The 69,820-nt window shown below is 52.4% G+C and overlaps 2 protein-coding genes across 4 annotated transcripts; both read left to right on the forward strand.

The window, feature by feature from the left end:
• Positions 1 to 12,424: 12,424 nt before the first annotated feature.
• ACVR1B (activin A receptor type 1B) lies at positions 12,425 to 48,361 on the forward strand. 3 transcript variants are annotated; one of them, XM_038577720.1, is made up of 9 exons: positions 12,425 to 12,565; positions 29,837 to 30,117; positions 31,014 to 31,134; positions 34,124 to 34,354; positions 37,346 to 37,513; positions 38,565 to 38,721; positions 39,938 to 40,062; positions 43,626 to 43,756; positions 45,181 to 48,361. In XM_038577720.1, exons 1-9 carry the CDS (start codon positions 12,475 to 12,477, stop codon positions 45,304 to 45,306), a joined length of 1,431 nt encoding a protein of 476 aa, XP_038433648.1. In that variant the 5' UTR covers positions 12,425 to 12,474; the 3' UTR covers positions 45,307 to 48,361. The 3 variants fall into 3 exon arrangements, with proteins under 3 accessions (XP_038433648.1, XP_038433647.1, XP_038433649.1); XM_038577719.1 differs by having other exon boundaries at positions 29,837 to 30,076; positions 30,886 to 31,134; XM_038577721.1 differs by lacking the exon at positions 12,425 to 12,565 and adding an exon at positions 28,340 to 28,476 and having other exon boundaries at positions 29,837 to 30,076; positions 30,886 to 31,134.
• Positions 48,362 to 56,329: 7,968 nt separating this feature from the next.
• TAMALIN (trafficking regulator and scaffold protein tamalin) lies at positions 56,330 to 63,489 on the forward strand. The gene is given in 9 exon segments (XM_038577723.1): positions 56,330 to 56,644; positions 58,472 to 58,521; positions 60,113 to 60,167; positions 60,272 to 60,374; positions 61,541 to 61,634; positions 61,742 to 61,808; positions 62,019 to 62,085; positions 62,359 to 62,578; positions 62,580 to 63,489. Coding segments are annotated over 9 exon segments (1,182 nt in total). The 5' UTR covers positions 56,330 to 56,392; the 3' UTR covers positions 62,854 to 63,489.
• Positions 63,490 to 69,820: the final 6,331 nt, after the last annotated feature.

Consider the following 69,820-nt stretch of genomic DNA (forward strand, 5'->3'; position numbering starts at 1 on the left):
GTGCCACCCTGCCAAGGATGGGAAGGGAAGACTAGCACATTACAGCTCCCGGTTTCTCGCTTGTGTAGAAACCAGCCACGAAGCCTTATTTTTAGAGGACCCTGATGTCCATCCACAGGACAGCATGGACTCCCAAGTGGAGCGGGCAAGGGGGAGGGAGGCTGCCGAACAGGGGGCGAGGCCAAAATATGTCAATATTGTGTTTGTGTTTCCCCCTGGGCCGGGGGGAAGGGCAGGGGAGAGCCTGGCTCACCTGAGGGCGCCTCCCTCCCCACAGGCCCCGCAGGCCGCTGGTGGGCATTTAGCAAGTGCACCCTAGGGCGGCTGGTGGTGTCCACTGGACGGCCGCACAGCACTCAAGTCTGCAAAGTCCAGACTTCTGTCTCTCCCGCCCCCTGGGAATTTCATAAATAAATCCCTGGACCTGTTCCAAGAAGAATTTCAAGGCTTCTCTGCGTGTGTGTGTTTCCAGAAACACAACAACTTTACATGCTGCCTGGTGTGCAACCTCCTAAGCAACTCCTGGGGAGGGATGAGGGCCGGGAGCCTGAGAACGGGGCCTGCCTGGGGCTGGGCCGGGGCGGGAAACCAGCAGTTAACCGGTGGCTTGGGCCGGCTCTGCAGCTGGCTCTGCAGCTGGCTCTGCTAACCTGGCGGCCGCCCAGCCGGCCCCAGGCTCAGGTTGCTCAGCCCCCTCCCCCACTCTTTGGCTTTGGCAGTATTCTCCACCAGGTTTTTGCAAAGTGCTGGGGTCTTAAAATAGCATAAAGACACACACACTCTAGACTATAGTGTCAATTCCCGTACCACAGAATCATCAGAAAGGAGGGAGAGTGGAGGGTAGAGAGAGTGGAGGGCATCTTCCTGAGCAGAGGGCAGTGTGAGTGTGAGGCCCGCCAGGAGACAGGGTGGGCAGCTGGTGTGAGGACAGGATGGAGGAACAAGGAGGAGGGACCAAGAGAGCCCATGTCTGGGTGTGTGTGACACAGTGACACAGCTGATCGTCGTGTGTGTGTGTGTGTGTGTGTGTGTGTGTGTCTGGTATCATGAAACCAGAGGCTGTGTTGGTGTGAACAGTTTGGTGAGGAGACTCTGCATTTCCCCCTTGGACTATGCACTTCTGTAGGGCAAGAGCTAAGAACTTCATCTTAACCATCCCCACGCCCTAGCCCGGTGCCTGGCACGTAGCCACTCGATGCCTGTTCCCAGGATAAATAAATGATGGCTGGATGCATGGATTTGCCAGAACATAAAATGATAGTAATAAAGATAGTTCAACCTCAGATGGCAAAATTAGAAATGGGTGCCCCAAAGTTAGAAGGTGCGATCAATCAATATGTACTGACGGAACATCGGGAGGAAAATGGAAGTGGTGGGGTTTATGGTCTGCCTGGGGAAGGAAAGAGGAGCACACCTCGAAGCGGAAGGCTTCCTGGAGAAGTCAGGCCCTGAGCTCCTTCTGAAGGATGGGTACAATTCCTTGAGCTGGAGCTCCAGCTAAGGCGCGCAGGCCGCAAGGACCAGTACGCTCAAATCAATGGAAGTGAAAAGAGGATTTCCTGGAAAGACATGGGAATCTCAGAGAAACGGGTAGCGGAAAATACAGCTAGGACTCATGGAATCTGAGAAGACACTGGGCTGGGTATGTGTTGAGGACAATTTGACTGTTTGAGTGGGTGAGTCTGGAGGGCGTGTGTGCACATGTACACACCCACAGGCACACCACAATAATCTCTCTCTCTCTCTCTCTGCCTCTGCTCTACTCCACTCTCCTCTTCTGGCTCACCCTGATGCCACATGGTCCAGGGTGGCTTCCAGGAACTACTCTGTAGCTCCTGTCACGATCTAAGTAACTCAATTACTATGCCTCCTTGGTTCAAATGCCCACGAGAGAGAAACTAAACGGCTCAGCCAGTCTACTTATTGTTTTTCCTTGGTTCAGATGCCCAACCCTGGTGCAATCATCTGTGAACAGAGCGCAGACCATGTACTCACCCAGGAGAAGGGGGCGTTGGCTCTCACAATCCAGATGGAAAAGAAGGAACAAGGGCTATCCAGGCAGGGAGGAAACTGTGAGTGAGGATTTGAGGGGTGTGTGTGTGTGTGTGTGTGTGTGTGTGTGTAAAAGGGGTAGAAGGGAGGGAGAGAGAAGCCAGGACAACAGGAGAGCTATCAGGACCAGGATTAGTTGAGTGACCTTGGGCAAGTTATATAATCTCTGTAGGCCTCAGTCCCTCATCTCTACAATGGAGTCATGAAGATTAAATAAACATAAAGCTCCTGGGGCACCAGGCTCTCTCAATCAGAGGGGCATGCAACTTTGATCTTGGGGTGGTGAGTTGGGTGTAGAGATTACTAAAATAAACAAACTTAAAAAAAATAATCCACATAAAGCTCTTAGAGTAAATGGTCAGTTTCCGTACGCTATTTTTAAGTAAGTCTGGATGGATATTAAGTTCTCATCATGTGGAGGTCTTGACTGCCAGTTTTGGTTCTACCCTGGACATATCATCGATCTTCTCTGAACCTCAACTTCTCCTTCTGTAAAATGAGATCTGACTACTATAATTTCTAAAATCTCCTCCAGATTTAGAATGTCATGGGTTTGGCTTGGTGTTTCGGGCAATAGGGAGCCTGTATGCTGTCAAGAAGGCAGATGACAAAATGAAAGGGGATTTCTTGGACATGGGTATGCAGCGGTATGCCCGGGGCCAGCAGAGAGTGTGGCCAGGAGGTAGAGAGGTTGCAGTGCTAGCAGTATCAGAGATGTGTGGTATGAGGCTCTGGACTGGGGCCTCACTAAGGGTATGGAGAAGAAGGGGCCAGATAGGCAAAAGCGCAGAGGTCCACTACAAGAGGAGAATGACCAGCAGATCCATCCTGTGTGGCCAGAGGGCACACTCAGATATAAACAAGCATGAATCATCAAGGCTGAGGGCACCAGGCCTGTTTACCAAGGGGGCACTGGAGTGGAACGAGGTCAGAGTGGGGGTTAAGGGAAAAAAATCTAAAATCGTGCAATGGCCTCTGGAGCAGCAAAAGGGTGAGAAAAGCCAGGGGAAGGTTTCCCTCAAGCACACCAGAGCTCAGCACCATCCCATGGGATCACAAGGCACAGACTGCACATGGCTGATGGCGCTGGGTCCCTGATGCTGTTGGGGCCTCTGGGTCTCACAGAGCCACAGCAGCCCCACTGGCCAGCTTCCCATCCTCAGCCACCAGCCATAACATTCAATTCCCTCCCCTTCCTATACTGCCCTCCCTCTGCTTCCCTCAGCTCCCTGTCCGTTAGTTCACCCACCAGACCCTATCACCCCACTCCCTACCCCTTCATCCTCCAAATGTCCCCTCTTCTGCTCCCATCCAGGGCTGCTGAGTTTTTCCAGAGGAAACTGTACCAAAGCTTGTTAGGACCTCGGCTTTATGTTCTGCAACACTGTCTGGGCCCTGGTGCCACTCTGACAATCCCTTTCTGCTTTTCCATGTCCCTGCACACCTTTCCCACAGGGGCTTTTACAAATGCTCACCACTCTTCAAGCAGATCCACCGTCATATGCCATCCTGCCTCCTGACCATATTGTACCACAACAGAGGGCTATGACTGCAATTTGACTGAGAACACCCAGGTGGCCCTCTCCTGCCTGTAAACTCCCTTGGTTCACCTTCTCCTTCCAGCCTCTGGCCAAGGCTACTCCCTGTACCTCTGGATCTTGATCTGTGTTCCCCATCCATCCTGGGTTCTGGCTCCATCACTTATTCCTTCTTCTTCCTGTATCTTTGAACTCCCGTTGGCTCCTTTATTGCAGTCTAAGTTGCAATCCCTCCCTTCCTATTAAAGCAAGAAAACACAGCAAACCCTTCTGTGACCTTGTGTATCCTCCTAGAAATCTCTTTCTCTCTCTTTCTCTTGTCCAATCTGGAAATCTATATCTTTAAATTGAATTATTTAGCCCATTCGCATTTATTGTAATCATGGACATATCTGAATTTATTTTCACCATTTTGTTTAGATTTCTATTCATCTTACCTTAATATCATTTTTTCCTTTCCTTTCTTGCCTCCTTTTGGGTAGATTATTTTTTCTCATTCTATTTTCTTTCTTCTCTTCACCTGGAAGTTATGTAATCTGTTTCTCTTTTATTAGCAAATATCTGACAATAAAGTATGCATGAATTCATACATAACTTATACACTTTTTATTTAGCCTTTATTTTTTTAAAAAAAGATTTTATTTATTTATTCATGAGAGACAGAGAGAGGCAGAGACATAGGCAGAGGGAGAAGCAGGCTGCCCATAGGAAGCCTGATGTGGGACTCGATCCCAGGACTCTGGGATCACGCCCTGAACCAAAGGCAGAGGCTCAACCACTGAGCCACCCAGGTGTCCCTAGCCTATATTTTTGAAATACATTTTAAAAAATATTTTATTTATTTATTCATGAGAGACACAAAGAGAGACAGAGAGAGGCAGTGACACAGGCAGAGGGAGAAGCAGGCTCCAAGCAGGGAGCTGGACATGGGACTCAATCCTAGGTCTCCAGGATCAGGCCCTGGGCCTAAGGCGACGCTAAACCACTGAGCCACCCAGGCTGCCCTGAAAGGTATTTTTTATGGGTACAGTAGCCTCCCTTACCTGTGGTTTCCCTTTCCACAGTTTTAGTCATCTGTGGTCAACCATGGCCCAGAAGCAGATGATGCTTCTTCTGACATATTGTTGGAAAGTCAATAGAAGCCTACACTACATTATAATGCCCACGTCATTTACCTTATTCATTTCATGTTGTAGACATTTTATCATCTCACATCATCACAAGGAGAAGGGTGAGTACAGTACAATAGGATATTTTGAGAGACCACGTTTACATGACTTTTATTATAGTATATTGTTATAATTCCTCTATTTTGTTGTTATTGTTGTTAATCCCTTACTGCGCCTAATTTATAAGTTAAACTTTATCAAAGGTATGTATGTGGGCAGCCCGGGTGGCTTAGCGGTTTAGCACCGCTTTCAGCCCAGGGTGTGATCCTGGAGACCTGGGATCGAGTCCCAGGTCGGGCTCCCTGCATGGAGCCTGCTTCTCCCTTTGCCTGGGTCTCTGCCCCTCTCTCAGTGTCTCTCATGAATAAATAAATAAAATCTTTTTTTAAAAAAGGTGTGTATGTATGTATAGGAAAAAACAGTATATAAAGGGTTTGGTACTATCTGCAGTTTCAAGCATCCATGGGGGTCTTGGAATGTATCCTCTGTGGATAGGAGGAACTATTGTATACAATTTAAGCTGACTGTTATTTTTCTCTTGTCCCTATTTAATTGTTTTTGGATTTTTGTTTTGTTTTGTTTTGTTTTTGGATTTTTGACTACAGAGATTATATTTCTTGGAATTTTGTCTGTGAAAATTCCTTGTAGCCTGAGTTGAAGGTGGCTCATCTAGAGATGATCTGCTCTTCTTTCTTCTAGGTATTGTCAGGAGGTACCAGCAGCCCAGGACCCTTTGATTCTAAATAGTGTTTAGTTTTTCAGATCGCACCGGTAGGGGGAATTTGTAATGAGGCCAGCTTGGGGTTGTGATTCTCAGGGAAGACTTTCCCCCGTTCTCACTCAGAGCCAAGGGTCAAGTCCGGCAATTTTCCTTGCCTATCTCCTCGAGGAGTGAATTATTTCTAGTTCATCCTTCAACCTAGTATATTATTACCCATTATGGGTCACAGCTTTGTGCAGATGGTTGCTTATTAGACTCCTCACCTTGGGCAGGCCTGGGCTCTGTCTTCTGTTCCCTGTATCCTGCTTGCCTTTGAAAACCAAAATTCAAGTTCACCTTGTATACAAATAATCTCAAGGTGAAAGCCAGCTTTGCTATTCTGCTTTCCTCTCTTTTGTTCCTTAGTTTTTGACTTGAGTAATTTACTAAGCATTTTGAGTTGCTTCTTCAGCAGAAGGTTTGCTCAGGGAAACTGGTCCATCATTTTGAAGGAAATCCAAACCTCCCTCTCCGATCACAGCCACATTCTTTTATTTATTTATTTATTTATTTATTTATTTATTTATTTATCTATCTATCTATCTATCTATTTATTTATTTATTTATTTATGAGAAGGGGAGCGGAGGGGCAGAAGGAGAGAGAATCTTAAGCAGGCTCCATGCTCCATGCCCAGCACCCAGTGCAGAGCCCAAAGATGCAAGACTTGACTCAGGACCCTGAGATCATGACCTGAGCCAAAATCAAGAGTTGGACTCTTGACTGACTGAGCCACCCAGGTGCCCCTCAGCCAAGTTCTTTTAAAGAATAGATGAAAAAAAAAAAAAAAAAAGAATAGATGACTCTCAGCCTTTCTAAGCCTTCATTTGCCATTCACTTGCAGCCCACCAGGCCTCTACCCCACAGTGCACTGAACCCACTCGGGTAAGCTTCACCAATGGGCTTCTAGGCAACAGATCCTAGACACTCTTTGTTCCTCATCTTACTTTACCCCTTCTCAACATTAGAAACCATTGATCTCAAGAGAACCCTTTCCTGCCTTGCTTCCATGATTCTACTCTTTCTAGGTTCTTTTCCTATTTGACTGTTCCTTCTCCATTTCCTCTTTCCTGCCAGTGTTGCTGTACTTCCAGCAACACCCCTGAGCTGTTTGAACAACTATGATATGCTGCTGACTTCCAAATCCACATCTTCACAGTTCCAGTTACCTACGAGAGGCCCTTCAAACTCAGTACGCCCAATGTGGAGCTCATTACCTTTCTCCCAAACCAGCTCTTGCCAGTCTGTTGGGTGGAGCCACCAAGCATCCGGTCAACCAAGCCAGATCATCTTGGAGTCGTCTGGGCCATCCCCACTTCCTTTTCACTTTCCACATCCACTCAATCTTTCAAATCTCTCAAACCCACATTTGTTATTTTTTTCTAAGACCTTATTTTTTTAAGTCATCTCTTCATCCAACGTGGGGCTGGAACTCAAAACACTGAGATCAAGAGTCATGCACTCCACTGACAGAGCCAGCCAGGTGCCCCCACATTTCTTTCCCATTTCCATCGCTGCTGCCTAGGGTCAGGTCCTCCTACTATCTTGTCTGGATTACTGGAATTGCCTCCTCTTTGGCTTCCCTACCACCAGTCCTGCCTTCCTCCAACCATCAGCACAAAGTTCAAGTTCATTTGGTTTAGCAAAGTGGTCTTTCTAAAACAAAAATATGATAAAAACAAACCAAAAACCATGTCTGCTTAGAACCTGGCCAAGAACACTGGAGAAAAGTGCATTTCCAAGTATACTTCGACATCTGTCTATCTCCACAACATCCTTGGGGGGTGGTGCCATTTTGCTCATGCTTCCCCTACATGCCAGGCAATTTTACTTCAGTATCTTGCTCATTCTGCTCTGCTCTCTCTGCTGGAAACAACCTCCTGCTTCCCCTTGCCCCACACAAACCTGTCTATCTAGGGGACGTTCTTTGATCTTCTAAGAGTCAGCTGTAGCATGGCCTCTCTGTGAAACCTTTCCCACCTCCTTAGCTTGTGCCTGCAGAGTTGAATCATCCATTCCCTCCTGAGTGCCCCCACTGACCCTTTACTGGTGTGTATTGTAGCATATATAACATATTGTTGCCTTTTTTTTTTTTTTTTTAGAGAGGAGGGGGAGAGAGAATGGAGGGGTGGAAGGAGAGGGAAAGATAGAGAATCTTTTTTTTTTTAAGATTTTATTTATTTATTCATGAGAGACACACAGAGAGAAGCAGAGACATAGGCAGAGGGAGAAGTAGGCTCCCTGCGGGGAGCCCAATGTGGGATTTTCTTTTTTTAAGATTGTATTTATTTATTCATGAGAGACAAAGAAAAAGAGAGGTAGAGACAGGCAGTGGGAGCCTCCATGCAGGGAGCCCGGGGTGGAACTCGATCCTGGGACTCCAGGATCATGCCTTGGGTCGCAGGCAGACACTCAACTGCTGAGCCCCACCCAGGCGTCCCCAATGTGAGACTTGATCCCAGAACCCCGGCATCACACCCTGAGCCTAAAGCAGACACTCAACCACTGAGCCACCCAGCTGTCCCAAGAGAGAGAATCTTTTTTTTTTTTAAAGGTTTTATTTATTTATTCATGAGATACATAGAGAGAGAGAGAGAGAGAGAGAGAGGCAGAGACACAGGCAGTGGGAGAAGCACACAGAGAGCCTGATGTGGAACTCAATCCCGGGTCTCCAGGATCACACCCCAGGCTGAAGGCGGCGCTAAACCACTGAGCCACCTGGGCGTCCTGAGAGAGAGAATCTTAAGCAGGCTTCATGCCCAGTGCAGGGCCTGACGTGGGGCTTGATCAGGACCTGAGCCGAAATCAGGAGTCAGACGCTTAACTAACTGTGCCACCCAGGCGCCCTGTTGTTGCCTTTTTAAAAATACTTGTCTCTACTATTGTAAGTTCCATAAGGGCAAGGACCGTGACTTATCTGTGTTTACATGTTACACCGGGTATACCATAGGTGCTCCATGCATGCTTGTAGAATGGATGAATGAAGATGAGCTATTACCTTCTTGAGGTTAATGAGCCTGCTGCCCACCAAGAGGAACTGTGCCAAATCCCCTAAGATGACAATGTCCTGGTGCACTGTGACTAAGACGGCAGCTGTAACACTGGATGGTGTAGTCAGTAGAGAGCGTGGGGAGTAAGCTCTGAAGAATCCCATGACAAAGGGACTGAGCAGGGCAGGCAGGAAGTTTATAGATTGTGATGTGGGTCCAGTCCTAAGATTAAGGAGGTGTACAGAAATGGACGCTTTGCTGAAGCCTTCAGGGATGGTCAGAGATCTGAGCTGTGGACGGGACACAGATAAATTGGGCTCAGTAGGGCTCGGCTCAGTACCTAAAAGGGAAGGTAGGCACATCACAGAGGAAAGCTCTAATTTGAAGGGATGAGCCAAACTCAGGAACGGGGTGTGAGGGTCTAACTAACCCCTCCCACACTCCAGCCAGTCTAATTTCCCCCGCTTCAGCTGGATCTTGGAGACCAGTCCTGGGGAAAGCAGGAGATGCTATGATGTTGAAGGTGCACAGGACCAGCAGGTTTGCCTTCAACACTTAATTATATGTGAGCTTCGGCAACTTGCTCACCTTCCCTAGGTCTCAACAGCCTCACCTGCAAATTGCGCACACACTGACGTGCCTCAACCACTTTACAGGATTGCAGTAAAGGTCAAATCGTCATCATAATAATAGCTATTCTTTTTATATCACTTCCTATGTGTTCAGAAGCTATGCCAAGTGCTTTACATATGATATCCTCACAGCATCTTTGTAAGCTAGAACTTTTTTTTTTTTAAAGATGTATTTACTTTAGAGAGAGAGGGAGAGAGAGAGAGAGCACAGGGGAAGGGGCAGAGGAGGAGAGAGAGAGAACTTCAAGCAGACTTGCTGCGGAGCTCGGAGCCTGACACAGGGCTCACTCTCCCAACCCTGAGACCATGACCTGAGCCAAAACCAAGAGTCGGACGCTTAACCGACTGAGCCACCCAGGTGTCCCTAGACAGAACTATTATCAGCTCCATTTTACAGACGAGTGAATCGAGGTTCGGGGAGGTAAAACGCCTTGCTCAAAGTCAATTGCTATCAAGCGAGACGGCAGAACTGGCTTTTGGGTTGTTGACCCGTGTTCTGGTTCCCCAGGCTGTGTATACAGGTACGTAGCTGACCTTGCAGTCTAGGAAGCAGCCACAGGTTCCTTCTGTATCGGTAGCACAGTGCTAGTGCTTCACAAGGTTTCAGGGAAAGACAGTCCCTTCTTTTTGGCCTCAGAAATGTCCCCCTGATGGATCAGCTTCCTCTCCCCAACCACAGGGGTTGGTGAATGTAACTGTATTGAATAGTGTCTCCCCCAAATTCATGTCCACCCAGAACCTATGAATGGGATCCCTTTTTAGAAATAGGATCTGTGCAGATAGAATCAAGTTAAAATTACTTGAACTCATACTGGATTAGGGTTGGCCCTGATCCAGTGACTGGTGTCTTTATAGGAAGAGGGAAATTTGGACACAGAGATACACGGAGAAAAGATGGCCATGTGAAAACGGAGGCAGAGAATGAAATTATGCTTCCACAAGCCAGGGAACACCAAGGATTCTGGGAACCACCAGAAGCCAGAAGAGACAAGGAAGGATTCTTCCCTAGAGGCTTCAGAGAGAGCATGGGCCTGCTGACACCCTGGTTTCAGATTTCTAGCCTCCCGAACTGCGAGAGAATAAATTTCTGTTATTTTAAGCCACCCGGTTTGTGGTACTTTGTTAAGGCTCGGTAACCCAGCGCTGCGCACATCATAGCTGGGTGCCCTAAGTATGGGTGGAGCAGAGCTTGAGAGACCAGTTAGATGGACTGGGGTGTGTGTGCCCATTTTGGGGTGATGAGGGAGAGCGGTATAAAAATAAGGTGTTTACTCATCCAGCCACTGACAAGCTTGTAGACAGGGTCTCTGCGTGACTTTGCACGTGTGTGTTTGTGTGTGAGTTGTGTCTGGGGAGTGTGGCTGCTGTCTTGTTTTTTTTCTGGATGCGAGGAGGGGCATTCTTCAGAATGGTAATAACTTATGAGGATTCCTTTTTGGGAAACGCTGCCCCCACCTCCGGTCATCCTCTCCACGCCTAGATGTTGGATGATGAGGCGCTGTAATTAGAGAGGTTAAGAGGGGCACCTGGGTGGCTCAGTGGTTGAGTGTCTCCCTTCAGCTCAGGGCCTGATCCCAGGGTCTTGGGATCGAGTCCCACATCAGGCTCCCCACAGGGATCCTGCCTCTCTCTGTGTGTCTCTCATGAGTAAATAAATCAAATCTTTTCTATTTTTTTTTTTAAAGAGAGAGAGAGAGAGGTTAAGAAACTTGACCACGTTTTCATGCCAGTTAGTAAGAAAAGGAAAAAATCAGATCTAGAACTCTGGTTCCAAAGACCTAGCCCCCTCCATGAGCTCAAATTGTTTCTCAAACTAAAGAAAGCGAAGTCTTTTCTTTTTTCTTTTTTTTTAATTTCATTCACCCATTCATGAGAGACACACAGAGAGAGGCAGAGACACAGACAGAGGGAGAAGCAAGCTCCATGCAGGGAGCTAGAGGTGGGACTCTATCCTGGGACTCGATCCCCTGACTCCAGAATCATGCCCTGGGCCAAAGGCAGGCGCCCGCCCAACTGCTGAGCCACCCAAGGATCCCCCAGCAAAGTCTTTTCAAAAAGATATGGGCGATTCAGTTAACCTTCTATAACTACTCTTCTCTAAATTTGAAAGCAACACTTGTTTATCTGTAAAATATTCAGAAAACATTGAAATACTTCAAGAAAAAAGTAAAAAAAAAAAAGAAAGAAAGAAAAATTCTCTATCATGGCCATAACTACTGATCATATCCGGTAATCCCTTTCCACTCTTTCCCCCATACAGTTAAAATCAGAATAATAACTGTAAATAGGTTGGTCTTTTGCTTGCTCATTTAACATGATCACACAAACATCTTCTCACCGTATCAGCTTTTATAAACATAATTTTGTAATCGCTCCATAACGCTCCATCCCATGGATGGGCCCTCATTTATTGGTCTTCCATCCCTGCCTACTTTTTTTTTTTTTTTTTAAGATTTTATTTATTCATGAGGGACACACACAGAGAGAGAGGCAGAGACACAGGCAGAGGGAGAAGCAAGCTCCATGCAGGGAGCCTGATGTGGGTGGGACTCGATCCCAGGACCCCGAGGTCACGCCCTGAGCCCTGAGCCCAATGCAGATGCTCAACCGCTGAGCCCCCCGAGGCGTCCCTATCCTGCCTACTTAAGTCTCCAGCTGTTCACAGCCATCAACACGCAACCTGTTAACATTTTTTCCGCGCGTGTTTTGTCATCTCTTATTATTTCTTGAAGACGGGTAACAGCAGCCCGTGGGGAATGGGTAGGGGCAGTTTTAAGGCGTTTGTTTGCTGCAGAACGCCAAACTGCTGACCTCGGGGCAGGATGCGCCTCCCGCAGTGCCCCCCTCCCCCCGCCCGCCGCCCCACGCCCCTGCAAGACCGAGCTCAGCTCAGCCCTGCAAAGGGGCGCCGCAGGCTGCGATCGCACAGGTAGTGCGTGCAGGGATCCCCGCCGCGGCCCGCAGGGGTGGGGGGAGGCGGGCGGGACAGGGAGCGGAGGGGGATGGAGGGGCGGGAGCCCGCGCGCGCGAGCCGGGTGCGGGGCAGGGAGCGGGTGAGGCGGGGTTGGGGGGGTCCGGGGCCGATCCCCGCGCGCGCCGCCCCGCCCCCGCGCGAGGCGGCCGCGGCGCCGGCCCCTCCCACCCCTTTAACGCTTAAAGGGACACTCCCCTTTAAGGCGGGCGCCCGCGCGCCCCGGCCCCGCCCTTCGGGGGCGCGCGCGGCGGCGGCTCGGCCGGGAGCGCACGTGCGGGCGGGCGGGCGGGAGCGGGGGAGGGGCGGCGCCGGGGGCGCGCGCGCTGGGCGCTGCTGGGCTGCGGCGGCGGCGGCGGTTACTATGGCGGAGTCGGCCGGAGCCTCCTCCTTCCTGCCCCTCGTCGTGCTCCTGCTGGCGGGCGGCGGCGGGCCGGGGCCCCGGGGGATCCAGGGTGAGTCCCCGGCCGGGGCGGAGGCGGCGGGCGCGCGCGAGGCCCGGGGCCGCGGCCCCCTCCCCAGGCGCACGGCGCGGCGGCGCGGGGGGCGCGGGGGGCGCGGGGGAGGCGGGGGCCCGGCGGGCGCGGCGGCCCCTGCAGCCCGACCCCGCGCCGGCCCCCTCCAGCGGGGCGGGGGCCGGGGAGCCCCGGGGGCGCGCGGCCGGCTCCCTGCTCCGCGGAGGGGCGCGGGTGGGCCCCCGAGCCGCGGGGTCCGCGCGTCCAGGGCCGGGGGCCCCCCCCAGGTGCTCTGTGCCGCCCCGAGGTCTCCTGGTGCTGCGAGCCCTTGCGCACCTCCAATGACAGGGGCAGGGGGTCTCTAACCTTCCCTTAGGGACCTGCCCTGGGGCGTCCCTACCTCCCCTCCCTCGCTCGCGTTCTGGAGAGGGAGCCCCCCCGCCCCGACGCGCAGCCCCTCCGAGTTCAGCGGGGCACCCCCCCCCCCCACGGACACATGCCCGGAGGAAGCGAGACCAACAGGCCCCTAAACGTGGGGTTTTTTTTTTTCCCCTTTTTTTTTTTTTTTTTTGAGCTTGGCTTTGGAATCTCTCTAACCCTAGGAAACCTGGTTCCAGAACGGTTAATCTGCATCTAGGTGTATTTGCTTTCCGCCTGGCTTCCCCCCGCCCCCCACCCCCAGCGCACCGCACCCCACCCCACCCCACCCCACCCCAGGGGGCCCATTCAGGTAGTCACTTTGTGGATGCCTCTCAGGTGAAATCCTAGAACCTCCCTCCTACCCCCCAAGATCATGTAAAGATCCCACCCCTGGATGGGCTCCCCCTCACCCCCCACCCCTCCACCCCTCCGGCCCTTGGTCAGCACTTATTTACCTGCCCACACAATCCCTGTGGCCCGGCCCTGCCCCCCACGCACTCCCCCACCCTCACACACCCCTCACCTTCCAGCCCCCACAGCCTTCTGCTCCCTGATCCCACCCCCACCCTCCTCCCGGATAGAGGTGGGTACCTTTCCGTGGGACACACCGGCCTGGGCGTGTTGTTTATGAGGCTTTGGGGGCTGAGAAGAGCCGCCGAAACCCTAAAATACCCCGATTTAAGAGAGTCGTCTGGGATGTGTTTTGGCATTGGGGTAGCAGATGCAGGTTATATTTGGCAGTTCTATCGAAGTGATTATTGACCCACAGATGGATCCGGGAGAGGCGATCAGGGCTGTATTGGCCCCTGATGTACAAAGCCCGGGCTTTGACTCCTTCCTCTGCAGCCCCTCACCTCCCGGCTCTGGGAGAGCCAGTGTGCAGTTCTGTGGCTGCCCTCGCCACTAAAAATAAAGATTCTCAGGTGGGCTCAGGCTTCCTTAATAAACCAGACACACGCGAGAAGACATCAGCTTGCTTGGGAGTCTGGAAAACAAGTTCATTATCGCCAGCTTTGATATTTGTTCCCAGCGGTGGAGCCTGTGCAGTGGGGTCTTTGTTCGCTGGCTAATGCTTGTGTTAGGCACCTCGTGTGTGTTCCTGGGGCCCGCCGCTCTGCGCGCGGGTGATCTGCCGTGGGGTCTGGTGGCCGTGGGGAAGGTCTGCGAAAGGCGGCTGACAGTTGTGGTGAGATGATGCTCTCCGTGAATAATGTTTGCTTGCTGGGCCTTATCGTGGGCCATGTTTCTGGAATGTGTAACATAATGTCATTTCTCTAGTAGGATAGTAAATAAGGAGACTCAGTCTTGGGGGTTGTCATTCTTGCGTGTGTCCGGAGAAATCTTGAGGTTCTTCCCATAGAACGTTTTGTACCCTGTCCCTGATATATTGAAGATTTTTAACCACCATTTCCCTGTTGATTTGGTGTAGCGTCTGCGGGGTTTTTCTTGTGGTGAGCCTAGTTAAGAATGTTTCACTGGTAATCCAGCTTAGGACAGAGGGGTTTTTTTGTTTGTTTGTTTGTTTTATTTTATTTATTTAATTTTTTTGGTAGCCTTCCTAAAATGGATGTTTGTTAGGGTGAGGATGGGGTGGGCATGATGGGGAGTTAGTTTCTTTTTTTGGTAAATTGGAAATTAGGTTGTGTGTCCAGCAAACATTCTCGAAGGCCTTTAAACTTCTTGGCCAGACACTACAGTTTTTTCCGGGACACATGTAGTTGCCAATAGTGCATGCTACAGAGACCACTGTTGCAAAAGGCTGGAGTAAAACGTCAGTTCTGGGAAAAATAGAGGCTGTGGGATAACAAGAAGTTGATTGCTTTCCTCCCCTGCACTTCCTCTGTGCGCTCCCCTAGGTGAGCTGGGGGAGTGGCCGGGCCGGCAGCCCCGCGCCTGCCCTGCCGCTCCCTGGGACTTGACATGAGGGCAGCGGGGCTGGGTGCTCCTGCTGGCGCATTAACCGCCACTTGGGAAAAGGCCGGTGACCAGGAGAATGAATTCCGGGTTATGAGCAGCCTTCACTTGACAGGCGTAGCAGGTTTTTGAGGCCTCGCTTTGGAATTTTCACATGGGTCTTTGAAAATGTAAAGTCGCCTTAGTTGGTGGAGGGAGAACAGGACATTCATTTCTTAAGACAAAAGCAACGAGGGAGACATTTGAGGTTCTGATAGGAACATTCTGAATTTCTGTGAACAGACTTGAAAATCTAATTCCAGGCCAAGTCCTTGTACTCTCGTTGAGTGGACGCGGATTTGAGGTGCAGTGGGAGTGAGCCCTGTGAGGGAAAAAGAGAATTCTCTGGTTGGTTATTTGTTAGAAGAGCTCCTGGAACAGATGTGATTAAAACATAATAAAATGGCCACTCTGGTTAAAGGTTGGGGCCAGACGGAGGGAGGAGGCCAGATCGCAGCCCCGGAACTTTGCTCCCTTACAGGTTGTCCTTGAGCGAGTCACTTGCTTAACCTTTCGGTGACTGCCTCAGTTTTCCCTCTGCCGTGCGAGGAAGTAGTCCGTGGAGTTCCTGCTGGGACATTTGTGAGACTCACTCACTGATAGCCAGTTGGCGGAGAGGTATTTTTAGACACAGTCTCTGACTTCAGGGAACAAGCAATGTTGGGTTACTTCTTATCTTATGGGACAGAATAACATACTCTCGGGGTTGATAGAAGCACCACATGCCACAGAGTGGTTCACTTCTTCGGATTTGTGCCTTTTTTTTTTTTTTTTCCCTTGGACCGTTTCAGATTTCCTCCAGGTAATTTCTGTCTTTTGACAGGCGCTTACGTCGGAGACCGGGCAGGTACCTGTGCTAATCAAAGACAGTCTGGAGGGAGTGACCTGCTTTAGGCTTTATTGGTTTGGCAACGTTTTAATTCTTACGCAACTCTGGGTATGTTTATGGCACTATGTAAATGTTACATAAGAACATGGAGGCTGAGAGGTGGCTGGAATGGTGCCTGTGAACACAGGAAGGTTAGACTGAGGACTTCATCCGAAAGGACCTTGGGAATCTGCAATCAGCACAGGAAGAAGCTGCACTTCATTTTCCTCTAAAACCCTTTTTAGATGATTGTGTCTTTCAGGTGGACTGCTGTGTTATAAATAGGTTTATTCTCCACCGGTGAGCTAATTGTAACCTTGCTACCAAAATATGAATCAGTAAACGAGGAGACGAGGAGACGTGCTGCTTCTTTCGGCGTGTCCTGTTGGAGCTGCTTGTTGCGTTTGGGAACATGAGTGGAACCGCGTTGCAGTCTGCTCTCATAATAACTCGGGAGTACAGGGTGTCGAGGTGGAATGGAATTCTCAGTTCGTGGTGCTTTAGATCTTTATTTTTGAAGGTTAAATTAGAATACTGAAGTGGCTCTTTTGTTTTAATTTTGAAATCCTTATTGTTTACTGTTCAAGTTTTGCTCGGAGCAGCAGTGAACATTAATTCTGGAATCCCGCCTCTTTGTCTTGAATTCTTGTGTTACTTGTCTGTTACAGTAGGAGCTGATGTAAGAGGGTCTTATCTCATTTTCCTCTCTGTGTTTATAAAAAGAAGATCCTAGAGTCCTCTTTCTCATCCATCCTTCTGACGTTGGAGGTGCTGCTGGCATTCGGAGCCCATCAGTTCCGCCTCGACTGGGAATGCTGAAGCATTTGAAGGGATCAGCTCCTCAGACCTGCAGTTCAATCTGCATTTCTCCCACTCTGTAGGCACCACCTCATGGCCAGGTTCAAATACCTACCCACCTGCTCTGGGGTTTTGCCCTTCTCAGTGCCTCTCGCACGTGTGGTTTGACCTGAGCTTGGGCTTCCAGAGGTACCGTCCCTGCTCTTGCCTCTTCTCTCTGCCTGCTGGCTTCTCCATCAAGGATAGATGTAAAACCAAGCAAAAATACGATTTCAGAGTGTATCTCTCTTTCCCTTACTTGGTAGAGCTGCCAGCGTTTGGTTGAGCCCTGAAGTTTGCATCCCAGACCATCTTACCAGCTCGCCGGGTTTCAGAGACAGTGCCACTTGAGGCACTGTCTGGTATTCTTGTTGGTTGAGGCAGCTCTGGTATTCTTTTTGGTTCTCTTTCTTCTCTCTCCACTTCATCCTAAGCCTGCATTTGTCTTACTAAATATTTGGAATTTTTTTAAAGATTTTATTTATTTACTCATGGGAGACACAGAGAGAGGCAGAGACACAGGCAGAGGGAGAAGCAGGCTCCCTGCAGGGAGCCCGATGTGGGACTCGATCTCGGATCCCAGATCCCGGGATCACGGCCTGGGCCGAAGGCAGACGCTCAGCCGCTGAGCCACCCAGGCGTCCCTAAATATTTGGAATTTAACATGATGAAAGTAATTGCCCGTCCCTTTAGAGTATCCATCACTTCTGGTATTTACATGATTACATATAGGAGAGTTCTTTACTCATTAGGTTGGGTATATGCCTGGAATGGTTCTTGGCTTGGGGAAATAATCCCAAGAGAATAAGATGGACAAAAATCCCTAAATCCCTAACTGTCATGGAACTTAAAATAGCAGTGGCTTAGACAGAAAATAAATAAGTAAACACAATTCTCAGTCCTAAGTGCTCTGGAGAAAATAAAACAGAATTATGTGCTAGAGTGTGCTGAGAACCACCATGTCCTCTCTCAGATTCACTGTTTCATCTGTAAAATGAGGCTCATATAGTCAAGTGTCATTATTCATGGTACTTCTGTTCTGTAAAGTTGACTGGAACACTGGATTAGCGAGTACTGAGCCGCTGCTCCTAGGGGAATGACGGGGCTTGTTCCTGTGAGCCCCTGGTCACTATATTTCCACTGACCCATCAGTACATAACCTTGCTATGTATGTGTTTCTGTTTAAAGACGCCTTATTTAATATATATTGTTGGTTCATTAACCTTGAACTTGAGGCCAGCAGCACTATAATGCAAGCCTGAACGACAGTTATCTGATATAGGTATTTTCTCTGCAAGGCACATCATTGTCTGCTTGAGCTTTGGAACACTGGAGAGCATTTTAGCACCATTCTTGGGGGCCATTTTAAACAGTGAAATCCCCACCGCCAGCAAAAACAAAAACAAAAAGGTGAAAAGCATGGCACAGGGTATACTGTGAAAAGAACACTTATTTACAATGTGAAAGCTGAGACAAGAAGGCAGAGCATGGTTACCTTGTTTGCCATCAGCTGGGAACATGTGCATTGGGTGACTTGGTTTTTTTTTTTTTTTTTTTACCACTCTGAACATCTGTGAATGACCATGAAAGCACCGAGAGTATTGATTTGGGGGTTACAGATAAATTTTAGTGAATATAGAATCTATGAAACATGAGAATCACCTGTATTTTGTTAAAGCTATATAGATCATTTGTGGCAGGGAAAAATTATATCCTATGGAATTCTAAGGATTCCTAGATGGTTTCATTGAACCAGAATTTGAATATAGAGAGAAGTCCCATTTCCAGCCTGTAAATATATAATAATCTGAAGTAACTATGCCTATACTTACCTGGCAGGGGAGATACCATGATCATGAAGTAACTATGCCTAAATACAGTGATCTAAGTCAATATATAGTGATAGTGAGCTGAAGATTCCTTTAGCTCACTCATTTATTGAGCACATACCATGTGCCAGGCACTGTCGTAGGTGCTAGAGATGTAACAGTAGGAGAAAGGACATACAAAAATGCCTTCGTTGATGAAGCTTAACCTTCTGGCTTGTGAGAGATAATAAGTAAAATATAAGGTGATTTTTCCTACCGCAGTCTGCCCTCTGCCTCCGCCCCCCAAGATTTCCTGCCTTTGGAATATAGGACCTTCCAATTACTGAGCATGAATCTAGGTACTGCCTTGAAGGGATTTTGCTGATGCGATTAAGGTCCCAAATCAGTTGATCTTCAGCTAAGGGGACTGGTGTGATCGACCTGACCTAACCACACTAGGTCTTTGAAAGCAGTTTTCTCAGCTGGTTGCAAAAAAGGAAGTCAGAAATGCTCCAGCTGGTTTGGAAGAAAGTAAACATCCGTGTGTGAACTGCCCAGGGGGCCACCTGGCTGAGAGTGGTCCCTGGCTGTCAGCAAGGAGGCAAAAGGGAACCTCAGGTTTCCATCCACAAGGCAGTGGAGTTTGCCAACAACCGGTGAGCTTGAAAGAGGTCCCAGCCCTGGATGAGAAGGCAGCCCGGGCCAACCCCAGTCACGCTGTGCCTGGACTTCTGACCTACAGAAACTGAGATAGTAAATAAGTGGTGTTTTTAAAAATGTGTGTGTGGTGGCTCAGAGGGATATGTGAGGAGAAGGGAAGCAGGAAGGGAACTAGCTATCTAAGGTAAGCTCAGGGAGACTGAGACCTGGTGCCCGGTCATGCTGTTAATGGAGCTCTCATGTGAAAAGTCCTTGGACTGCACGTGGCCTTCGCCTACTGCCAGTTACCTTTTCCTAGATATTTATGATTGATTGGAGGAGAGAGGGAGAGAGGAGATTGTGGGTGCTTTGGAGATAAGTTTTTTTTTTTTTTTTTTTTTAGGTAGTCCCAATGTTTGGGTTGAGGAATCTGAACTGAAGCCTGTCTATTTTTATTAGGTAGTTATGGTGAACCTGTCTTGCCCCAGATCTTCGTGTGTTGACTTGGTGTACACTTGTGTATTACAGTTTATTTTATTTTATTTTTTTAAAGATTTTATTTATTCATGAGAGACACACAGAGAGAGAGGCAGAGACACAGGCAGAGGGAGAAGCAGGCTCCCTGCAAGGAGCCTGATGCGGGACTCCCCCTCAGGACCCTGGGATCCTGACCCGAACCGAAGGCAGACGCTCAACCACTGAGCCACCCAGGTGCCCCTGTATTACAGTTTATAATCGGGGTCGATAAGATTGAATTGTAATCAGTGTTCATTTCTAACATCCAGGACCAAGCTGAATGGTGAGAGGGATACTGAGGAAAGAGTCTGTCCTTGCTCTTAAGAAGTTTACACGGATTGACCTTTCTTCTTGTTGCAACAACCACACAACTAGGAAGAGTTTTGACCCTTCTCGTGCACCTGGGTGACAGAAGTAGTAAAGGCATCTGGTTTACTGAACGTTTACTATATACTCAGGTGTGATGCTGGGGACTTGGGTTATGTCAGTTACTCTGTGCAGCTACCCTCTGAGCATTCTCATCCCCGTTTTACAGATGAGGCAACTGAGGCATGGGGAGGTTCAGTGGCTCAGGTCTATTGGACCCCAAAGCATGTGCTCTGAGTGCTGTACTGTCCCACATCCTACGAGGACTGTGCAAGTCATTTTCTAACCAGTCTCTGCCTCCAGTCTCACACCTGTCATCCATCTCGTTGCTGGATTTAACTTTGGGGAGAGCATGCCCTCTGCGTCTTGTGGTTCCACTGCTTTCATGTGGCCTCCAGGATCAACCCAGACCCCTTCACCTGGCGTCATGGTGCACCTGATGTGGTCTCATCTTCCTTACTGTCCTTGTCTCCAGCTGGAACCTGGCATTGTCCATTCGCTGTGGACCTAATATGCCTTGTGTTTTGCTTGGCCTTGGCCTTCTCTTCTTGGCCAAAGTGACCACCCTCCAGTGTGGGACCTCCTTTGTCCTTCTGCTGTCCCGCTGGTCAGTGGTTCTATCCTCTCTGCTTTTCTCTTTGGTCTGCTCCTCCCACTCTCCCAGCCTCTGCCCCGTAAAAATGGATGCTAGGAACTAGTTTATTCTTTTTTATGTGGCTTTGTCCTGTCACAGACCCTTGCACATTTTAAGTACTTATAATAAGTTTGTTTAATTGGATCCATTCAGTTTTTTCCCATCCTCTCAGCAATATCCTAGGTATAATTCCAGTTCTGGCCTGCTGTGCTTTTGGTATCTCCTCTATATGCAGTTGGGTTTTTTGTTTTTTGTTTTTTTAAGATTTTTAAGATTTTCTGTGTTCATGAGAGACACACAGAGAGAGGCAGAGACGCAGGCAGAAGGAGAAGCCGGCTCCGTGCGGGGAGCCCGATGTGGGACTCGATCCCGGGACCCTGGGATCACACCCTGGGCCAAAGGCAGATGTTCAACTGCTGAACCACCCAGACATCCCTCTATATGCAGTTTTTATCCCGGTCACTCAGAAATGCTGCAAACATTTGAGTTACTTGGAACACGATAAGCTCTCTCTTCCTACCTCACCTCTTTCATCTCTGTTTCATTCTACCACCTACCCATTTTATTCCAGCCAAATGTGCTTGATCTCAGCCTCATTAGTTTTATTCTCAGCCCTGGCTGATTTTTTTTTCTCCTTCATTGTCCCAGTTGCCTGAAACCATTCCTCCTATTCCTCTTCTCACTCAAAACCGTGACGTACACGACTCCTCTCCACTCATCCATAGTATAGTAAATAGGTCAGGAAGCAAATACAAAATACCGCTCATAAACATCCTCCCCTGCCCTAATGAGCCACAAAAACGTCTATTTAAGTGCAACAAAGAAAGAAAACAGAATGGTTTTCCATGTTCGTTATAAACTGTTAAGTAAAGGAGAAGTACCAGGTTACTTGCAGACTGTCCGAATGGGACAGCTGAGTCCATACGCTTGGGTCCGAGGAACGACCAGGCACGCTGTGTAGTAAGACGCGCTCATTCCAGTTTTACCGTGACACTCTCCTGGGCAGCAGGTGGGCCCTTGCTAAGATATTCAGGTATTTACAGTCAGCCATAAATTAAGTTGCAATGACAGGTCTCCTTAGCATAAACATCAAACGTCTCTTTTTGAGGGAGAACAAAGCTTTCATTCTCTAGACCTGAGGCTTAAGGGTGAACTTGTTTAAACAGCTCTCTAGGGTTGGGTTTGTCTCCAAGTAGAATGTCAGAAAGGCAGTTGGTGGAATAGATAGTGTGTGGAGCTGGCTTTTCAAACACCTTTCTCTTATGCAAACCCCATTCCGAGACCTTTTCCCAGATTGGAATTAAATACCAAGCTTATCAAGTGTCTTATTGTTAAATCTCTGGTTTTTTTTTTTTTTCCCCTCCTCATACAAATAGCTTCCTTTATTAAGTCAGTTACATTTTTTTTCCTAAGTGCTTTTTTTTTCACCAGTACAGTTTTTGGTTTTGTAGGTACTACTCAATTGCACATGTAAAATTTGACTTCATTTTGGCCCTTGGGTACTTGAGAGGTTTGGTTTTATTTTGTTTTAATGTGTTTTTAAAATCTAATTTTGATGATTATGAAGGGTGAAGATGTAACTTGGGTCTCTTTTATCAACCAGTAGCATCTAATTGCTTTACTTTAACACTGCATGATATTTCTACTTAGGTTTGGGTTTTCGCTGTTGGTGCATTGTCAGTTCCCAGTTATTGTCTCCCGTCACCCCTACCAGGGGAACCGACCGTTACCTCTGTTTCGTGATGGTTTCATGCCCGATGCCTCCATTTTTTAACCTGATTCAGGATTTTCCTAAACATTTTGGCAGTTGTCTAGATCAAGAGTTACTGGACAACATTTTTCTTTTTTCTTTGCCTTTTTAAAGCAGCACGACCCTTTTAAGAATACAAATGTAGAAATGTATGTACAGCAGATAAAAGCCACTCCTGGGAGAGCCCCCTTCCCTCTCAAGTTATTAGGCTGAGATTTATTGCCTGAGATTTATTAAGCGCAGCGCTATTTGCCAGGCACTTTGCTAGACACCAGTGAGAAAATGGTGAAGCAAAGCAGGGCAGTGGCTCCCCCCTTGTGGAGCTCTGAGGTTCCTGGGACATCTTGGAGAGCACAGGGATTCAGGATGAATACAGTCTGAAGAACACGAGACCTCCAGGTTGTTTTTTCCCTTGTTATTTATTTATTAATTTAAGTAACCTCGGCACCTACGGTGGGGCTCAGACTCATGACCCCAAGATCAAGAGTTGTGTGCTCTACCCTGGGCCAGGTGCCCCAAGTTGGTTTTTTTTTTCCTCTATGCACGTGTTAGGTGTTTAATGTTTTAGTTTTATAATTGAGATTATACATACTGCTTTTCAAAGACTTGGTATTTTTTAAATTTATGGTAAAACACAACAGAAAATTTACAATTTTTAACCATTTTATTTATTTTCATTTTTAACTATTTTAAAGTGTATAATTCAGTGGTGTTAAGTACTTTCATAATGTTATCACCACTATCTAGTACTAGAACTTTTTCCTTACCCCAGAGGAAACCCAGTAACCCATTAAGCAGTTACTTCCCATCCTCCCTCCCACTCTGCCCCCAGCCCCTGACAACCATTAATGTGCTTCCTGGATATTTAATGTAAATGGAATCATAGGGCAGCCCGGGTGGCTCAGTGGTTTAGTGCCGCCTTCAGCCCAGGGCGTGATCCTGGAGACCCGGGATCGAGGATCGAGTCCCACATCAGGCTCCCTGCATGGAGCCTGCTTCTCCCTCTGCCTGTGTCTCTGCGCCTCTCTCTCTCTCTCTCTCTCTCTCATGAAAAAATAAATATAAATAAATGGAATCATAAGCTTTCACTTTACATAGTGTTTTTAAAGTTCATATTGTAGTGTATATCAAAAGTTTATTCATTTTTATGACTGAATAATACACCACTGTTTGAATAGACCACATTTTGGTTTGCCTTCATTATTTGATAGACATTTGGGTTGTTTCCACCTTTGACTATATGCGTAGTGCTATTATGAACATTCGTGTGCAAGTTTTTGTATGAACACTTATTTCCAGTCTTTTGGATATACACCTATGAGTAGAATTGCTGGGTTATATGGTAATTCAACATTTAATTTATGGAGGAACCATTGAACTGTTTTGCCCTGAGCCAAAGGCAGACCCTTAACCACTGAGCCACCCAGGCATCCCATCTTTTTCATTTTCTTATGGCCTTCCTAGTGGGTGTGAAGTGGTGTCTCGTGGTTTTGATTTACACCTACATTTAAAATTCATTTGCATCTGGGATGATATTGGACATCTTTTCATGTGCTTGTTGGCCATTTGTGTATCTTTTTTGGGGAAATGTCTATTCAAGTCCTTTGCCCATTTTTTAATTGTTTTATGTTGAGTTATGAGTTCTTTTATTATTGTTATTATTTTTTTTTATTCATGAGAGACAGAGAGAGAGAGGCAGAAACATAAGCAGAGGGAGAAACAGGCAGCATGCATGGAGCCTGATGTGGGACTCAATCCCAGGACTCTGGGATCATGCCCTGAGCCAAAGGCAGGCGCTCAGCCACAGCCACCCAGGCGTCCTGGGTTATGAGTTCTTTATGTATTCTGAATACTAGGCAGTTATTAGATACATGACTTACAAATATTTTCTCCTGTTCCATAGGTTGTTTTGTATTCTCTTGATATTGTCCATTGATGCACAGAAGGTTTTATTTTTTTAAGATTTTAATTGTTCATTTGACAGAAAATGAGAGCCCAAGCAGGGGAGCAGCAGGAGAAGAGGGAGAAGCAGGCTCCCCCCTGAGCAGGGAGCCTAATATGGGGCTCAATCCCAGGGCCTCAGGATCATGACCTGAGCCGAAGGCAGACAGACGCCTGACTGACTGAGCCACCCACGTACCCCACGGAAGGTTTTAATTTTGATGAAGGCCAGTTTATGTATTTTTCTTTTGTCACTTGTACTTTGGGTATGCTATCTAAGACAGCGTTGCTAAATCCAAAGTCCTGAAGCTTTACCTCTGTTTTTTTTTTTAAGTTTTAGAAGTTTTAGAATACAAGTCATAGCTTTTATATATTTAGCTCATTGATCCGTTTTGAATTAATTTTTTGTATATGGGGACGCCTGGGTGGCTCAGCAGTTATACATTTGCCTTCGGCTCAGGGTGTGATCCTGGGTCCTGGGATCGAGTCCCACGTCGGGCTCCCTGCATGGAGCCTGCTTCTCCCTCTGCCTGTGTTTCTGCCTCTCTCTGTGTCTCTCAGGAATAGATAAATAAAATCTTTAAAAAAAAAATGTTGTATATGGTGTGAAGTAAGGGTCGACTTCATTCTTTTGCATGTGGATATCTACTTGTCTAGCATCATTTGTTGAAGACTAGTCCTTCCCCCTGAATGGTCTAGACATTCTTGTCAAGAATAAGTCAGTTATGGTTGTATAGGTTGGTTTCTGGACTCTCAATTCTATCCCATTGCTTTATGTGGCTATACTTAATGCCACTACCACACTGTTTTGATTGCTATAGCTTTGTAGTACGTTCTGAAATCAGGAAGTGTGAGTCATCCAACTTTGTTCTTCTTTTTCCCCCAAGATCATTTTGGCTACTCAGACTCAGAGTTGCAGTCCTGTCCTATCCTCAGGAAGCTGTAGGGGGATTGGATAAGGTCCAAGGAAGACTAATTAAAATAATCATGCGTTGTAATAGGCTATTCTTATCAGTTTGGCCTGTCTGATGGATGCTGCCATCTGGAAGGAGGAGGGCGGAGAGTCAGTTTATGATCGAACCGTAATGTGAAGAGGAAGGGCTACACAAGCTGGTTTGGGCAGCTCATCTTGGATGCTGTAGAACTAGAAAGCTGCCCGGTGAGGTTTGGAAGAGGCGAGCTTAGTGTCTTAGCGTACCTGAGCAGGACAGTGCCCTGTGGTGCTACAAAACTGGTGAAGCTTATTATCCCAAGGAGTGATTAATATAAGCTAAAAATCATAAATATTGTAGCTTTACAATGTTTAAGGACGTTTGTGGATCTTTATCTGCCGGGACAACTGCGGATGTTTTGTGGCTTGCCTCTTACCTTCTGAGGTTGGTGCCGCCACCTGTGCTCTCCCCCCCGCCCCCCCCCCCCGCCCCGTGCCCTGGAGATGTGTTCTGGGGCAGAGTAGTGGACTGAGTGGCTGAGTCTGTGCCCGGAGGGCGGTTTTGGGAATTCCCATGAGCCACGGGCCCGCTGAGTCCTCCCGGTATATGCCAGTGGGTCAGAGAACCCAGCCCATTGCCCTGCCTGCAGTGGGGTTGTCTTCGCCGAGACTCGGCTGTTAATGCCTCCGTAACACGCAGCTAGACGGAGGCTGCGCAGGTTGGGACTTGTTGGTCTTCCTCAAAATACAGCCTCGCTCATGAATCAAATTTGCATCTACATCCTACCACAAACCACCTTCTAATCATATGTTGGAGCCACATTCAAATCCTGCTTAGGTGGTTTTGTCTTCAGTTTAGTTTTGACAGACTTGTTAAGAGCACAGTGCTGTGCTAGTGAGAGCTTTGTTCTAAGCACTTTCGTGGGGGCAGGGAGAGGGAGAGAGAGGATCCCGATCCCACCACCCCGAGATCAGGAGCTGAGCCGAAATCCAGAGTCGGCCGCCTCACCTACTGAGCGGCCCGGGCGCCCCCGCCTTCTGACCACTTTTTAATTCGGTTGTGTCTCCAGTGATTGTGTTACTCCTCTGTTACTGGTTTTCCAACTTATGTTATTTCTACTATGTAACTCCTTGGTTGTGGAATATGGAGAGTCTTAGGTATGTATTGTTTATATGCATGTGTGTAGACTGATTTAACCTGATGAGTCACTGCGAAGTAGATTATAAAGGGCTATTAGCATTCATTAGTCCAGATTTAGTTTTCAAAGAAATCGCGCATAGTTTTGTGATTTCGCATGCTAGTACGTTTATGGTTAAATTCAGTTATTTTTTATGATTTTATTGTCACTTTATTTTGAAAAATGGATGTTAACAGAAAACTGGCCCTAATGTCTATCTTTAAAGTTAAGGAAAAAGTATATCCAATATAAAGCAGAACTTCCCAGTGTTGGATCAGTGGTCCAGACAATGTGAATTTAAAAACAAACTGGATTCAAATTTCAACTGGAGGATTTTAGAGGTCACCTAGTTCATTGCCTTCTTTCTGATTAATCATGAGGAAAATGAGGCTCAGAGAGGTTAAATGACTCGCCCAATGCCACACGACTAGTTACTGGCAGAGCTGAGGCTAAAACGGTCTCTTGCTGTGCTTGCTGTGGTCTTACGGTAACTTGCCACTTCCTAATTAGTGGTTAAAGAGACATTTTCTGTGTGCGAGCCTGCGTGTGCATGCCTGTTTATGTTTGAGTGTTATATTCAGAGGAGAGATTAGAATTTATTGAGCACCTATTTGCTGAGCACTTTTAAAATGTGTTATTCCATATAATTCACACACAGCCCTGTAAAGTGATTATCCCCAGTCCCACTCGACAGATTAGGAAACCAGGGTGCAGGAAGGTTACGAGCGTGCTCGAGGTCACGTGGTTAACGTTAGCGCTGGTGTTGGGGCCTTGGGTCTTCGTGACCCGTCCCTGCCCTAGTGCCCTGCTGTGGCTCTAGCGGTAGTGACCGAAGCCTTTTCAGGGGTGCGAGCAGTCGTGATGGTTCTCTCAAAAATACATCTTTTTCAGACTTCTCCCTCACTCTGTAAACTCTGTCGATGTACCCAGATGTGCGCAGAGAGAACCTTCCTCAGGACACTCACCGCGCTTAGCGGATGTTTGGCTAATCTTCATACCATCTCCGTAAGATAAATGGCATTTTCTGGCTAGGCGGCCGAGGCCCGGGTAGATTCAGAGACTTGCCTAATCCCTTATCACAAACCCGCATGGCCCTGCTCCCAGTTCCGCTCTTCATCCCGTCTCACATAGATTTCGCCACTTTTGTTCTTTCCTGTCTTACACCAAGATTGTTTAAGTACTTCCCAAAAATAATGAGCCACGTGTGGGTGTGTTCGTTCTCCAGAATGAATCACTGTGAAAGAGGCCGTGAACCAGCGGAGGGAGAAGTATCTGGAGCTGGAGCCTCTTGGCCCTGCCGTCTGCTAATTGACAGACTCCGAAGCGAGCCCTTTCTCAGAGGCGGCTCGGGCCTGGCCCCGCGTCCCGGGCGCTCGGAATCGCCCTCGGCGCCCGGAATAGCCCCGACGCTGTTCTCTTTGCCGCGTGTCACGCACGGCACACGTGTTGAGAGGTGTGCACCCCACGGGGAACCCCTTTGTGCCCGCGGCCTCCCCGACCCACGGGGGAGGGGCGCCAGCGGGGGTAGAGGGCTGGGCCTGAGGATCCGAGGGGTGCAGGAGTAAACTCCAGTTAGCGGGAAAAATAAGAGGGGGAGCAAAAAGAGGTATTTGGGGGGGATGAGGCGGTTCCTTCGTCTTTCTTGTGTCTAAAAAGGTTGGAATCCAAGTTTAGGAAGGATGTACTTTTAAAATTCCTTTTATGATTTGGACCCTAGTCCGAAGGGTACCTGCTTTAAACTTCCTGCCCTTGAAAATAGCACGTTACCCTCCGTCAGCAGGGCGTCAGCAGGCAGCCCGGGTGGAATTTCTCCCAGAAGAAAGGGCTCTGATCAGAGGCCTCCTGGGGAGGCTCCACAGCCGCAGCGCAGCGGCGTTTACCTGTCAGCGTGCGCGCTCCTTTGTCTCCTCGGGTGGGAGTGGCGAGGGATTGCATCATTTATGGAAAGCCTGAGGAAGGGGCCTTGGGCACGGAGAGGTTTAGAATCCGTCCTTGGAACTGAAAAGCCGAGAGATGCCTTCCAGTGTGTTGCAGGGAGAGACAAAGATAGCCTGTTCACAGCCTGAAGGGGTGAGTTACAACAGGCGCGTTTTTCACGGGGCTGGTCATAAATGTCTCTTCTCCAGGGGCCTTGGTTTGAATGTAGTCCCACTTGGTACCCAGATAGTATTGGCTGAGTGTCCGGCCGGGACTTGGGTGGGCCCTGCAGCCTCCACTGCCTGCGGGCCGAAGGCATCATTCAGCTCCGGCTCCCAACCTCAGGGTCCTGGTGGCCGCAGCCACACTCCTGCCCGTTCCGAGAGGTCAGGGCTAGGTTAGGCCCATGGGAGACCGTGTTGGGGAGAACCAACTGCCGCTGTCTGTGCTATTCTTGTTAGACGGATAAATAAAGGATCTCAGATTCCAGGGCTGCTGAACTGGCTTTCAGAGGCGCCAAATTCATTTACAGTAATTTCCTGTCAACAGTGCACACTTATGTATAAAACACACCCAGCAGAACTCATTAGACCCAGGCATGATTGCACAAACTGCCTATTTCAGGGGGGAAAAGCATGTGTATGTGTGTTTGTATGTATAAAATATGTATTTATGTATATAGTGTGTGTGTATATATATATAATAAAGATATATAATATTTTTTAAATGATATCCAGGGACCTTCCAGAGTAGGTTAAATTTATTGAACACTTTATGCGTCAGCCCATTTAATCCTCACAATAACTTTACGAGTTAGGCGTTAATATTATCCTCTTTGGAGGTTATTCTTTTTCCCCCCCATGAGAGGTGCACCTACCATGGACTAAAGGGAGGAGGACGACATTGGACTAGTGGATGGGAAGCTTTTCAAAGGAAGTGATGCTTAGGCTGAATTTTAAAGGATTTGTGAGAAGTAGCCAGGAAGAAAAGCATTGCCGCAAAAGAATGTGTGAGAGCATGCATACTGCATTCAGAAAACTGTGGGCATGCCTAGTGCCAGAGAAAGAAGATGGGGTTGATGAGCCATCCTCAAGCAAGGGAGCCTGGGTGGTTTTGGATGGAGGATGGAGGGGTGGGGCGGGAGGTGGAATCTGTATCCTCTGAGGGGAAAGTGCCTTCCTCTCATCCTCAGGCATCTACATTTAAAGGAAAACTTCATTCCCAGCCACAAAATAATGTGTAGTAAGTCTAAGGCAAAGTTCAGAAGGTTTTTTTTCTGTTTCTCATAGGCCTAAGATAGGGTACTTAGAAGAAAAAGTTGGGGCTTGGAAGCCTGAATGAACAGGCGAAAAGTTGGTGCTCCCATTGATGGTGTCGTCTCTCTGGCCCTATCTCCATCAAAGCTCCTTATTTGGGAACATCAAGTGTGCTAGAGGATTATATTCTAAGTCTGGAAAAGGACCTAGGATAAGATCTCACCGTTAATGTCAGTGTACTCCCAAATTTCCTGCAGCTCTGCAGTGTGCGTGTACCAGCTGCCTCCAGGCCAACTACACGTGTGAAACAGATGGGGCCTGCATGGTTTCCATTTTCAACCTGGATGGGATGGAGCACCACGTGCGCACCTGCATCCCCAAAGTGGAGCTGGTCCCCGCTGGGAAGCCCTTCTACTGTCTGAGCTCTGAGGATCTCCGCAACACCCACTGCTGCTATACTGACTTCTGTAACAAGATCGACCTGAGGGTGCCCAGTGGTGAGTGGACACCCTTGTTGGACTATTGGCTCATCCTGGAGGTAGGGCACCCCTGCCATCTCATCCTACTCTACTCTTCCCCAATCCCTTTGTTTGGTGATAGGTAAAGGTACCTTTTGGATGTTCCCCAACATGACGAGGGGATGGGATTCCTCCCCAGTCAGATTTGTAGACAAGAGTTTGGGGAAGACAGATTGTCAAGAGGTGAAAGCCACATTTTGGATGCTGGCTGAGCAGCCATGGGCAGCTGGTGAGGAGTGGGAGAGCCAGGCAGGGATCCCCATGGGAAGGTATGGAGATAGCCCCTGATCTGCGTGAAGGCAGCTGCTGGGTGAGTGTGATGGCAAGATGGGAAGAGGGGCCGGAGTTGGAAAAGAAGGACAGCAGTCGGGGCTGCGAAGTATTAGCTGGCAGCCCTTTGCAAGTGTCCCATTTAGAAGGCATGACTGGGGAGAGCAGAGGAGGAGGGACTTCCAGCTGCAGGGCTTAAAGCAGCTGTTTCGAGTGGAAGCGTAGAACCTGGCATCTGTCTGGGGCACTGAGGTGGGACGGCCCCGGGAAATGCCGAGGATGACAGGGAGTTGTGAGCTGGACTGTCGTCGTAACGGGCTCCTCCGTTAGAGAGGTTCACATATGAGGGCGCCAGGCACACCCAGAGCCCGGTAAGACCAGCGAGGTCAAGAGCACCTTGAGCGCAGGCAGGAGGGAAAGGGCACATTCCCGCGGACGGGGGTGTCGGGGACAGAGAGGGCCAGAGCTTTCCCGCGTTTTTACCGTGTTCTTTCCCTCTCCTCTCTCACTTGACCCAGGTCACCTCAAGGAGTCTGAGCACCCTTCCATGTGGGGCCCCGTGGAGCTGGTAGGCATTATTGCTGGCCCAGTGTTCCTCCTGTTTCTCATCATCATCATTGTTTTCCTTGTCATTAACTATCATCAGCGTGTCTATCACAACCGCCAGAGACTGGACATGGAAGATCCCTCGTGTGAGATGTGTCTCTCCAAAGACAAGACGCTCCAGGATCTTGTCTACGATCTCTCCACATCAGGGTCTGGCTCAGGTACTGAGTCCTTCAGCAATTGTGTCTGTCGTTGGTCTTCGTCACCATTTCCCAGCAGGGATAGACCATTCACGGAGAAGGCTGGGCCTTGCACTTGTTTCTGCCGGCACCAAGGCGTTTGGTTTCTGGACACCCCTTCTTTTGGAGTCTGATATGTAATAAGACAATGGGTCCACAGAAAATCTTTGATTCCCTGGGATTCCAAAGGTCAAGAGTAAAACTCTCCATTCCAGAAACCCCGCCTCTCTCCCAGTCTTGTAAGCGTACATCTATTAAAATTCACCTGGTTCCATCTGAGCAGTAGAGTGCTCAATTGAAGGGCCCCTTGGAGAAACAGGAGTGTGCCGGGTTTCTGTGAGGTGGTGACAGCTAATCATTGATCTCTGAGCAACCACAAGGGGAGTTTAAGGACATTGAGTAAAGCTGAGAGCTGGGGTTTGGTGAATCATTGACTTGTACCCGTTGCCCAAGGGTTTTTTTTGGTGGGGGTTACATAAAGGCAGCTTGGGCTTGCAGCTTGGTGTCAGTACCCTTTGTTTCCTGCACTGCCTATTGGTAACCGAGTCTTTCTTAGCTGAGGGAATTGAACTGAACCCTGGCCCTTGAAGTGAGCTCAGAATTCAGGATAAAGGGCCTGGGGTTGCTCAGGTCTCAGGGTATAGCTCAGCGAGCTATTAGATGTGAAACGACTGCAAAAGAGTCTTTTTATTTTTAATGAAGATAGACCATTATTTTAGTGATGGTGGTATTCTTTTCTTGTGGAAAAAAATCATCTGCAAAGGTCTCTATTGCCATTCTAGTTAAAACATACGGAATCATATTGTGAGAATTTTGTGTGTGTTTATGGTATGTTTCCTTGCCATGTGACAAGACTATTGTTCTGTAGGGAAATTATGCCATCAGTCATGGCCAGACATTCCTCCTTGAACACAGGGAATACTTTTGAGCTGTGACATCTCCTGAATTTCAGTGGTTTTGCCTTTATTAAGCTCTGCAGTAGAGAGTGCCAAAATGATGGATATATTTAAAAGCTGCATATTTTTAGGAAGAGAGAAAATATATGTCTTGTTCTTTGCTGAAAGAGGTAGGGCAGTGGTTAGAACTGCCTGACTGACTCTCTGACTTGATTTGCTGTCACAGGAGGGTAGCTCAGGTTTTCTGGAGTCTTTTTTAAGATCAGAACTAGCTGAGGCCAGTGAAGGTCCATGGTGGTTACTTAGTCATCTGGAGTAAAATGATTAATAACTATTTCTCCTTGGATATTTAGTCCCTTCTTAATCCCCAATGCAGGGCTTCCAAGCTGTTCGAGTTTCAATACTGTGGTTTTTAAAGTAGTAAGTCCATGCTGCTTATGTGACTTTCAATTCCCTTTAACAAATACGTGTCGAATGCCCTCTGGGTGGCACAAGGTAAAGAAAGATAAAAAAGGCTGACCCAGGACTGGGTAGAAGAGACCGGGATTGCTGGGAAAGGGTCTCCTGGGGGGAGGATGCGTTTAAAGGGGTCTTGAAGACTTGAGTTGGAGGTTTTAAGAGTGGTAAGAGGACAGGGAACATTTCAGGCCAAGGAAAACCCCTTGAGTGAAAGGACAAAAAGGCACCAAAGTTCACCATGTGTTGAGGGAATGATAAAGAGACTGGCGTGCCCTGCCCACGCTGGGGGGTGAGGACGGGGGTGGGGACTGGCAGGACAGCCCGGGTGGGAAGGACCTTGGGTGCCGTGCTTTCTCCAGTACGGTGAGAGGCATCTACTGGAAGTTTTCATGTGGCAACATAAATGTTCTTATTTTCCCATGGAAGGAATTCTGGCAGTGGTGTGGGGTGAATTCACTCATTCACCAGCCTCCTGTTAGGGCAGGGTGAGGCAGGGCTGCGTGTGGGTGTGCAGGGCAGGAGCAGGGCGACCAGGGAGGCGGAAAGACCAGTTGGAAGTCTTTTAAAGAAGGGCCAGGACTCGGGCAGGCACAGAGGAGATGGATGGGAGGGTTGTGTAGTGTTGTAGTTGGAAGCGTGGACTTTGGGAGACAGTTCTAGACGTTAGTCCCATCTTTGACACTTGCTGCCTGTATGAGTTCAAAGGAGTTACGTAACTTTCCCTTTCAAGCTTTAGTTTTCCCATCTGTAAAATGGGGATAATAACACTGTCTACCTACCGTACAGGTGGTTGTGAGGAAATGAGATAATCTGTGTAAAGCCTTTATCATAGTGCCTGGTGCACCGTAAGCATCCAGTAAGTGGCCTTCCCATCCGCAGGGCGTAGGGGTTAATAACATGTTTATTTGGTCTGGGAGAGGAAGTGAGAGCTCCGAGTCCGTCTTGATGGATAGATAGGGAGACTACTGACGGGGACAAATGAAGCAGTAAATGAGCCCTGTAAAGACAGTAGAGTCACCCTGAGGGTCAGCGTGGGCAGCCTTGTGTGCCGCATGTGGAGCTGGCCCGGGGAGCAGGGAGCAGGGGGAGCAGGGGGAGCGGGGCGCGGTGGGAGCCTCGTAGCCCCAGCCGCCGCCTGGCTTTCGTGGGCCACGCAGCGGCGCCCTCTAGTGGCTGCGGAGCAGGGCAGCCCGGGCACCCCCAGCCCCAAGCCCGGCCTTCACCTTCTCTGCCCTCTTCCCTCTTCAGTCAGCATAAAGCAGATGTGCGTGGACCGGCCCGCGGGAGGCTGGCTGCATGGTTGGCAAATCTGGTCAGATGCTGTGTGCAAACCTGTCGCCCGTACTAACTGAAAGGAGAAATGGCTTAGATAAGGCACGGCTAATGGCATGCGTTTCCCTTCCTTGTGTTCACTCACTCCTAGTCGCGGCCTTGCTTGGCCCTCTGCTGGCTCCCCGGGCCGTGGTGCAGTGGCTGCAGCTCTCCCTGGTCGGTGGACCGGGGCAGAGCGGAGGCACTGTGTGGTCATGGCCTTTCCAGTGTGGCAGTGAGAGTGGGAGTTGCAAAGCTTAGCAAAATTTACAATGTCCGCTTTCTTTCTGTTTTTTGGTCCACAGGGTTGCCCCTGTTCGTCCAGCGCACCGTGGCCCGAACCATCGTTTTACAGGAGATTATTGGCAAGGGCCGATTTGGGGAAGTGTGGCGCGGCCGCTGGAGGGGTGGTGATGTGGCTGTGAAGATTTTCTCTTCTCGTGAAGAACGGTCTTGGTTCCGGGAAGCAGAGATATACCAGACGGTCATGCTGCGCCACGAAAACATCCTTGGATTTATTGCTGCTGACAATAAAGGTAACGAGCTGGGTTTGGAGCCAACAGCAGCCCCAGGTGGAGGGGTGACTGGCGAAGTTGAGCACCTGTGGGCTGCCTTCATAGTTATTACCTGTAGAAGGAGAATCTGAATAAGCCGACGGTCCTTCAGCTTCTCTTCTGTGGAAAGCTTATATAGAAACCCAGGCTGTTAAGCAAACAGTCATTAAGCAGATAAACAAGATAAACCCCTCACCCTTCCGGCTCACTTCCTGTTCCTAACACCCCTTCCCCGCACTCCTAGCAGCGTAGTCCTGGCAGGGGCTCCAGTTAATTGACCTTGAAAATCACTGGAATGAAGAATTGTGGCCTCAACTCCTGCCAGAGAAGAATAGCCCAGAAAAGTATGGGATGTGCGTTCTGTGACACAATCAGCATCATACACGCTTGTAGTGCAGCAGGCGCAGCAGGGATGACCTGGCTGCCCCCAGAATGTTACCTTGTGGTCTCTCAGGCTCGGCTTGTGGACTGCCTGGACCTGAGGTCTCTTGGTTCCTCCTTCCTCTCCCTTCTGATTTTTCTTTTCTTTTTTTTTTAATGTTTTTTTTTTTCTTTATTTATTCATAAGAGACAGAGAGAGAGAGAGGCGGAGACACAGGCAGAGGGAGAAGCAGGCTCCATGCGGGGAGCCCGACATGGGACTCGATCCCAGCACCCCGGGATCACGTCCTGAGCCGAAGGCAGGCGCGAAACGCTGAGCCACCTGGGCGTCCCCCTTCGATTTTTCTTTAGTTTTTGAGTCCCTCTTGTGTGGCCAGGCACGTCCTTGTTTTGAGGGGGCCTTGCTGACCAGCAAAGGAGAAGTAAACTAATGGTTGATACAGGACGTAATCAAACAGCAAGCTGTTCTAGTGAGCACGAATTGGGAGAGAGATAGGGGTCAGGGAGGCCATACCTGAGCTTGATCGAGGACAAGGTCAAGAAGAAAAATCAGCGAGAAGGACACTGCAGACGCGCGTGTAGAGGTTTGGAACCTCGCAAGTAATATGGACGCTCTCTAGGTGGGGGGCAGTGGATGCCGGAGTGAAGGGCCTCCTTGAGAGGATTACATTTTATTCTGAGATAGTAATTGGAATTTCATTCATTAATTCATGAACATTCAGTGACCACTGTGATCATCACACGTAAGAATGACTCACAGTCCTAGCCCTCACGCTCCTAGCGGGGGCGGGGGAGGGGGGGCAGCAGACAGTGGCCAGGTAGTGCACCTGAAGTCAGAAAAGCCGTGAGATGTTTGCAGCTTACATTTTAGAAGAGTCTCCCTGACAGTTGAGACCCAGGCTGCTCCCGTGACACGGCAGTTTTTACAAGTTAGTGTCTACAAAGCCTACGGAAGATGCTAAGTATTTATTTTTCCTTCCTAAAACAACAACAGACTGCTGATTCTTCACATTGCTGTGGGGGTTGGTCATGGCCTCAACTGCCCCCAAGCTGAAGAGGCTCGGACTTCAACGCAAGGGGAAGGAGGGGAAGGGAGAAAGTGTTTACTCTGAGTAAGCTGTGCCTTTTCAAAACAGCAGCATCTTTTGATGACAGTTGAATTTCACCTACAGTTTAAAGGCTCAGAAGATGCCTTCCCTTTAACTTTAACTGCCTACCAGGGTCCTCGCAGCTTCAGGGCCGGTTGGAGTGCAAGCGTATGTTGGGTAGACCCCTGACTGGTCAACCGGAAGCCAGGCCTGGTGCTGTTCCAAGAGCCACTCCCTTTATTGATTCTGGCGGTTCATGTGCGCGGGGATCTGGCTGTAAAAACTCACGTTAGGGCCAAGGGAGGAGAAAATCGGACTCCTTCGTTTTTGCCTTTTTAGCATGATATATATATAGTATAGTGTCCTGGAACTAGCACCAGCCTGGAATCTGGAGATCTCAATCCAATTTCCAATCTTCCTATTGACAGCCGCATAACCTAATTAGATTACCAGCTTTGGGTTTTTTTTCCTCCTTCCTACTACACACTGCCTCTCATCCCCCACCCCGTATAAAAGTGCACACTGTCCACCTTCCATTGCTCTTCTCAGGAGAAGATGACCTCTCTGGAATACTTGGAATTGTGCTCTTCATGCACTGAAAAGCATTTTTTTTAGTCTGGAATACAATAACGCACAAAGGAGCTCTTTACTCTTCTCCCAGGGAGAGAGCTCATGGCTCGGTAGGAGCAGTGGACTGAAAGGAAACATTACAGATGAGCCAGCTGCTGGGGCTAGGCTGTGCTCACAGGATCTTGGAGCACAGAGGAGGGTCTGCGAAGCTTTCCTCCTTGGCAGCGGTGGGTGCAGCCAGTCATGGTCTAAAGAGTAGGTCTTGGGATCCCTGGGTGGTGCAGTGGTTTGGCGCCTGCCTTTGGCCCAGGGTGCGATCCTGGAGACCCGGGATCGAATCCCACGTCGGGCTCCCGGTGCATGGAGCCTGCTTCTCCCTCTGCCTGTGTCTCTGCCTCTCTCTCTCTCTCACTGTGTGCCTATCATAAGTAAATTTTAAAAAGTTTAAAAAAAAAAAAAGAGTAGGTCTTGTTCTTGACCCTGAGAGCCACCTGCAAGAAAGAAGGGAGCGTGTCTAAGAAAGTATGTTGTTCTTCTGTCCTTCCTCAAGGACACACACTGGTGAATAAGTGTAGATGAAGCAGGGGCGCCCGGGCGGCTCAGCGGTTTGGTGCCTGCCTTTGGCCCAGAGCATGATCCTGGAGTCCCGAGATCGAGTCCCACATCAGGCTCCCTGCAGGGAGCCTGCTTCTCCCTCTGCCTGTGTCTCTGCCTCTCTCTGTGTCTCTCATGAATAAATAAATAAAATCTTAAAAAAAAAAAAGTGTAGATGAAATGAGTACAGAGGGGGAGCCTCAGGAGGTATGGAGGCAAGAAGCATGGATTCAGGAATATCTCGGTGGAGTTCGTGTCGTTCACATATTCTTTTTCTCCTGCCTTAACCTTTCTGCTGGTAGTTGTGCCTCTTCCAGAACTCCTCTGTGGTTCTCTGCAGATAATGGCACCTGGACACAGCTGTGGCTCGTCTCAGACTACCATGAGCATGGCTCCCTGTTTGATTATCTTAACCGATACACGGTGACGATCGAGGGGATGATTAAGCTGGCCTTGTCTGCGGCTAGCGGGCTAGCACACCTGCACATGGAGATCGTGGGTACCCAAGGTGAGTGAGTGGACCCCGCCGAGGGGCAGTAACATTGAGTAGACTTTAAAGGCCTGTACCATTCCTGATTTAGTTCCCAGGACTCTTTTCTTTTTAATGAGGTTGGAGGTGGGCCTAACCTCAGAGAGAGAGTTGAGTTTTTCTTGAGAATGAGAGGTGTCTGCAGTGGGGTTTCTTCAACCTCCGTCTCGGGCTCTAGAACATAAAGATTCCATTGTTTGTCATTTGGTGGCCAGGCATGATTGTTGGGTGGTGAGCTCAGCCTGCGTTCTGAGTTGTCACCCCAGAAGCCCACCATACACATGTGAAAGAATGGAGCCAAGAAGCAACAACCAGCTAGGGCAGAGGAGCAGCAGTGGGGTAATCCCGCACGTTCACTGTTGGGACAGTTGGCTTACAGACTGCATAGTGCGTTAGACACTGGGCTTTACTAACCTAGGAAGGTTCTGGAGGAAAAAGACCCCGAGCTTCCTTGTTTGTTGACTGTAACATCAGCTCTTTGGGGGATCGTGGTTCTCCTCAAGCTGGCAGGCTGTGCTGGCCGTGCTGGCTGTGCTGATTCCTGGTTGACCAGGGCAGCAGCTCCTGCCGCCCATGACAGAAAACCAGCCATTAGTGTTGGATCCTGTTCCTCGCTCGCCCCTGTGGTGACAGTAGTGGTCCTTATCTTTGCCTGTTTGATGGTGAGAAGCTTAGCCAGTGCAGCAGCTTTTCCTGGGATTCCTTGGCAGTTCTGACCCTGAGCGTATCAGTTCAGGAAGGCGAGGAGGAGGAGTAGAAGGAATGGTAAGAGCTAATACACCTTTCAAAGCACTTCACTTACTTGAATTAGTGCATTTAATCCTCACATTGCCCTGAGGTAAGGACTGGGGTAGCCTTATCTTACAGAAGAGAAGACAGAGGTACACATGGGTCAGGTTGATTTTTTTAGGGTTATCGGGTTAGTGGGAGGCAAAGCCAGAACTCGGACCCATACAGTCTGGTTCCAGAGTCTATGTTTTTAACATTTTCGCTATCTCTCTGTAAAGATCCCTATTTTTTTCTCTGCCAGGGAAGCCTGGAATTGCTCATCGAGACTTAAAATCCAAGAACATCCTGGTGAAGAAAAATGGCATGTGCGCCATAGCAGACCTGGGCCTGGCCGTCCGCCATGATGCGGTCACTGACACCATTGACATTGCCCCAAATCAGAGGGTGGGAACCAAACGGTAGGAAGGCCCTGGGCCTCTGCCCTTGCCTTACCTTTGTACTGAGTAGCTCATGGGCACCCTCTCCCATCTACACAGGAGACAGAAGCATAGAGAAGGAGGTGTGGCCCTTGCTCTGAGACAGCTGAAAGCTGAATTGAAACCCCACTCCCCACACTGGAATGCTGCACTGGGGGCATCTAACAGATACAGGTGCCATGAGCATGGCTCCATAGAACTATATACACCTAGCTAGCTGTTCATGGTATTGGGTAGGGAGAGGCAGCACAGAAAGAATGTGCAGGAAGACTTGGGAGATGGGCAGCAGGCTCAGCTGGGACAGAGGAAGTAGGTGCCACCAAAGGGGTGCTCGTGTGGAGACCCTGAGGAGGCAGGGAGTAGGTCCTGCTGGGGGTTAGAGAGCAGGTTTTCCGAGCTGGAGCAGAGGTGATCTAGGTCAGAGACTGTGGGGGCAGCTTGAGGATTATGGGCCTGCTCCCTGCCTCCTACAGAAGTGAGGTAAGACATAAGGACCGTGACTGTAGATTGACTTCCTGAGTTAGAAATGCAACTGTCGTCTAATGGGTCAGAAGAGGAAGTCTGTTTACCTGCCAGATCTCAGTGCATTTCACTCAAGTGTGCTGTTGCTTTCCCCCTTCCTCCTGACCTGAATGAGTGCAGCTACCGAGGCCCCAGAGTGTGTGTGAGGCCTGATGACCTTCTTGGGGCGAACGGGGGGGGGGGTGCGGTGAGGAGAGTGGCATGAGTAGTCTTAATTAACTGAGGGACACTTTGATGATCACCTAGAATTAATTTTCATTTCTCTGTAATTAGGTAAGATAACAAAAGAGATTCAGAATGAAATTTAAGCTCAGCCCATCACCGTGGCTACATTTAATAAAGCCCAAGACCCCAGCAGCAACCAGATATTATGGATCGTTACTGCCCTGTGACCCACTGTACAAATACTTCTGCCAAGAAATCAAAGCATGCTTAAAATACATCTCAATGGTTAAAAAATAAGTGCAGCCGAGTAGCACCCAACCTCTGCTGAAGGATTTGGATTCGAATCCAAAGCATGGGAGTTTGCAGTACAGAGAATTGATCACTTCCTGCTCCCCAAGGGGCATCCTTGGGGTGATGCCTTCCCACATTGAGGGCCCCTGAATCACTACTTGGATTTAAACAAAGAAATCATCCTTCTCTCTGCATCATCTTGTTTCCTTTGCTGTTGCAGATACATGGCCCCCGAAGTGCTCGATGAAACCATTAACATGAAGCACTTTGACTCCTTCAAATGTGCTGATATCTATGCCCTCGGGCTCGTATACTGGGAGATTGCTCGGAGATGCAATTCTGGAGGTACCTTTCTTTTTTTGCCTTTTCTTGTTTCTACATCCCAGTACAGGTTGCTGGATCACCTGAGGGTGCTCGTGAGAGGGCTGGTGTTTCATTGCCTCCTTTCTTTTTACAACATGTTGGGTGTTTAGTGCTGCGGCCCATCACACATAGATGAGGGAACTTCAGATGTGGTTGTACAAAAGGTGTGTTGACTGTTGAATAGTGGGTTTTTTTTTTTTTTTTTTTTTGAGTGAGAGAATGCACACGTGTGCTAATGATTGGGGGAACAGAGGGAGAGAGAGAATCTCAAGCAGGCCCCACACCCAGTGCAGAGCATAAGTAGGGCTCAATCTCACAACCCTGAGATCATGGCCTGAGCCAAAATCAGGAGTCAGCTGCTTAACTGACTGAGCCACCCAGATGCCCTTCTTGAATAGTGTTTTAAATTGTGGTACCCATGGGATGCCTGGGTGGCTCAGCAGTTGAGCGTCTGCCTTCGGCCCAAGGCGTGATCCCGAGGTTCCGGGATCGAGTCCATCAGGCTCCCTGAAGGGAGCCTGCTTCTCCCTCCGCCTGTGTCTCTGCCCTCTCTCTGTGTCTCTCATGAATGAATAGATAAAGCCTTTTTTTTTTTTTTTTTTTGATAAAGCCTTTTTTTAAAAAAAATTGTGCTACTCATTCTGGAGGCTTGTTTGGCTTATTTTTGTTTGTTTTTGTTGTTGCTTTTTTTTTTTTTTTTACCCTTTTTATACCTTATCCTTATTATATCCCTTATATACCTTTACTTATATTCCTTACATATAAGGGATACTTATATACTTATATCCCTTACATACCTTTATATCCTTATTAATCCTTGGAGGTTGGGAAAGCCCTGGGCAGGAATGGTCAGGACTGATGCAGGGCGTCTCCTTTACATGACAGGCGGTGGGTATGTTTTGGTACCAGCTCTCAGGCCACAGTGCTGGGGTTTTGTTGATAAAATAATAGTGGTAGTTTCTGAATGTGGAACAGACAGCTTTTATTAACATAGAATTTTCTCAAAATGAGGTTTTTGTTCTGTGATTTTTTTCTTACATCTTTGGCATTTGCACCTGCCCACCCATGTCAGAATCCCATAAAAGGTAGTATCAGATGTAGCAGGAAACATTTTTTGTCACTAGCTTAGTGTATCAGTATTTTATTCAGTGACTTCCAAGTGTTCTGTTCACCTGAACAGGCTCAAGAACCACTAGAACCTTTCCTTCAGCCATTTATCTCTGATGTAAGAGATTCAGGTCAATGGAAATGAAATAAATTAAAATTAAATGAACTTAAAAGAACCAGTCAGTCTCCCAGCAGAGCTCTCTTCTGTTTTACTGTCCTTTTCCATCTCTGATAGGTTTGGGAAGATTCACAATATGGAGCCAGGCACCCAAGTATTATTCATGGAATTGGACATCTAACATTTTTTTAAATTTATTTTTTAGGTAAACTCTGCCCTCAACGTGAGGCTCAAACTACATGATCCTGAGATCAGGAGTCACATGCTCTGCTAGACTGAGCCAGCCAGGCTCCCCTAATATTTTGACCATTATATACAGATAGATTGAGAAAAACCTGGGCAGCCCAGGGGGCTCAGCGGTTTAGCACCGCCTTTAGCCCAGGGTGTGGTCCTGGAGACCCGGGATCGAGTCCCACATTGGGCTCCCTGCATGGGGCCTGCTTCTCCCTCTGCCTTTTGTCTGTGCCTCCCTCTCTCTGTGTCTCTCATGAATAAATAAATAAAATCTTAAAAAAAAAAAAAAAAAAAAACCTGGTTACACAGATCTTAAACTGTGAATAAGTTAATTTGTTCTTTCTCACACCATCCAGAAATTGGGGCTAAGTACTATATTCACTACTCACTATGTATGAACTTACCTAATCTGTACTATAAAACCTAAGAGGTGGGTACTGTTATTTTCATAATTTTGTACATGAGAATGTGTCACAGCAAAATTAGGTAATTTTTCCAAAGTCATGAAGCTAATAAAGTAGGATTGAAACATGGGCAGATTGAGGCACCTGGATGGCTTAGCAGTTGAGCATCTGCCTTCAGCTCACGGCGAGAACCCTGTCCCAGGGTCGAGTCCCGCGTTGGTCTCCGTGCATGGAGCCTGCTTCTCCCTCTGCCTGTGTCTCTGCCTCTCTCTCTGTGTGTCTCATGAATAAATAAATAAAATCTTTAAAAAAAAATAAATAACATCAGTCCTGATTGAGATTTCCCAAGTTGCCTCCAGATTTTTTAAAAACAGTTTATTTAAATTAGAGTTCAAATAACGTCCATCCATTGCAATTGATTGATACACGTCTTAAGTCTCTTATAATCTACAGATTCCTCCTCTACTTTTTTTTCTTCAGCAGTTTAGTCTATTGGCGAATCCAGGTCCTTTGCCCTGTAAAGTTTTCCTATCTAGATTTTGCCAATCACCTTTTTGTGGCATTCACGTTTTACCATTCCTGTGGATTTCCTGTGATAGTTACATCTAACGATTAGAATCTCATCTCCTCTCTCTCTCTCTCTCTCTCTCTCTCACACACACACACACACACATATATACACACATTTATATACACACACAGATTTTTTTCCCCCCAAAGTTCTCTTACCAGGCACACAATGCTGGTTATCTCTTTGTTTGTGTCTCTGTGATGTTAACAGCCATCAGTGGTCTTGTCCAAGCCCAATTAATCCTCAAATATTAGCTAGAGTTCTTTATTTTTTTTAATTTAAACAAATTTTTTAAGTAAACTCTACTCCACAACATGGGGCTTGAACTCACATCTTGATGAGTTGCATGCTCTCCTGTCTGAGCCAGCCAGGTGCCCCTAGATTTCCTCTTTAAAGAGAAACTTCCCCTAATTGTCTGTTAGGTTACCAAGATGTGTAATTTGAATAGGGAAGGCAGGAAAAATACTACTTGATTCTTTCCATTTATTTACCATTTTCTTTCTTTTTTTAAATTGTTATTTATTTATTCATGAGAGAGAGAGAGGCAGAGACACAGGCAGAGGGAGAAGCAGGCTCCATGCCGGGAGCCCGACGTGGGACTTGATCCCAGGTCTCCAGGATCACACCCTGAGCTGAAGGCGGCACTAAACTGCTGAGCCCCCTGGGCTGCCCCCATTTTTCAAAACAATGAAAAATGAGCTTGTTCTCTCTTATCCTGTAAAAGTGACTGAAGTTTTTGGTATTTTTTTTTTTAAAGTATCATGAACTGGTGGGTTTAAAATATTTTAAAATATTTGCTTCCATTGAAGTGATTAATTAGTCTTGTGCTTAAATGTTCTCATCTCTGGCCACTTGGGAGCTTTTCAAGTTGGTGCCTTTTGACATGACCTTAGTATTTTTTGATAGTTTGCTTGCTTTGAAAAAGGTGTTCCTGGCTAACCTTGTGCATCTCTTATCCCATTCCTGGAACCCGCCCGCCTCTCCAAGGAGCCCGAGCTCCTCTTAGAAGAGCGGGAATCGTATTTAGATCGCAGTGTAAGTGTTGTCATAGATTTTTGAGTACTGCCCTGCTTCTGTTGATAAGTCAGGTGGACCTTTTCTTTTCTCTCAGGAGTCCATGAAGAATATCAGCTGCCATATTACGACTTAGTGCCCTCTGACCCTTCCATTGAGGAAATGCGGAAGGTCGTGTGTGACCAGAAGCTACGTCCCAACATCCCCAACTGGTGGCAGAGCTATGAGGTAGGAAGCTTCCCTGCCTCCTGTGGCTTTTCCATCTGCCTGATTTTTCTACTTTAGAAAAAGGGTTTCCTAATTAAAAAAAAAGTAAAAAAGGGGTTTCCCAGCAAGGAGGCCAAGCCCAGAGGTAACCCCTGAGTGTGTCAGTTATATAGTACTACATGCTGTTGTATACTAAGCCCTGAGGGTCCATGGTGCCTTGTCCTGGGCCTGTAGGTCCTCTTACGAATGGACAGCCTAGTGGAAGAAAAATCTGTATGTTGGGGACCAAGCCAAGAGGTAGTCAACAAGAGGCAGAAAGACTGAGTGGGGCCTCTTAGACCCATCTAACTAGAGACATGGCTCTGCTACCACAGAGGGGAGCTGAGCTCTGTACAAGAGACCAGGAGAGGAATCCGTAAAAGAAGCTTAGCCTGGGTATAGAAGAATCACAGGAAGGACTTAGCCAGAAGACAGGTCTGTGAGGGAGGAGTGTGTGAAGGATTGAGGGTTTGGAGGGTTGGAATTTGGAGGAGCAGGCAGCTGAAGTGGGGCAGAGGCAGCATTTGGGGGGAAATGGAAGTTTATGGCATAGGTTTCTTATGAATATGGCATTCTGGGGTCCTCGAGTCTTCAAGGGGCACAGGGCTTGTGTAGCCAAGTACACGCGGGCCTCCTTTGCCCTCGAGGCTCTGCTTTTAGGGACTAGAACCACTAGAGGGCATTTCTGCATTTAAGAACGAAATCCCTTCGTTCACATTTGAGGTGCTGTCTTCCTGTTGCATAATAGCATTTTCCAAAATGTTTCTCAACACCCTCAGGTCAGGGTTTCTAAGGATGAGGGTGAGGCTGAAAGAGCTGGTCTTTAGCTGCCCCTGTCCCACACGCTCTTCAGTCAGTTTTTGACATTTTGAAACCCAGTGGCCTAGAGTAGCAGCTGGGGACTTCTGTGGCGCCCAGGAGCCAGCAGAGTACGTAGGCGACCGTCCGGATCCATCTGTTGGCCTGACCACCGTGCAGCGGCCGTGTACCTTCCCGCCCCTGACAGGATTGCTGTGCGGGGGCTCCTGTCCTGTTTTTTCTCCACCTTCAGTCTATCTGTGAGCTGTGGGGTCGCAGCCGTGCACGTACTCGTGCCAGGCTGGGTCCGTGTTGTGCCCGGTTCATACAGTCCAGAACCGTCGAGATGGATCTTCCAGGCCGACAGCACGGATTTTCAGAGCCCTGCTGTTTTGGGTGCCCCCATGCAGAGCACGCCAGCCCCGGGCCGGCTGAGTGCGCTCGCAGGGCAGGCCTCCCCTGCCCAGGCCCGGGGGAGGGCCCCGGTGGGCGTGGAGGGAGGCGCCGCAGGGAGGGGACCGGGCCAGGCTCTGCTGAGCGCCAGGAGACACGGTGCTCAGGAAGGCCCCCGGGGCGGGGTCCCTGACGGCCTTGTGGTCCCCGCGCAGGCGCTGCGGGTGATGGGGAAGATGATGCGGGAGTGCTGGTACGCCAACGGCGCGGCCCGCCTGACCGCCCTGCGCATTAAGAAGACCCTGTCTCAGCTCAGCGTGCAGGAAGATGTGAAGATCTAAGCCTCGCCCTCCCTGCACGCGGCCCGGGCAGCGGGAACTACGCGCAGCTGCCGTGCGGAGCGTCCGATGGAGGCCTACCTCTCGTTTCTGCCCAGCCCTCTGTGGCCAGGAGCCCTGGCCCGAAAGAGGGACCGAGCCCGGGAGACTCCGTCACTCCCATGTTGGGTTTGAGACACAGACACCTTTTATATTTACCTCCTACGGCATGGAGACTCTGAGAGTGGACAGGGTGGAGAACTCGATGCCACACCTCAGACTGGCTGTGGTGGGAAGTCCCCGGACCCAGCGCCTGGCGGGTGGTCAGGAGTGGCGGCAGGCAGCCTGGGGGCACCCAGGAGAAGCCAGCGTCGCCGGTGCCGGTGCCGGTGCCGTCGCCCGGGCCCAGTGCGGAGCAGCACTGAGGGTTTTCCTCCAGGGACCAACCCAAGCACTCCGAGGTGGAGGTGGCCGGAGGCGCCGCCGGGCGGCCCCTCTCCCAGGCAGCTCTGGGCCCCGCGCCCCTCCTGCCGCCGCGGACACCTGGAGGGACCGCCAGCCGAGACGGGATCTGCCGCCTGTCTGTCCAGCCGTGTGTGCATGTGCCGAGGTGCGTCCCCTGTTGTGCCTGGTCCGTGCCACGCCCTTACACATGTGTGTGTGTGTACGTGTGTGTCTGTAGGTGCGCACTTACCTGCTTGAGCTTTCTGTGCATGTGCAGGTCGAGGGTGTGGTCGTCATGCCGTCTGCGTGCTGGTGCCTCTGTGCAGTAGTGAGCAGCGTCCAGTTTTCCCTGGTGCCCTTCCCAGAGGTCTCCCTCCCGGCCCACCCCCACCCCCACCCCCACCCCCGCGGTGGGACTCCTTTCCCAGCAGGCTGCTCCACCCACCCGTGTCAGCGCCTCTATTTCAGACCGTGGAACCAAAGCTGGCCCCGCTGTCCATGTCAGGCGAGGCTTTTGGGTCCAAGTGTGAGGCGGGGGTGGGCAGGGAAAGAATCTGAGTGGAAGTCTCGGGTGTTGTGATCAGCGGCAACCGTGGGAAATGAGCCAGCCCAAGGGCATCGTCCTCAATGGCATCAAGGGAGGGCGGAGGGCTTTGAAGCCCAGATCCTGGGACTCCGATTGGAATGTCACATCTGTCTTTCATATCCCAGATTCTGGAAACAGCAGTGTATATTTTTGGTGGTGATGGGTTTAGGGTGGGGAAGGGAAGGGGGGGCGAGGAGTGGGGAGGGAGTCGGGGTGGGAGGGAGGCATCTGCATGGGTCTTCTACTGGATTATCCGATCACGGTGGAGGGAAGATGTGAGACTTGCACCCACTTCAGGGGCCCTAGGAAAGGGAACAGCCCGAGCCAAACCTGTTATTTTAACCTGAGTATAGTATTTAATGATGCCTAGAAGCACGGTTGTGGGTGGTGGTTTGGTCAGCATATCTTAGGTATATAATAACCTTGAAGCCATAACTTTTAAACTGGAGTGGTTTGGTTTTCTTTCTTCTTTCCTTCTTTCCTTCCTTCGTTCCTTCGTTCCTTTGTTCCTTCCTTCTCTCTTTTTTAATTTTATTGGAAGGGTCTGAATTTAACTTTTTTTAATATTGTTAAGTTTTTATAAAAGGAAAACCATCTCTATGTGATGATTACCTCTCAATCTCTTTGTTTTTAAAGAAATTCCTACAAAACAACCACAAAAAAGTGCTCCAATCAAACGCACATAGCTCAATCACACTGGAAATGTTTGTCCTTGCACCTGAGCCTGTTCCCACTGAGCAGTGAGAGTTCCTCCCTCTTTGCCCCGGAGGTTAGTCTCTCTTGCACTGTGCACCCCCTGCCCCCAGTTCTGTGAGTGGTTTTTGCATCAGGGCCCTATCCTTTTGTGCATCGTTCAGCTGGTTGCACCTTTTCCTCCAGGCTCTTATTCAACAGATGTTTGCCGAGTGCCTGTCGAGTGTCAGGCACTGTGCTGGGCACTTGGAATATATAGATGTGAGCAAGACAGGCGACGGTCCTCCTCTGGGAGCACTGAAGAAGGGGCTGATTCAAGTCAGTGGGTGCCTGTTTCAAGACCAGAAGTTTGCATAGTTGGTTCTGAGAGCCTTTTGAGCCTGGAACGATTGCTCTTAGAGAAGACCACCGAGGAGCAGGTTGTCTCCCCACCCCAAAGAGCCCGGTGGTGGGCAGCGAGACCCTCCGGGCATTCGCTCCCAGCCTCCCTCCTGCCCCCGGGGGAGGCGGATGGTGTTTGCAGCCTGAGAGCTCGCCCGCCTCCAGCCCAGTGACTCTCTGCCAAAGCTTGTGGAGGAGGGGCGAGCCTCGCCCTGCTTACGGGGGTCTCCCCAATGCTCCTGGTCTTCCTATTTATTTTCCTGATGTGTTGCTTCTTTCCTTGCATTAAAGGAGATCTGCGCCTCACCCTTTGGGCCAATTTACTGGCTACTGACTAATTTCCCTTGAATACCAATTGTGTCATTAGGGGGACCTTCTTGCCCCACCCCTGCTGATCCCCCCACATTTGCCCTGCAGCAGAACCTGGCAGGGCAGAGGCGGTAATGGAACTTAGACTCCTGTGCCCAAAGTCACAACCAGCCTCTGGGATCTGCCAACACTCCTCGACCCAGGGACTCCCAAGCCACTAGCCTGTTTCCCAGGGGGCCCTTCTGGCCTCACACCCTGGGGAAGAGTGAGCAGTTTTTTGGGGAAGCTCCCACCCCCATCCCCGCCACTCTCAACACCAAGAGTTAGGAGTTAGAGAGGTGGGGGGACACTAAAGCCCGAAGCCGTGGTTTTTGGCCCCTGGGGCTAACCCTGATCCATAGGGCTACCTGCACCTCTGGATTCTGGATTCACAGACCAAGTCCAAGCCCGTTCTTACGTCGCCATCAAGGCCCCCGAACGGCATTCTCGGTACTTCTGTTTGTTTTTGTACATTTTATTAGAAAGGACTGTAAAATAGCCACTTAGACACTTTACCTCTTCAGTATGCAAATGTAAATAAGTTGTAATATAGGAGATCTTTTGTTTTAATATAAGAATGAGCCTGTCCAATTTCTGCTGTACATTATTAAAGTTTTATTCACAGAGCTTTTCTGGCGTCCTCTGTCTTTCGTGCGTGTAGACCGACTGCCCGGCTCTTGGGGGAGAGGCGAACGGGGCGGCCGTCCTGAGGTGCTGTGACCACCCAGTCACGGCTGGTCCCGTTGTCCTCGTTGGAAGAGGAGCTGGTCGGAACGGGTGTCTTCCTCCCTGAAACGCAGGGAGCGGCCTGGCCTGTGCGAGGGAGCACCTTTTATTGGGCTTTGTCTGGATCTGCTTGTGCCTTTCAGCTTCTCTCCGTGTACAGAACACGGTCTTGATGCCGGTGCGTCCCCAGCCACCGACTCTCGAAGGCAGCCGGAGAGCTCTGCTCGGTCTGGGCCTTGCCCCTTGTCGACGAGAGAGTAAATGTGAACCGGGGGCACTTAGGTGACTGAGATGGGAGCCTTCTGTGGCTCCTCGGCTTTTCAGGGTGTGGGTGGCGGTGAATGTCTTTCTCTAGGCCACAGGAACCCAAGGTAGCAAGTCCTCGAGTCATGGAAGCTCAAGTGTAGCTGGGACCCTAGAGGCCGCCTGCCTGGTCCCTCGGTGTCAGGCACTGGACTCCCCTGCACACCGGCCCCCTGCTGCCGGCCCTCGCCTTCCACACCTGCACCTGCAGCCCATCTGCTCAGTCGCAGGCCCTCGTGGAACCAGGCAGCCTCTGGCGACTTCTCCACAGGCCGTTGAGAGCAGACCTCTTTCTTCCCTGTGCGGCCCTTCAGTTAACAGTAGTTAGGGTCCCTGAAAACTCACCGTGTGCCCAACAGCGCACCGAGTTTGCCTTATGTACATGAACTGCTCTGACCCTCAAACAGCCTAGGAGGTGGGCTTACTCTCTCCCTTTGTGGATTAGGAGCTGAGGGTTAGGTCATGAGCTGGTCGTCTGTGGAGCTCGCAGGGTGGGAAAGACCTCGGGTCCAGGGTGCGCCTGTGCACTGTCCTGCCCGCGTGGTTCCCCGCCCCCGCCCGTGCCCACTGCTCCCCCCTGAACCTAGCTAGGGCCTGCAGCCGGGACGGGCAGCTAGCATAAGCAAAGCGCGGACCGGAACAAGAATCAGGTTGTGTCCGACTCCTGCGGGTCACATGCGAGGACCCCAGGACTGCATCTCCTGGGTTGAGTGAAGCACAGCCACCTTCTTCATCCCGCACGTGGGAAGTCAGTATTTTGAACTCAAGCGCAGGACCTTACATGTTTGCCCTGTTAAATTTCACCAGAGAATGTGCTCTGGCTCCAGCCTGTCTGTATTTAAGAATCCTGATTGTGGGGGCGCCTGGCGAGCTTAGTCGGTAGAGCATGTGACTCTTATCTCGGGATTGAGTTCAAATCCCAAGTTGGGTGTAGAGATTACTTAAAAATAAAATTTAAAAAAATAAAAATGCTGATTGTTATCCAGAGTTTTCCATTGTTCTCTCATCTGAGACTGTTGGGCTGGGGAAAATCCAGTAACTCACCTCTAAAAGTTGGCTTTAAGTTTGGCACATATCCCAGTCACCTGGAATAGCTGCTAATTAAATTGTCCTTGTGCCCTCGCCATAATTCATTTATGGACAGAGATAACAGCAGAAGTCCAAATATCTCTCTGAAGTGGCAAGGTATTATTGTGGCTGTTGCATCTCTTTGTTGAAAGAAAGGTGAAGTGGCTTATGGGGAATCTCAACCCCATTAAAAAGCCTTCCTGTGAAGAATCCGTCATCTTGCGGGGCATGGACCTAAAACTCATTAGGCTATGGGTTGCGGCTTCAGCTTTACCATTCTGAACATCAGAATGGCAACTGTTGTGATGCCCCTTTGTGTGCCCTTGACACAAAAGTCTCACCTTTGTGAGGCCCATGACACAGGAGACCTGGATTCCTTTGAACAGTGTATCACTTGGGTTTTTGTTAAACACATTGTAAATTTTTGTTCCCACCAGGTTGTGTCTTCTGATCTTTACAATCCGGAGAACATGCTTGCTAAGTACAACCAAAACAAAATTAAAGTAGTGGAGTTCAAGAGACACTCAGGAACATGTGAGGGATGCATAATGAAGGTGGCGGGAGGGGGGGAAGGCTTTGGAACAAGCCAGGAATAGTGTACTAGGGTTTTCCAGAGGAACAGAATGGATGGATGGACAGATGGACGGATGGACAGATGGACAGATGGATGGATGGATGGGCTGATGGGTGGGTGGGTGGGTGGGCTGATGGATGGATGGACGGGCAGATGGACAGACGGGCAGGTGGGCTGATGGATGGATGGATAGATGGACGGATGGACGGGCGGACAGACGGGTGGGTGGATGGATGGGTGGATGGATGGGTGGATATTTTAGGGAAGTGACTCATGACTGTGGGGGCTGGCAGGTTTGAAATCAGGCCGACAGCTAGAGATCCAGGGAAGAGTTGACATTACAGTCTTGGGTCCGAAGGCAGTTCCTTCTTCCTCGGGGACTGCAGTTGGTTACGGCCTTCAACTGATTGGACGAGGCCCATCCGCATAATGGAGGGTAATCTGCTTTATTCAAAATCTGATTTAGGGATGCCCGGGTGGCTCAGCGGTTGAGCATCTGCCCTCAGCCCAGGGCGTGATCCTGGAGACCTGGGATCGAGTCCCACGTGGGGCTCCCTGCAGGGAGCCTGCTTCTCCCTCTGCCTGTGTCTCTGCCTCTGTGTCTCTCATGAATAAATAAATCTTTTTTAAAAATCTGATTAAAAATTTTTTTAAAAAAAGACTGACAGAGTGAAGGAGCACAAGCATAAGCAAAGGGAGCTGCAGAGGGATTGGGAGAAGCACAAGGGAGAGGGACAAACAGACTCCCCGCTGAGCAGGGAGCCCCGATGAGGGGCTCGATCCCAGGACCCCGGGAACATGACCCGAGCCGAAGGCAGACGCTTAACCGACTGGGCCACCCGGGCACTGCTGCTGACTTCAATGTCATCACATCTAAAACACATCTTCACAGCAACATCTAGACAGGTTTCACCAAACAACGGGCACCAAACCTTGGAGGTCATTGGACATCCCACACTCGGACAGGATGGAGCTTCAGGAACATGGCAGAGCCTTGGGTCCATCTGGGGCCGCTCCTTGGGAGCCGTGGATGGGGGCTAACGGTGTAGGAAGGTCTAAGGAACAACTGGATAGACGAGGCTCTTTAATTTGTTGAGCGACCCTAATGTGTACAGCGGACAATACCAAGGCCGCCTATGGCCCTCGCCCTTCGAGACAGAGGGTTTGTACAGAACAATAGGGCAGAGTGTGGTGTGTGCCAAGGGAGCCCCGTGCATCCCTGCTCCCCAGGGGCTCCCCAACTGCTGGACTGGACCAGCACGTAGATGACCACACATGCGAGGCACATGCTGGGTAGGGGTTGACCCAGGGCATCTCAGGAGCACAGGGTGACGTTAGTTGGGGTCAGGAGAGGGGACCTCTCTGTTTTGTTGTAGGTGTTGGCCTGCTGACTGAGGAGAGGGTTCTAGTCAAAAAGAGTGTGTCACCAAGAGCCACAGATGTCCTCAGCTAAGGCTAGAGCAAGGGAGCCGGAGCTGCAACGAGGGAGCCTGCTGGGGCTGTCACACGCTGAGAAGACTCCATCCCTTGTGACAGCTACCTGCGGCCGTCGAGCCAGCAGTCTGGGCTCAGCCTCCAAATGTTTCTCCGTAGCACAGCTGGCGTGGAGTTGCCATAGGTTGAAACCTCTCTGGGGTCCCTGCTTCCTGGCGGAGGGCATAGGCCATTGGCAGGGTCTGGCAGGGGAGTCCCGTGGTCCTGTCTAGGAAGGTCACGGTGCACACAGCCGGTGCGGGGGGGATATGGGGGGGAGATGGTGGCGGGCAGAGCGCACAGGTTTGGGGCGTGACCAGAGGCAGGCAGAGAAAGAGGGGGGCTGACTTCAGATCGGAAGAGGTGGGAGGAACTTAGTTGGGTGCAAACACCACTGTGCCCAGGGAGAGGGAACCAGGGATGAGCCACCAGAGCCAAGGGGGAGGTGGGCCGGGGTGTCCGAGGCCCCAAGGTCCGTGGTTTCTGCCTCCTGTTACCCGGTGTCCTAGCGGAGGCGTGTGGATGCTGTGAGGAAGGCTGGGGAGTTACCCCTCCCTCTGTGCGTCCAGCCTGCTCACGTCGGAGACCCTGTGCCATCCCCACCGAGAGGCAAGGTGCTCCCAGGCCTCTGGCCAGACTGCACCCAGAGGCCACCCATATCCAACACAAACTACTTTATCTGCTTTGCCCTGACTCCCAGACGCCCCAGCACAGGCTCTGGGGGCTGTGCTGGATCCTCCCTGCTGCTGGGCTCCCCTGGGCCCCAGCACCAGGCACACACACACACACACACACACACATGCTCTCTCTCTCTCTCTCTCTGTCTCTCCAGTGGAAACTGTTGGGCAATAAGAACCAGTAGGAAAAACAACCACTCCCTGCCCAGGCAGCTGCCCACCGGCTGTCTGTGCCTCCCTCGCTGTCATGCGACCAGGGGGCCCAGGCCCTCATTTGCGCCAGAGCACCCGCTGAGGCCCAGGCCCCTCTCTCCCACCTCCCGGCTCAGAAGCAGCACCAGTGCCCACACAGGAGCCTCGGCGACCTGTTACTCATCGTCCCAGGTCTGGGATCAAGTGACGATGCTGGAGCTGAGTTAGACTCCAGAGCGGCCCGAGCTGCTGGTGCTCTCGCCCCAAGTGCCCCGACTCCCCGACGGTACCCTAGACCTGAGCACGGTGGTGGGGACAGCATTCAGCTGTCCCGCTTCCTCCGCCGGGGACTGGGGACCTGTAGGCATCCAGGCAGGGGCTCGTCCCAGAGAGAAGGGGTGTCCCGTGGCCCTGGGCTTAGCCCCCAGCACAGACAGACAGCCCCATCCTGAGAGCAGAGCCAGGGCAGCTGGAGCGAAAGTAAGAAAAGCTGGGGAGCTGCTCATTCTGACAGGGACTGGCTCGGGGATAAGCTACAGATTGAGTGCAGATGTCTGGGGAGCCGGAGCCCTGGGACTTGTGCAAGGAGGCCTCCCGGAGGGACGTGTCCTCGCATGCAGTTGCAGGCAGCGTGCAGCATGCCCCCCCATCCTCCCCGCCACCCCCGAGCTTTAAGGAGCTGCGGAAGGTAGGATGGGGAGAACAGATGCTAGACAAGAGACTGGGCTTAGGAGGAAGTCGCGGAGGGTGGGAGAAGGCACAGCTTCAAGGACCCCGCGTGTCTGCCGCCCAGAGGACGCCCGCCAGCTGTCTGCCCTCTGTCGGTTGAGTCTGCGCCTGCGGCACAGCAGCCCTGGGGTTGGGGGGGTTGGGGGGCGTCACAAACAGAACTTCCGAACCGCGACAGCGGCCAGGCTCCAGAACTCGGTGACCCAAGCGTGGCGTCTCAGCGGGACACAGGCCCTCTTGCACCGGAGGAGACGGAGGAGCCGCGGGAGCTCCGCAAACCCTGCTCTGGGCCCAGGTGGAGGCTGGGCCCCAACCAGACCGGCCTGCGCTCGAAGACTCTCCAGCAAGAGACATGTGGCCACCAGGGGGCATCGCCACCCAGGTCGTGTGGCATCCTGGGCTCCCCATCCATCCCCTCCCTGGACCCACGGGGAGCAGGAAGCGGGCACAGATGTCAGGCCCCGGGCAGCTCCTAGCCGCTGAATGCAGTCCGGAGACCTCGGGTCTAGTGGCTTCTAGCACCCGGCCTGCCGCCGGCTCTCCTCCCTGGCCTCGGTTGGCCCCCTCTGTCCTTGCACCTGTGTCGTGCCCGGGCCCGGGGCCCTTCCTTGGCTCTCCAGCTCCGGGCCGGAGGGCAGGGTGCAGTGAGCCTCGCAGGAACTGCATCTCCTGGGCCCACCCTGACCCTGGGGTTCCGAGCTACTGGGCCTCTCTGCTGCTGCGCCCTCCCTGGGGGGCAGAAAGGCGGCCTCCGGGCCAGGCCAGGGGGAGGAGTGCCTCAGGGGCTGAGACACAGGTGCCCTGTCCTGTCGCCCGCGGCGCCCACCGCTCCAGCTTTCAGACAAGGCCGAGTCTTTGGGTCGCTGGCCCTTCCCACGACAGGTGCCCTTCCGCTGCTCCCTCCAGGGATGGCGGACCAGGAGCCCAGAGAACAGAAGCCATCGCCTCTCGCTCCGCACCGCCACCCGCACCCCCACCCGCACCCCAGACGCCGTCTGTCGGGGGCAGGCAGCAGACGGTCCGGGGGTCCATCTGTGCTCGCGCTTCACAATACAGTCCCGTGTTTCCCCACCAACACCCCCTCGGGCCCTCGGCTGATGGCCACTTGGTGGTGCCCGGGGGAGGTGGGAGGAGGGAGAGGAAGGCACCGAAGGAGCTGGCCCTCGGCTCCCAGCAGCCCGCGGCCCCCGTCTGCCGCCCCCCACCCAGCAAGCAGCCTGCCATCTGGACTTGTGCACCCCTCCCACCCACACCTCCCGTGGGCGCCGGGCCCGGGGCTGGGGCCGGGGCCGGGGCAGAGCCGGATCCGGAGGCAAGGGAGCACAGAGACAGAGCCCTTCGGGGCTCTCAGGGGGGACCTGGCCGCCTGCCTCCGCACTCGCCAGGCCGGCGCTACCGCAGCTCGCGACGGGGAAGCAGGCAGGGCCGCGCCACGCCAGCCTGGGCCGCACCGGGCGAATGGGGACCCGAGGGACACAGCGTCTCACCGGGTGGGATCGCAGGCTCTGGAACTGGGCTGCCTGGGTTTGAGTCTCGGCTCTGCCACTCAGGGGCCTAGAGCGAGTCACTCAACCCCTCTGGGCCTCAGTTTCCTCACGTGTGAGGTATCGATTTCATAGGGTTGCTAGGAAGAGCGAGTTAATGCACGCAAGGAACAGCACCCGCAGGACAGTGTGCGCGGCCCCATGGCAACTGCCCAATAAATGTCAGCTGTAAAGGCGTAACGTGGGTTTGGGAAGACTGGGGAAGGGGACAGATGGGGACAGTACCCCCCAGCCTCCGTCCGGTGGCCACTGGTGGGGTGCGGAGGCCCCCAGCTTGTGCTGACGCCCTGTGGTGGCTAGCTGCTCTTTAGACGCCAAGACTGGCCTTCCACTTCCTCCTCTCACTTCTTATTTGGGCACCTCTGACGACAGAGACTTCAGCTGGGCCACCCCAGTCTCTCCCACTGCCTGGCAGCCACGGTAACACAGGCGGCAGGTCGGGGGCTGGGGGGAAGATGATCCCAAAGACCGGTCAGACAGTGGTGGAGCACCCCCCTGCCCCCCAGCACCCACGCAGCTCAGGCACGGTCCCACCCCCCCAGCAGTCAACACAGAGTGAAGATTTTTCTGCTGCAAAAAGGAGCATCTGAGCTCCAACCTCAGGAGCTGGGGAAAGGCACATTCAGGAGGGACCGCTCCTGACCCCCGGTGGGGACAGGCCGTGGGTGTCCACTGCCTCCTTTTTCACCTCTTCTGGGGCAGCTCTGGAAGGGGAAATCCTCGGCCCTCACCCCCACCCCACCCCCGCGGGGCTCGTGCAGAGCCAGGAGTATTTCTAACCTTCACTTCCTTCAGGCACTTCACCCCCCTTTGTCCATACCCCTGCCCCCGCACTGCCCTCCCGACCCTCCCCTCCCTAAAGGCTCCCGCAGCCCACCGATGGCCTAGACTCTTCCCCTGGGCTTCCAACGACCCCTCTCTGTGCCCCCCACGCCACCAGATTCTCCATGAATCTCCAAAGCCATCCGTCTCGGGATTTTCAAACCTCGTGCACAAGCCCCTTCACACGCCCGCACACGCACGCAGACACGCACCCCCGCCGCAGGTACCCGGGGGACCCCCGGCCCCGCCCCAGGGTGCCCCGCGCCCCTCCCCCGCGGCCAGGCTTCCCCCGGGGCGCGCCCGGGTCTCTGGGCTTCCCCAGCCCCGCGGGGCGGGGGACGCCGCGGGCGGGGCTCGGGGCAGCGGCCCCCGGGGGCGGGGCCTGCCGCTCAGGGGGCGTGGCTACGCGAGGCCCCGCCCCCGCCCCGCCCCGCTCCCCGAGCCTATAAAGGGAAGCGGCCCGCCGCCCGCCCGGCTGGCAGCCCCGAGCCGCTGGCAGCCCCACGCGCCGAGCGAGCGCCGCCTCCGAGGGTCGCCGGGCGCCGGAGCCATGACCCTCCGCCGACTCAGGAAGCTGCAGCAGAAGGAGGAGGCGGCGGCCGCCCCGGACCCCGCCGCCCGGGCTCCCGACTCGGGAGCGGCCCCCGCCACCCCCGCCGCGACCCCGGCCTCGGGTCCCCGTGCGGCCGCCGCCGGCCCCGCGGCCCCCGGAGACGAGCTGTACGCGGCGCTGGAGGACTATCACCCGGCCGAGCTGTACCGCGCGCTCGCCGTGTCCGGGGGCACCCTGCCCCGCCGGAAGGTGCGTGCCGCCCCCGCCCCGCCCCGCCCCGCCCCGGCCCGGCCCGGCCCCGGCCCCCGCCCCCCGCGAGCGCGCAGAGCCCGCAGCTGCGCCCGCCGACCCCGCCGCGCACTCCTCGGGGCCCGCGGCTCCCCCGCGCGCTCGTCCTGCTGTCCGTCGCTCGGCCCCCGAGGCCCCCGAGGCCCGGTCCTGCAAAGGCGCGAGCCTGCCCCCGCCGCCCCCGAGCCCGCGGCTCCCCGTCTCGCTCCTCTCCTCGCCGACTCCTCCCGAGCACCCCTGCTCCTACCCGCTCCGTCCGGCCCCCCGCGCCCCGCGCCCAGGTGTCTCCATCACCCCCCCCCCACCCCCCCCGGGAGCTCCCGTCTGCGCGGCTCCGGTTGCCCCGGGGAGGCCCGGGAAGCGCGGGGAGCGGGCGCGGGTGGGGTCCCCGGAGCTCACGCTTCCGAGGGGACGCGCGGGTTGCTGCGCTCCGGCTGCCGCCCGGCCCGGCGTCGGGGTGCGGGGCGCGGGGCGCGGGGTGCGGGGCGCCCGGGACTCGGCCGGGACCGGACGCGGCGGGAGGGGGCGCCGGCGCCCGCGGGGCAGGAAGGATGCGAGCCGCGCCCGCCTTCTGCGGCTCCCCCTCCGCGGGGCGCTTCCTCCGGCCTGGGGCACCTGAGCGCTCAGAAGTGGGGACACGCGCCCAGGTTAGGGAGAGGGCGCTGGTGGCCTTTCCTCGCTCAGTCCCCCCGCCCTCCCCTGGCCCCTGGCTCCCCCCCATACAATGAACAGCTTGTTGAGAATTTGCATTTTATGAAAATCGGAATGAAAGACAAAGGGGTCTCTCTATGCTGCGCAGCCCTTCCGTCCCGGCCCGTTTGGGAGCTGCCCCCACCCCTGAGGCCAGTCTTGGGTTCTGGAGAAAGAGGACTCCCTTCTCTTCCCAGCCTCGGGTGGGCCCCGGGGGAGGGTTGAATGGGCGGTTGAGGGCGCCGGACCAGGGCTGGTCTGGCAGGGCCTCCTCCAAGGCCCAACATTTTAGGGAACCAGAGAGAGAGGAGCCGCTCCCGGGGCCCCAAGGAGGCAGGAACCCTCGGCTCTGACAGCTCCCTCCCGCCCACCTCCCCAAAACCCTCCCAGTCTCTCTCCTAAGTATAGTGAGACTTAAGGACAAGTTTGAGATTCGGTTTGTGTTTGTTTTGTCCCAGAGAGCAACAAAATAAACAGCAATGTCCAGAACCCCTGGTGGAGCAGGGCGCAGCTGGACACCTGCAGCTGGGATCCACAGTGGGCCCCTGAAACAGCCTGTGGTTTGGGGGAGGAGGGTTGGCCCTACCCTCTCCTGGTTTTCCAAGTTCAGGCTGGGATTGCCAGCCCTCCAGACCTGGGTCTCTGACCCCAGCTTCCCCAAGTGGCTGAGACATTAGAAGGAGATGCCTAACTGTGTGGCGGCGGGTCTCTGGAGGACCTTGATAGGCAAGCCCAGGGTCCCCCTGCCCTTCCTTGGCAACATCCGTAAAGAGCCTCTGCCTCGGCACCAGCCACAGTGCTGAGAGTTTCGTGCATCTGGACCCCAGGAGGACTGCTGTGTCTCACAGTCTCCCTTATGGGGTAGAGCCTTACGGAGAATTTTGTGGAGTGATGCTGGAGCCGAGCGGCACTCAGCAAATAGTCACGCTGTTGCCGAAGCAAGTATGGAACTGGGACCAGCCAGGCGGGCACCAGGAAGTGAGGTGCTGGGTCCAGGGGCTGGAGCTCAGGGGAGAGTCTTCCCAGAGTGGACTCTCAGCACCTGCTCCAGGACAGTCCTCCTCTCACCTGCTCTTTCCTCTCTTTCTTCCCACCCAGGGCTCAGGATTCCGCTGGAAGAATCTCAGCCACAGTCCTGAACAGCAGCGGTGAGTCACCAGCACCCCGGAGCCCCTGCCCTGGTCCAAAAGGGTGAGGAGCTGGGGTGGGGGTGGAGGGCAGCACGACACAGCTCTCAGCCCAGGGGGAGTCATGCTCCTACCCTTTCAGCGTGGTTCCCTCACTAGGAGTGAGGGGCAGGTGGGGGTGTGGGCTGTGTTAAGGGGGTGGCAGAGAAAGGAGGTAGGGACTTTTGAGTCATCAGGTACTCCTCATGCCACCCCCAGTCCCTGCCAGTCACCCCTCCTGGGCAGATCTAGATCTGGGAGGGGGAGGAAGTAGAAGTCCTTGGGGGCTCCCCTGAGAGCTCTCCCAGCCCCAGCAAAGCCCCAGGGGGCCCAGACCGTAGCCCAGCTGTGTCCAGCTGTGTCCAGCTGTGTCCAACTGCTTGAGTGTGGCCACCTCCTGCCTCCAGGAGCTCCGTCCTCTGCTGCTCCCATCCCATGGCAGCCCTCTTTAGAAGCATCCGACGTGAGGGCAGAAGTAGGCGCTGCCCTCAGGCCCTGCGCCGCTCAGGCCCAGGCAGACTGGGGCCTGGCTTCTGAAGTGGATCAGCGGACTCCAGCCGGCTAGCTAGATTGGCCTGTTGGGCCCTTGAGCTAAGAGTTGTTTTTATATTTCTAAAGGGTTGTAAAAATAACAACAAAGAACAATATAGGACAGAGGCCCAACGGAGCCCGCAGAGAAAGCCTAAAATATTTACTAGCTGGCCCTCTGCAGAAAAAAGTTTGCCAACACTTGAAGAAACCCAGAGTAACCCAGAACTTCAGTCACCCTGTTGCCCGCCCGACACAAAACACACGGAGCAGGCGGCCCAGCGATCCCAGTGGGGAGGCGCTCCAGGGAGCACTGGGAGTTGCTTGCTGCTCAGCATTTGGGGGGCATCTGGGTCGGGCTGGGAGCTGTGGACCCGGGTCTCCAGGGCCTTTCTGAGGCCGGGAGACTCGAAGGGGCCTTTGGAGGCTGCTGTGACTCTGCCTCTGGCGGGGGCGGGAAGGAAGGGGGTGGGGGTGGGCAGAGGAAACTCTGGGCTCCCCCAGCAGGCGAGGATCTGGAGCGGCTCCAGACCATTGTGTCCAGCGGGCAGGCCTTCAGTGCGGGAAGGGGCGGCCTCCAGGCTCCCCTCCCCCCGGGCCTCACATCTGGTGGGCTGGGCTGGCCGGCGCAGCTGGGAGGAGCAGCTGTGGTCTGGGCTGAGCCTCGTGACCGGCCTCCGGGGGTGGGGCCAGCACGCTCCCCAGGGCCTGGAGTGGGGCCCCGGCTAGGCAGCGAGTGGTACTCCAGGGCTCACCAGAAAGCTGCAGGCCTGCCTCCCAAACTCCGGAGGCCCGATCCCTCTGGGGACCAGCCTACGCTGGAGGCCAGACTGATTGATTCTCTGTGGCTCCACGAAGCTGATTTCAGCTGGGGACTGGGACGGGCGTTCCAGCGACCCATGATGAGAGTGAGTTGTCGCTGGAGACAGTGAGCCCCGCCGGGTGTTCTAGAGCAGACCCCAACGTCAGTGGAAGGCCACGCGATGGGACCACCAAGCTCCTTCTAACCTGACAGTCCCGAAATGGCCCCCGTGTCCCCTTGCAGGAAAGTGCTGACTTTGGAGAAGGAGGAGAACCAGACCTTCGGCTTTGAGATCCAGGTGGGAGAAGCTGGGTGCAGAGGAAGGGGGGGATACGGAGGCCGGCCCGAGGGAGGGCTGGACCCTGCCGCAGCCCTGGCTGATGGTTCCCCTGCCCGTTACAGACTTACGGCCTCCACCACCGGGAGGAGCAGCGCGTGGAGATGGTGACTTTTGTCTGCCGGGTCCATGAGTCCAGCCCTGCCCAGCTGGCCGGGCTCACACCAGGTGAGGTCTGAGCCCAGGTCGCAAGGCTCCGGGCAGGCGGGATGGCCTTACTCCCAAGCAGAGGGGGTGAGAAATCTCTTCTGGAATCAACTCCCCTTCCTTCTCCTGTTTTGAGAAGGCGGGAAAGAGGAATGGATAGAGTTTAAGCTTTGGATCCAGGCAAATTGGCCACGTACTGTGTGCTCTCAAGCAGTCCCAGCTGCAAAATGGGGGCAATGACCCGCCAAGGGTTTCCCTGGGCACAGAGCCGAGGCCTGGTGAGTGGCAGATGTTGCTGCTACTGTTTGCCTCCTCCTGGAGTTCTGGCCCTCTGGCCCTGGGCAGGAGTCGGGGAAGGTGCGCCACCCCATTAGATCTGCTTGATGGCGGCGATCAGGGCATCCTGTGCCAACCTGGCCCAACTCCGCGGGGCACCTGTGTTACTTCCTCCAACAAGGAAATGGTGCCTCCAGTTGGGGGGCCCTTGGGATTGGCTAAGTCTAGAGTCCCCAGGCCCCCCAGGAAGGGGATTGAGACTGTATGAACGCCCCCCCAATTCCATCACCACTTTCTTCTCTAAGCCCCCGCCTCCTTGCCCACTTACCAGCAGCCCCTGGTAGCCTAGTGGTGTACGGCAACTCTGCAAAACGCTCTGAGGCCCGCTCTCCCTCCTGATCCCCGAAGTAGCCACAGTGAGGATCCACATCCTTTTTCTACAGATGGGAAATGGGGCCCTTGGAGATGGTGGCTTGCCCTGCCTCGAGTCAGGAGGCTCTGCGGTGGCGCGGGGAGTCAGAAGCCGAGGCCTCTCATGCCTGGGGCCAGTGGTAGTTCCCAGCTGCGTGCTCCTCACCCTGACCCCTTCCTGTCTTGGCTGGGTCTCATGACCGCCTGTGGGCTAGACAGGAGTAACCGGCTCCGGTGGCAGCCCACGGTTGCTGAGAGGGCTCGGCCTTTGGGTGCAGTCTCCTGAGGATGGGGTGAAGGTGTGGGTGAATGAGGGCCCCATGCCCCGGTGCTGGGCCAGGACCAGGTTTCCCCACGACTATGGCGAGTGGCAGGAGGGAGCTCAGGAGTGTTCTGTGGGGTTATGACCCTGACCCTTTCCAGCTAAGCTAGGGGGCTGGGACCGTCCCGTCCCGTCATGCCCCATGGGACACACGCTGACCCTCCTCTCCGCCTGGCAGGAGACACCATCGCCAGTGTCAACGGCCTGAACGTGGAGGGCATTCGGCATCGAGAGATTGTTGACATCATTAAGGCATCGGGCAACGTTCTCAGGTACGTCTGCGTGCCGCCGCTGTCCTTGAAGATTCCCCAGCTCAGCTTCTCTCTGTGTTTCCACACCCCGTGGGCTCTCTCAGCCTCTGATTCCCCAACCTCCTCAGGCTGGAAACTCTCTACGGGACGTCCATCCGGAAGGCGGAACTGGAGGCCCGGCTGCAGTACCTGAAGGTAGAGCAGCCCGGGGAACGCCCAGCCGCCACCCTCTCCTCCCCCAAGCCCGTGCCTCCAGGCCTCACTCTTTAGTTGGGGGCTCCTTGATCTGTCTGAACCTGCCTTGAAAAAAACCTTAAGGTGCCTCCTGGGTGCCGCCTGAGCCCTCCCAGCCAGCGCCTACCCACCTCCTGACAGTGCGACCACGTGGGGGGGTGTCTTTTGCAGCAAACCCTGTATGAGAAGTGGGGAGAGTACAGGTCCCTAATGGTGCAAGAGCAGCGGCTGGTGCATGGTGAGTAGGGGTGGGGGTGCAGAGGGTCCCCTACGGACACCCCTAGTCATGCTTCCCCCGCCAAGGGAGGGGTTCCCGCCGTCTCCAAAGTGAAGAAAGGTTGGGTGCGCTCGGGGTGCAGCCCTGGCCTGGGGTATGTGACCCAGACATTTGCGCTTACGGGGGCCCCAGTGTCACGGGGGTCCTCAGGAGCACTGCGTGCATGCCCGGTTCCACGGAGGAGCCCCGTGCACGGGTCCCCGCGCCCTGACCGCCCCCCCCGCCCCCCCGCAGGCCTGGTGGTGAAGGACCCGAGCATCTACGACACGCTGGAGTCGGTGCGCTCCTGCCTGTACGGGGCGGGGCTGCTGCCGGGCTCGCTGCCCTTCGGGCCCCTGCTGGCGGCGCCCGGGGGTCCCCGCGGGGCTGCGCGGCGGGCGGGGGGCGACGCGGACGACGCCGTCTACCACACGTGCTTCTTCGGGGCCGCCGAGCCCGCGCCCCCGCCCGCCCGCGCCCGCGCCCCCGCCGAGCCCCCCGCTCCCCCCTTCCTCTCCCCCTTCCCGGTCTTCTCTTATCCTAAGCGCCAGCTTTCTTTTCTTTTTCCCCTTGTGCTTCTTTTTCTTCGGCGGCGGGGGCGCGGGGGGCGCGCTCTGGACTGAGGCCCGCGAGCAGGCCCTGTGCGCCCCGGGGCTGCGCAAGGCCAAGTACCGCAGCTTCCGCCGGCGGCTGCTCAAGTTCATCCCCGGACTCAACCGCTCCCTGGAGGAGGAGGAGAGCCAGCTGTAGGGCGGCCGGGGCGGGAAGCTATTTATTTATTTATTCGTGGCAGCCTGCGCGGAAAGGGGGCGGCGGGGGGGGGGGGGGACCCCAGGAGCCCAGCAGCCCAGCGCCAAGGGGGAGGGTCCCCCGCCCCAGCTGGCCTGCCGCCCCCCACCCATGCAAGGGCGCCCACACCCCTCCCCGCCTCCTCTAACCCCGGCGGGGAGCTTGGTTGGGTTGGGGACGGTTTGGGGGCGTTCATCCTACATCCAGGTCTGCAGTGCCTTGTGGGGTGTCCAGGAGAACTCCCCTGGAGGGGAGGAGCCCCGTCCCACGAAGCCCTCTCCCCAGCTTTACGTGCTCCTCGCCCTGGCCCTGGGGGACACAGGGCCTGGGGTCGGGCCTCCCCCCTCCCTCCACGCACAGCCTCCCAAGGTGCTGGGCCCCCTCCTTCCCGGCCTGGACCCCTAAGGGCTTGGCCCCTCCCAGGGGCCTGTAACTAAGTTGGGTCCTGCCGGGCAGGGGTCCCGGGTTCTTCTCCGCCCCCTTGGGGGACAGGAATGGGCACGTCCAGGTGGGGTGGGGGCAGCACAGACTGTTCCGCCGTTTTGCATATTGTTGCTTCTGAACCACAAACTGTATAAAATTGACGGTTTTTTTGCATCTGTTGTCAGCGTGGTGACTGCGGGGGTGGGGGGTGGGGGCAGGATTGGGCTCCAGCAAGCTCCGACTCTACCACGCACCCCATCCCCCAACACACACGCCTCCCCCCCCCCCCCCCCACATAGACATGCGGCGCACACTGTATTTTACATCTTATTTGCTTGGAGCCTGCAGCCAGGGGGATTTTGACTTACATGTGTGAACCTGAGCAAGAGGCCCCACACCCTCCCCAGAACTTGGGTGCTTCCCTGCCCAAGACTCCCAGCAGGTGGTGGCCAAGCCTCCTCTAAAGTCCTCGCCCGCCCTGCCCTGCCCTGCGCAAATAATTGTGCTTGGAACCCTCTGGGCCCTGGGCCTGGGTCACCCACAGCCACCCCGCCTGTGACCCGCCCAACCACTGACTGCTCCATTGTCGTCGAACTCCCTACTTCTAGAATGAGATTCTAAGTCCCACGCCGGCTTATCTGACCCTCGCCCGCCTCGTTTTCTTTTTTTTTTTAATTTTTTTAAGGTATTTATTTATTTATGATAGTCACAGAGAGAGAGAGAGAGGCAGAGACACAGGCAGAGGGAGAAGCAGGCTCCATGCACCGGGAGCCCGATGTGGGATTCGATCCCGGGTCTTCAGGATCGCGCCCTGGGCCAAAGGCAGGCGCCAAACCGCTGCATCATCCAGGGATCCCCCGCCTCGTTTTCTTGTCCTCCTTCTCGCTTCCTGCTCTGGCCCTTTTGCTCCTTCGGGTGCGCTTCCCACCCCATCCACTCGGGGCCTCTGCATTCACTCTTCCCATAATTGGCCCCTTCAGTCCTCAGCTCTGCCTCCCGAGGGACTCCCCACCCAGTCTGAAGTAGCCGCACCTTCCACCGTGACAGAGGCCTGCTTTTTTCTGTCCTACTACTCATCACCGTCCACGGTTGTCTTGACTTTTGTGGATTCTGGTGTTTGCCTGGCTCCCGTCCCTATTACGAGGCACACTCCTTGCAGCGGGGCCCAGGGATCTTTCCTGTCTTAATCTGCTGCTTTACTTCCTGCCTGGTACGAGCTCATAGTAGAACCCCGATAACGACAGTGTGTGCCCACAGCATGTCCGTGAGGTGGACGCTACCTTTCTTGGCGGTGACCAAGGGCAAGCGACCTGTCTAGGGTCACACACAAAGCAAGTAGCAGAGCTGGGCCAGGGACTGGAGCCTCGTGTGCCCGTCCTCCCTGGCAGTGACCAGCATACAAGGAATAGCTTCAAGGGGTCTAAGCGGCCCCCTCCCCGATCCAGGCCATCTCCCACCTGCACCACTGCACTTGCCTCCTGCATGGGCTCCCTGCTGCCTCTCTTGGCCCCAAGACCCCTTCACACAGTTTGGGAAATTGGATCATAATCCTCCTCACTTAAAACCCCTATGGCTTTCCTTCAAATAAAAGAATAAAATCCAAACTACTGCCTGTGGCTCACCCATAACATGTTGTCCTTCTGGGCAGACAAATGACAAAAGGACGCACCTTCCTCTGAGCTGACAGCAGCCACACAGGCCCAAGAATTTGGTACCTGGGAGCCGTCGTGCTGGGATGCCCGGCAGGAGGCCCTGCAGGCCAGAGCTCTGGCCCTCTCCGTTTCTCCTCCCCTGACACACGTCTCGTGTTCTCGTGTGTAAGCCACACGCTTCTTCCTGGTCTCATTCCTCAAGCGTGCCAAGCTCTTTCTCGTCTCTGCCCTTTGCCCATGCAGCGCTCTCCGCCTGGAATCCTCTTCTTCACCAGGCTGATTCCTCAGCTTAACACTTTCTCAGCTTTCCCAGATCAGATTAGGCTTCATCTCCAGGCCTCTAGTCGGGTTTTTTTGTTTGTTTGTTTGTTTGTTTTTTCCTTCACACCACTTACTCCCCATTGGTAACTATACCGACTTCTTTGCATAGGTGTCTGCGCCCTAAGGCAGGCACCACGGGGAAACTCAGCCTTGCTTACCTTGTGCCTCCAGGGCCTGACACGGGTGGCACGCAGCAGGTGCTCAATAGTGGGGCCAGGCCAGCCGAGGGGAGGTCATCGCCACCCCCAGCCCCGCTCCAGCTGATGCTGGCATCTGCGGGCCCCTCTCATTATATCCCTTCGGGGCTGGGTGTCAGCTCCAGGCCTGACACCTGCACCTGGCCGCCCTGCCCTCCCTGGTTCCCGGGGAGGGAGGACATTTGATTAAGAAAATGGAGCTTCCCCAAGCTCCCTGTTTGAACAGCTGCTCTGAGCCACGACAAACAGCAGCTCCCAGAGGCTCAGGTCTCAGGGAGGGGCCCTACCTTTGTTCCCAGCGCCCAGGACTGCCAGGAGACCAGCCGCCCAGGGGAAGCCTAGCACCTTCGTGGGGGCAGGGTCTGTGGCCTCCCCGGCTCTCCTCCCAGCAGAGCTACCAGCCCCTCGCTGAGCAGCCTCTTCCTCCCTCCCCTCCTCCCGTGCAGCTAGCCCTGGGAGTGATGTCGGTACCCCTCACCCAGGTGGAAGGGGGCTCCTGGCTCGGGCACGCACTGAGCAGGGTGAGGGGGTGCCCAGAGGGGGGCTGGATCCCACCTCACAGATGATGGGATGACGGCACCAGCACAGCAGCCTCCTGCCGTGTAGGTGGGTGACAGGGAGTGACTAATGTGCGAGCTGTGATGCTAAAAATTAACCCAGGGATCGTGTTTGGTGGAGGGTGGGGGTGGATGGGAAGGGAGCAGGGACGCGGAATAGTGTGTGGCTGGTATTCCCCTGCCCCTGCCTCCCCTCCTTCAACTCCCACCAGCCTTCTGGTCCCCTCAATGCCTCGGGGGACTCTGTGGGAGCCCTTCCCCAACCCCAGGCCACGAGGGGCCCCGAATAATTCCAGGGAGAAGAGTGGACGCCGCTCTAGGTCTTGTGCGCCGTAGAGTCAGGACACAGCCCTGCAGAGGGAGTTGTGGTCTGGGGTCCCTGCAGAGCCCTGCCTCTGCCCCCATCTCCCTAGCATGGTGGCTGCAGGCCCCTGAGTGCCCCTGGGGCTTCCCCTCTTCCCCAGGCAGAGCTCTGCTCAGGAGTGGAGTGGGAAGCAGAAGTAGACAGTGCACAGAGACAAGGGCAGGTTTCCATCAGCAGTGGAGTTGGGGGTGCGGTACCTGAAGGAAAGGACAGGACCTGTCTCCCAGAACACCTGCATATACCAGCACGCACTAAACACTTCCAGAGCCATTGACCACCTCGGCCTCACAGCGTATCTGAGAACCATGTGCCACTGTCCCCACTTTACAGATGAAGAGGAGGCTCAGAATTGGAGAAGTTGGATGCCTGGGTGGCTCAGTGGTTGAGCATCTGCCTTTGGCTCAGGTTGTCATCCTGGGGTCCTGGGATCGAGGCCCACATCGGGCTCCCTGCAGGGAGCCCGCTTCTCCCTCTGCCGGTGTCTGCCTCTCTGTCTCTCATGAATAAATAAATAAAATATATCTTAAAAAATTAGAGAAGTTAAGGTAGCACAGCTAGTCCCTGGCAGAGCCAGCATTCCCGAGAGCCCGGATTGGGCAGAGGGAAGACTTCCTGAATGAAGGGGTGTGTGAAGGACAGGATGTCAAGATGCTAAGGAACCATTTAGAGGAGCCACTTCTGGGGAGGGAAAGAGGGAGCATGGAGGGTGGATGAAAGGTGGGACCTGGGGGAGCAGGGTCTGAGATGTGCCAGAGAGCAGATGGAGATCAGGTCCAGGGGGATCCAGGCTCCATGTGCGTGCTGTGCTAGAGCAAGGTGAGAACATTCCCATCTAAGGATCGAGGGGCTCTTGAAACTGGGCTCTGGGTGCCACAAAGGGACCTGGGCTTGGAGAAGAGCTTTGCTGACACATATAAGAAGACACGTTAGAAGGAGTAACTCATAAACCCTCCCATTTTGCTTGGAGACAAAACCAGAGAACTTGAGCTGAAGGGCGGCCCGAGAAGAGATAAGATAGGAGAAAGCACTTTCTGCTCACTAATTAGTCACTCCTAAAGTCGGGGAAGTGAGAGGCTGTGGGACTCCCCGGGGGTCAGAGAAATGCCAGGCTGTCTAGTCCGGAGGCTGTCTGGCCCGCGCTGAGGCTGCATGGGCTGGCCTAAAGGAGGAGGAGCGGGCTGAGGGAGGCGGAGAGAAAGGAGCCTGGGGTGGGGAGAAGCCGAGGACCAAGGAGGGCTCCTCAAAGCGTTGAAAGAGCCAAAAGAGAGAGAGAGAGAGAGATGACACCGCAGGCGAGCCCGACCCCTCGTGGTGACCTCAGAACACTGCACCTCTCAGCCCTGACCTTACAGAAATAGGGTGCGGGGTCTGCAGAGCAGGCCTGCCCCACCCACGCTCTCCCAGAGGGGAGCTGCTTCTGGCCTCTGAACCACAACCCATCCGAAGCTCCCTGCGACCTCGATTCTCCTGGCGCTGGGTGGGCCGTTCAGACCACACTGCTTGAAGGCAGGTAAGTCTGAACGAACGAACAAGGCATTCAGAACTGATAAATCATCACGCTTAATTTATTTCAACCACCATAGCTTCTCTGTGTGGAGGCCCACTGAGTCTGAAGGTGCATAGACTGGAGTTGGGGGGTAGTGGAACACGCCTGCTGAACCGCAAGACGCGGAATTTCTGCCCTAAGGGAGACCTCCTAAACTTCAGGGGATGCTTTGCTCCTGGAGTTTCAAAAACACACCAATTTACACACAAAGAAAAAATTATGGAAAAGAAGGGTGCTAATTAGTAGCAAGAAAACAGGTAAGGATAAATCTTATTGGAAAAGCATATGTGCTGCCAAAGCAAGCACGGACAAGTAAATACACAGGGGCACCTGGGTGGCTCAGTTAAGTGTCTGCCTTCAGCTCAGGTCACGATCCCGGGGTCCTGGGATTGAGCCCCACATTGGGCTCCCTGCTCAGCAACGGGTCTGCTTCTCCCTCTCTCTGGCTGCTGCTCCCCCTGCTTTGCTCTCTCTCTGTCAAATAAATAAATAAAATCTTTTTAAAAAGTAAATATATAGTAAAGGTAGTAGGTTAATTATTACAAAGCTAGTATGAAGGTTAAAAGACAAAAGTAGTAAAAATCGCCTCTCCCTCTCTCTCTCTGAATGAATAAATAAATAAATTCTTAAAAAAAAATAAAACAGATTGTTATAAGTTGTTATATGTAAGCCTCTCAGTAATCACAAAGCAAAAACCTATAGTAAATACATAAAAAGCTAAAGAGAAAGGAACATAAGTATAGCACTAAGGAACGTCGTCAGACCACAAAGGAAAAAAGCAAGAAAAGAAGAAAGGAGCAGACAGGAACTACAAAAACAGCCAAAGGGGATCCCTGGGTGGCTCAGTGGTTTGGTGCCTGCCTTCGGTCCAAGGTATGATCCTGGAGTCCCGGGATCAAGTCCCACATCGGCCTCCCTGTGTGGGATTTGTCTCTCTGTCTATGTCTCTGCCTCTCTGTGTGTGTGTGTCTCTCATGAGTAAATAAATAAAATCTTAAAAAAAAAAAAAAACAGCCAGAAAACAATTAACAAAATGCCAATAAGCATATGCTTTTTTTTTATTTTTTTAAGATTATTTATTTATTTATTCGTGAGAGACACACACACACACACACACAGAGGCAGAGACACAGGCAGAGGGAGAAGCGGGCTCCATGCAGGGAGCCCGATGTGGGACTCGATCCTGGGTCTCCAAGATCAGGCCCTGGGCCAAAGGTGGCGCTAAACCGCTGAGCCACCCGGGCTGTCCTAATACTGACTTTAGATGTAAATGGACTAAATTCTTCAATCAAATGACATAGTGGCTGAATGAATTAAAAAAAAAAAGAAAGAATACCTGGGGATCCCTGGGTCGCTCAGCGGTTTATAGTGCCTCCCTTCCGCCCAGGGCGTGATCCTGGAGTTCCAGGATCAAGTTCCTCATCAGGGTCCCTGCATGGAGCCTGCTTCTCCCTCTGCCTGTGTCTCTGCCTCTCTCTCTCTCTCTCTCTCTCTCTCTCTCTCTCTCATGAATAAATAAATAAAATCTTAAAAAAAAAAAAGAATACCCTTCTATGTGCTGCCTACAAGAGACACACTTTAGATGCAAGGACACATAAAAGCTGAAAGTAAAGGATGGAAAAGATATTTCAGGCAAATGGAGACCAAAAGAAAGCTGGAGTAGCTATGCTTCTATTAGACAAAATCCAGCAAGAGGATATAACAACTGTAAATATTTATGCACCCAACATAGGAGCACCTAAATGTATAAAGCAAACATGAATGGACCTAATGGGAGAAAATGACAGCAATACAATAATAGTAGGGAATTTTAATACCCACCATTTACATGACTGGATAGATCATCCAGATAGGAAATCAATAATAAA

The sequence above is a fragment of the Canis lupus genome, chromosome 27, assembly GCF_011100685.1.
Source record: "Canis lupus familiaris isolate Mischka breed German Shepherd chromosome 27, alternate assembly UU_Cfam_GSD_1.0, whole genome shotgun sequence".
NCBI classification, from domain to species: Eukaryota; Metazoa; Chordata; class Mammalia; order Carnivora; family Canidae; genus Canis; species Canis lupus.

Coding starts and splice junctions, on each gene's coding strand:
- ACVR1B (XM_038577719.1), top strand. CDS start 12,475: ATGGCGGAGTCGGCCGGAGCCTCCTCCTTCCTGCCCCTCGTCGTGCTC. Junction 12,566..29,836: donor GGGGCCCCGGGGGATCCAGG/GTGAGTCCCCGG, acceptor AATTTCCTGCAG/CTCTGCAGTGTGCGTGTACC. Junction 40,063..43,625: donor TCGGAGATGCAATTCTGGAG/GTACCTTTCTTT, acceptor CTTTTCTCTCAG/GAGTCCATGAAGAATATCAG.